At 39.0% G+C, this 72089-nt stretch overlaps 2 protein-coding genes, 1 long non-coding RNA gene and 1 pseudogene across 4 annotated transcripts; 3 read left to right on the forward strand and 1 right to left on the reverse strand.

Moving 5' to 3' along the window:
* Positions 1 to 4839: 4839 nt before the first annotated feature.
* Positions 4840 to 7594, reverse strand: LOC113285361. Its single transcript, XR_003328611.1, has 4 exons — positions 7506 to 7594; positions 5842 to 6796; positions 5462 to 5614; positions 4840 to 5368 (listed from the first exon to the last, which is right to left on the reverse strand). It is a non-coding gene; the product is annotated as an uncharacterized LOC113285361 (long non-coding RNA).
* Positions 7595 to 32932: 25338 nt separating this feature from the next.
* On the forward strand, positions 32933 to 35857 carry LOC113286764 (ABC transporter G family member 11-like). The gene is made up of 7 exons (XM_026535375.1): positions 32933 to 33344; positions 33573 to 33652; positions 33748 to 34212; positions 34302 to 34526; positions 34623 to 34814; positions 34901 to 34987; positions 35089 to 35857. Exons 1-7 carry the CDS (start codon positions 33020 to 33022, stop codon positions 35707 to 35709), a joined length of 1995 nt encoding a protein of 664 aa, XP_026391160.1. The 5' UTR covers positions 32933 to 33019; the 3' UTR covers positions 35710 to 35857.
* Positions 35858 to 46320: 10463 nt separating this feature from the next.
* On the forward strand, positions 46321 to 51050 carry LOC113286765 (ABC transporter G family member 11-like). 2 transcript variants are annotated; one of them, XM_026535376.1, is made up of 7 exons: positions 46321 to 46851; positions 47044 to 47120; positions 48707 to 49171; positions 49303 to 49548; positions 49786 to 49977; positions 50098 to 50184; positions 50299 to 51050. In XM_026535376.1, the coding sequence occupies exons 1-7, from the start codon at positions 46476 to 46478 to the stop codon at positions 50956 to 50958; spliced, it is 2103 nt and encodes a 700-aa protein (XP_026391161.1). In that variant the 5' UTR covers positions 46321 to 46475; the 3' UTR covers positions 50959 to 51050. The 2 variants fall into 2 exon arrangements, with proteins under 2 accessions (XP_026391161.1, XP_026391162.1); XM_026535377.1 differs by having other exon boundaries at positions 50176 to 50184.
* Positions 51051 to 66155: 15105 nt separating this feature from the next.
* The window catches only part of LOC113290377, an 11098-nt pseudogene continuing 5164 nt past the window's right edge, over positions 66156 to 72089 (forward strand).

The following is a 72089-nucleotide window of genomic DNA, read 5'->3' on the forward strand; positions in this document are numbered from 1 at the left end:
GTTAAAGAATCCCGTCTGCAAACCTTAATGTCTGAATTTGAAAGAGTGAAGATGAAAGACATTGATACTATTGATAGCTTTGCAGGAAAGCTATCAGACATAGCCTCAAAAGATGCGTCACTTGGACAATCCATTGATGAAGATAAACTGGTAAAGAAGTTTCTCAATAGTTTACCAAGATCTAAGTATATTCATATCATAGCTTCTCTCGAACAAGTCTTAGATTTAAAGAAGACTAGCTATGAAGATATAATTGGAAGATTGAAAGCATATGAAGAAAGAATCCTTGATGAAGAAAACAATGGAGAAACTCAAGAAAAACTCTTGTACACAAACTCTTACCAACAAAACTCTGCGACAAGAGGAAGAGGTCGTGGAAGAGGTGGTAGAGGAAACAGAGGCCGAGGAAGGGGAGGAAGGTTTAACTCACAAGATAGAACAACAAGTCAGAATGATCAAAACCAAGGGAAAGAAAAGAAGGATATATCAAACATTATTTGTTACATATGTGATAAACCAGGACACTTCTCCTCTGTATGCCCGGAAAGAATACAAAAGATGGAAGAAACAAACAAGAATGAAACAAGGAAAGCAGATACAGCTCTTTTCATTCACGAAGTTGTATTCTTAAACGAAGGGAAACTAATACCAAAGAACTACGAATCAAAGGATGGAGAAGAAGGAATCTGGTATTTAGATAATGGAGCCAGCAATCACATGACTGGTAAGAGACACTACTTTTCTGAACTCAATAAGAAAATCAAAGGACAAGTGAAGTTTGGGGATGGATCTTCTGTAGAAATTGAAGGGAAAGGATCAATTTTATTTCAGAGCAATACTGGAGAACAGAAGCTTGTCACAAACATCTACTTCATCCCAAACTTACAAAGCAACATTCTAAGTTTAGGACAAGCTACATAAGTTGGATGTGATGTTAGAATGCGACAAGATTATCTAACAGTTCATGACCCAAGTGGAAGACTTTTAGTTAGAGTCTCACGCTCACAGAATAGACTCTATAAGATAAGTCTCATGATTGGAAGGCCATTGTGTCTGAATATGAGACTGGAAGATCAGACATGGAACTGGCACGCAAGGTTAGGACACATAAGTTTCAGAACCTTAAAAACTATATCTCAGAACAAGATGGTTCGAGGGCTACCACAGATAAACGATGAATCAAGGATCTGTGAATCATGTTTAGTTGGGAAACAAACTCGTCAAGGTTTCCCAAAAGCAACAACATTCAGAGCCTCAAAGCCATTAGAGCTTCTTCATGCTGATTTATTTGGTCCTATTACACCACAAACCCTTGCAAATAACAAATACATATTTGTTATTATAGATGACTTCTCAAGATATATGTGGTATATTCTTATGAAAGAAAAGAGTGAAGCATTTGACAGATTCAAAGCTTACAGATTATTCAATCCAACAAAGAAAAGAGTAATAGTGAGTCGAGATGTGGTATTCGATGAAAAAGCGAACTGGAAAGAAACTAATGATGGACCAAGTAGGGATCCAGGAATGTTTCACACGATATGGGGTCAAGTAACTGATGAAGGCGAAGGACCCATAATCATCAATACCAATGGAAACAATGATGTTAATCAAGAAGAAGAAGAAAATAATGAAAACACTGAGAATAACGAAGAAGTAGAAGAAGAAGAAGAGGAGATCGATGAAATAACTCAACCCATTCCACTGCGAAAATCAACAAGACAGATATAAAAGCCACAATATCTGGAGGATCATGTTCTTCAAGCTGCAGAAGAATGTGAGATTATGCTACTTTCTGTTAATGATGAACCAAGGAATTTTCAAGAAGCAAAGGTCTCGACTAAATGGACACAAGCATGTAGAGAAGAAATTATTTCAATCAACAGAAACAAGACTTGCAGCTAAGGGATACGTTCAAGAATCAGGCATAGACTTTGATGAAGTTTTCGCACCAGTTGCTAGAATAGAGACAATTCGTCTCTTAATAGCAGAGGCAGCATCAAACTCATGGGAAATTCACCACTTAGACGTTAAGACAACATTCTTACATAGTGAATTGCGAGAAGATGTGTATGTTGAACAACCAGAAGGTTTTGAAGTAAAAGGACAAGAGCATAAAGTTTATAAGTTTCCAAAATCTCTATATGGTATAAGACAAGCTCCTCGAACCTGGAATACAAAGTTAGATCAAATCTTAAGAGAAATCAGATTTGTTAAGTGCTCTAAAGAAACATCAGTATACAAAAGAGAAGAAAAGGGAACGCTTCTTGTGATTGCAGTCTATGTAGATGATCTATTTTTGACTGGCAACTCCCTTAAGGTGATCAATGAGTTCAAGAGAGAAATGCCATCAAAGTTTGAGATGTCAGACCTCGGAAATCTCACTTATTACCTTGGCATAGAAGTCCATCAAGGAGTATATGGGATTCAGATTAAACAAGAAGCTTATGCAAGGAGAATTCTGAAAGAAGCAGGACTTGAAACTTGTAATCCAACTAAGATACCAATGGAGTTTGGACTTAAAGTTTCAAAGGCACAAGAAGAAGCAGATATTGATTCAACGAGTTATAAAAGAAATGTTGGATGCCTAAGATACTTATTACACACAAGACCAGATTTGGCTTTCTCTGTGGGAGTAGCAAGCCGTTATATGCAGAGTCCACGCAAGTCTCATGGTGATGTAATAAAGCAGATATTGAGATATCTAAGAGGAACAATCAGCTGTGGATTGAAGTATGGTCGATAGGATCAAAAGGAATTGTTGCGTATAGTGACAGCAGTCATAATATTGACCAAGATGATGGAAAAGGTACAACTGGTCATATGTTTTATCTAGGTGAAGCACCTATTACATGGTGTTCACAGAAGCAAGACACTGTAGTTCTCTCATCCTGTGAAGCTGAGTTCATGGCCGCAACAGAAGCATCTAAACAATCAATATGGCTTCAAGAACTGTTGGGTGAAATCAAAGGAAGAGAACCTGAAAAAGTTCTCATCAAGATTGATAATAAGTCTGCAATTGCACTCACTAAAAACCCAGTGTTTCATGGGAAGACGAAACACATTCACAAAAGGTATCATTTCATACGAGAATGCATCGAGAAGGAGGTCATTAACGTAGAACACATACCAGGAACTGAGCAGAAAGCAGATATATTGACAAAGGCATTAGCTCGGATCAAGTTTGAAGAAATGAGACAACTGATTGGAGTACAAGATATGTCACGGGTAAGGTTGAAGCTTAACGGGGAGAATGTTGGTTAATCTTCAGTATAGAAATCACTAACAAGTTGGTTAGGATAAGAATAGAAAATACATGAAGTTCTAAGAATTAGGAGATAGCTAAGTTCTAAGAAAAGGAAAGACATGTAATAAGGTAATAGGACTAGGAAAAGAAATTCACAGTTCTATATATATATGATCACCAAAGTTGTGGTTGATCATATGAGCAAGATTAGAGCTTGTGTTTAGTTTTGAGAGATTTTCTAAACATCAATAAAGAGAGTTGTCTTTATATAAGCTAAGTTTCATCTTGCAGTTGCCATTATAGTATGTACTTGGTATATGGTTTGTTAAATCTCCATTTAAAACCTTAGTTTGGACAGCTAATCATAACGATATCCCATTAAATAATCCGTCTTCAATTCTCTTGAACAACGATGGAAAGTTGGTGCTGCGGATGATGCCAGATAATAAAGAGCAACCCTTGATGCCTGACATACAAGAACCGGCATCATATGCAGTGATGCATGATAATGGCAACTTTGTATTATATGGTTCAAAATCTCAAGTTGTTTGGGAGAGTTTCGATCATCCTACCGATACCATTCTCGGGGATCAAAAGCTAAGACCCGGAGTTGATCTTGTCTCTGGCGGAAACAGATTATCAATTCAACAGAATAATGGTTTAGTGGCAATATATTCAAAGACTAATTTTGGTGCAGAAAGCATGTGTGCAATATCAGATGCGCTCAAGGGCTCAGAAATAACAAGTAGACTAATAATCCTAAGTTTAAACGTAACTGGTGATTTATATCTCCTTGGTTCTGATAATGTTGTTCTTAAATATCTTTACCGAAACAAGAATCAAGAAAAACAAGAAGGAAGTGCTGTGAAGGAGGATGTTCATTATCATATATATAGAGCTACACTGGATTCAGGAGGATATTTTAGTTTGTACAAGGAAAGAATTGATGGAAATATTAGTGATCGTGAAAAATCTTCTCTTCTAGTACTACCTCGACCACCGATGAGTGCATGGAAGGTAGTCCTAATTGGAATTTCTGCTGCTATAGGGTTGGTCATATTTTTGATCCTATGCTCTATCGCATGTCGCTTTTTCTTTTGTTTTGATCCTTACGACTGATGTAAAGCTTATTCTGGTTGGGCCTGTCAATGTGGGTCTAACTGCTTTTGTATAATTTGATTTTTTGATAATACATTAGTCCTCATTCCATCATATTTATTGATTTGATTCTCTTTATTTACTACCTAACCTTTTTTTTTTTTTAAATAACAAAATTTATATTGAACAGAGGACATCTACCCGCGTACTGGAAACATGCTTCCCTTCACATTGTTGGCCTGACACTTATAACTATGAAGATTGACTAGAGGTCCAAAAGGAAGTGTATGCTCACAAAATTTTAAGCTGAAGAGCTGGAGCCTGAAAGTAAGGCTGGCAAGGATGCATATGGCCAATAAATAGTAAGACTGCTCTGAATTCAATCCTGCATGACGACTCACCTGTGTTTTAACACTCCTAAGCCACTGGAATGTGAACTCGAGTCAGACAAATCTCAAAAATTAACAGTTACTGAGAAAAATGAAAAATAAACCAAAAAATTTCCGATAATTCACTCAGAAAAGATTGTCTATCACAACATTGGATTCAACACATTCAAGCTTCAAAAAGTTCGAAAAAATCCGCTACCAACTGACGTTCCAACTGATGTAAAAGGCAATAGCTGTTCACAATTCTGAAAGAAGATGTCATACTGGCAAACTACTCCATGATTTGACGAGAGTTAAAAAAAAACAAGATTTAGAAGCTTGAAAACTTAATGACACAACCTGTTGAACCCCATGGAGACATCTCTAACTGCATTAGAATTTTCTTATTCAAAGCTTCAACCTCCGTAGCATCAAGATTTTTCTTATTCTTGCGTGGATCCATATAATCATCTTTCCACGATATATAAAGTTTCCATGATGACGGTTTGAAGAATTCTTGCATGCTCCAGAACAAATTTAACCATCTCCAGCACCCATTGAACTGCTGAATCTCGAATGACTTGAGGCATTCCAAGCAACGAGGCACTTTTCCAAATGTTAAAGCGTTCTCACTCACTTTGCCACTAAATTTAACCTACAACCCAAGTTTTGTAAGCTGTTAACTTCTTTTCTTGTTTTATTCAAAAAGTAAATGCAATGACAAACAGATTTGACAAGTGTAACATACCTTATTGATGATGAGTGCTTCCAAATTCGGCGAGAACTCTAGAAAGTTGAGTAATGTTTTCATTTGCAGATAACGAATGACATATACTTCCAGACGGATCAAATTATGGAAAGTAGGGAAACTAGTAGACAGAGCCTTTGCGAGCTTGAGAACCTAATAACAAGGTATACAAAAAAAATAAATAAAAAGTGAAAACAATTACACATTACATTGATTGTAGGTAAATTTGCATTCAGCCCCTGTAACAAGGACTAACTCTTTTAGCCGTGAGTTTGACTTTCGCAGACCAAACTCGGTCATTCCCGAGGATCCAAGGTGCTGTATAAAAGTCACCTAAGATTGTAATACAGAAACACTAAAAAGTAAGCAAGCAAGCATACCTTAAAGTAAGCACCTGAATATACTCAAGACCTTTACAGTGCAGAGCTTCATTATAAACTTAGACAAAGGAAGGAATCTGCTCTCTATGTCGCTATGCTGGTAGTATAAATCTGCATTCTCTACCAATGGAAAGTTATCCACACAAAAATCCTCAGGTAGACAATCACAGAAAGCGAAGGACATTAGATTTGGTGCATCAATCTTGACCTTGACAGGCTTGACACCTTCCATATTACTTCTCAAACAACCGATTAGAGTCAAGGACTTCAATGCAGGAGCTGAAACACGTATGAAATCAAAATTATGCAAACCACAATCTGTCAACCGCAATTCTTCAAGTACTGGGCCACTAGAAAAGAGTTTTGCTGCCAATTTCTCATCATAATATATGAAATTCGTAAGATGGAGGATCTTCAATCTTGGAAGAGAAATTGATCCTGGAAGATCAACCTATTTTGTTCTTCAATCTGAAAGTCTAACGTGGTTAATGTTTCACAAGTGAAAAGGGAATCAGGAAATCAACTTGCCATTGCTTAAGTATGAGAAACACCCAGAAAAAATGAATTCTTCAACTCCACATTTGATTGCCGTAGTGATCCACGCATTTACCCGCTTATGATCGAAAAAACCACAATCAAGACAAAACTTGTTTACATTTAACATATTGCGCTGTGCAAATATCCTATCAACAAAATCCATGAACTTATTCGTCTCCAAGACAATGGCTTCTTTATCATAATCTTCATACGTAGTATAAAGGATTCTAGGAGGTTCCCAGTTTTGAAAATCAAGAACCGGAACATACACTCACACATCCTTCCATCTTTTCGACAAGATGCTAGTGGTAACAACACATTTGGTAGGAAGAAAAGAGAGTACATGATGAAGTAATGGATCAGTTTACTTATCCTACCCTCTCCCACCGGATTCATATTGTGGTCGCAGTAGTAGTTTCTACAAAGTAAAACCAAGATTCAAAGTTAATATGCAGCTACTCATCTTCAAACAAACTTATACTAACTAGAATTTACTAGCTATCGAAGTTTATATAGACATGAAGCTTTCTGAATCCACATGAATCAAGTATAAATCAAATGGCATCAGGAACTGAAGCTGCATTTGATGATTTACAAAACTTCAATTATCTTGCTTCCAAACAAACACACTAGAATTCCCACATTTTCACGAACTTCATTATAGAAATTTGAGAAATCCATTGAGAAACTCTATCCAGAATATATACAGATTTAAAAATGCTATAAACACATCAATTGGTAAAAATGTAAGGGGAATGAATACTTTTCAAGAGACACCCTCTTTCTTAAGTGATCACAACCTAAAAGGGTATATTCCCACACTGTTGATTCCAAGAGAAATTTTGTTTAACAAGCAAAATGTGGAAAGGGTTCCCACAATTCTCAGAAGAAAGATGAAGAAAATTGTGCACTCTATTCCCAATTTTCCCATTTTTCCCATTTTGCTAACAATTTTTAACTTTATTTTTTCCCAACCAAATCCAGAATTAACTAACGAATTGAATTTAATGAATACAAAATGAAAGTTTTATTTCAAGGTAATAATAATGATCCAGTCAAGAAGTATGAAAATCCACGACATTAAAGATAAATATGAAAGCCAACCTTAAGAAGAAACGAAATCATACCTCTGAAAGTGTTGTTTGTTTGGAGATTGAAAGAGAGATGACTGATCTTCAACTCTAGGGCTTTACAAGAGAATGGGTGTGCGTGTGCGTGTGTGAGTGAGTGAATGAAGTCTCAACTCAAGGATGCTGGAGCTGGAAGAAACGGAGAGTATGTCTCGATCAAATTGAAAATTGCAGGGCTCAGTTGAAAGCCCACTTAATATACAAGCCTGATTAAAAAATTTAGACACTACTCGTTTATGGCAGGGGTTCATGATTTTATTTTGGGTAAGATACTGAAGTAAAATGAGGTCGCCCCTTATTCAAATATTTACGTTAATACTCAAATTATCCTTTTTAATTAAATAAATGTATAAGTTGAGTAATTAGTGAGGTTAAATTAAGTTGGTTTCTTAGAAGAATAATTATAGAGATAAGAGATGGTTTTAGAGAAAAAAGAAATTAAGATGGATGATTTTGAAATGAGGGTGTTTTTGGTATTAGTGTATACTTCAAATTTAGTTAATGATGCTTGAATTGGCAAAACTTTTTAAAAAATAAAATTTTATAAACTGATTTCAGCTAGGTCAATAGAGTTCGATTACGAAATCTGAAGAACAGGTAGCCGAAATCCTCTGCAAGTGTAGTTCCGCTAATGTTTCTGAAGACATAGGTAGCCGAAATCATCTTTAATGGAGTTTTTTCTTTGTTCGACTATCTGTTTCCAGGAGAGGTAGCCGAATTTTCAAGCATCATTTTTTAGCCGAACTTTAATCCTTAAATCAGCGAGACTCGTAAAGTTCGGCATGCTTGCAAGGTTCCCTATGTTACCGAATTCTTTGTTCGGCATGCTCGCAAAATTTTTGTGACTTAACCGAAATCAACATTTGGATATATAGAGAAGAGTTTGGTTAAGATTTTTTCTTTTTTTACAACGCAAGAGTTCGGTTAGAACAAAAAAAAAAAGCGTAACTGAGTGTTCTTCATGTTATTCATCTTTACAAAACTATGGTTTTTAATCGAACTTGCTACTGTAACTTCCATTTTCATTCTGTTTTGATGATTTGCTCAATTTTTCAACCAGCAACGAATTAAAAGTAATGGAGTCGTGGATAAACGGGGAAGACATGTAATGGTGAAAGAGGGAGGAAGAGAAGAAGGTGAGAATTTTTTTTTTCAATCTCAAAAACTCGTCAAGGGCTAAGTTAGATACATATTTAGGAGGTTATTAATTAGTCGTAAATAAATTTAGAAGAAAGGGTATGTTAGTCTTTTTATCATTTGGGATATCCCTTATAAGAACAAGGGCTATGGAATGAGTGTTTTTAATACTGCCAAAATCAGTGAGAGTCTAGCTGAAAGAGTAACTTTGTGATCGTGGACAACCAAATTTATAGACTAGGAGGATGAAGTTCAGCCGTTTGGAGTGAAAAATTCTCTCAAAACGACTAAACATGTGCCTCATAGGTATTTTCTTTTTATAAAACTCCAATGAGCCCCGCATAAAAGAGTTTAAAAAAAATAAAAAACTAGAAAATCTCTCAAAACGACAAATCTTCAACCGTTTTGTGAGAGTTTTGGTAAGCGGTAGATCTTTAGCCTCCTAGTGAAGACTGTCGGACACTCATTCATCTGAACGAGTATATGAATGATTTTGAGTGTATGGATGAGAACTCTCATCCCACATTATCACGTAATTTGATCTATTTTGATCAAACTCTTTCAAATCCGATGAAGACTCTCACTCTATAACCATTGCTCTAAGGATAGAGTAGATGTCTTAAGAAAGCCCCCCCTCCTCCCACACCCCCAAAAAAAAGGAGTGGTGCCTAAAAAAACCGTTCTTTTCTTAACTGAGCTAATCATTAGTTTTTTTTTTTTTTTGTGGAGGCGAAGAGAAATATAATAAAATGACAAGTGAGCTAACTTTTTTTTTCTAATGATTAATGTATTTTCCAATTTATTAACTAAATTCTAATTACTAAGATTTCAATACAAAATTATTTTCCATAATCAGCTTGGATTATAAGTGACGGTATAAAACTGGGTATGACACGGTTATGTAAAACCAGCTTGTCTTCGGCAAGGCTCATTCGTATCTACTAAGCTTGGAAGTGCCGGACTTTATACAAAATGTTGGCTCATCTAAAATTATTTATGACACTTTTCTGGGCATCAACTTTTGTGTCGTTGGCTCTTTGGACTATTGCTTTTAGTCAAGTTGTGTATCGTTTGAGTTTTGGTGGGAAACAAAATGGTTCGTCTTTAACTCCCAGGAGACTTATTATGACGGTCGGTCAAGTGGCCTGGTCTGGTAATAAAGCACCTAAATGGCGCATTATCTGTTAGTTGGTCGAGGCCAAAAATGCATGGCGCATCTGGAATTGCAGATTAGGCCAAGGTACTGGCCAAACAAAGTTTGGACATGGTCAAAGATGTGAGAGCAGCATCTTTAGGTGCCAAAAGAGTTTGGCACATAGCTTGTGTGCATGAGGCATACATGGATGCAAGCAAGGCTTGAATAACCACACTTGCATCATGGGGGGAACGATTCACAACTATGATGGACGTACTTTGATTGGGACTTAGTTATCATGGCGCTGCAAGGCTAGAGACATGTGTCAGATATATGTCATTGACGGTTACAAATTGGTTACATGAATCAGTATTTGCTTTATGCTATCTAAAAGGCTAGGAACTGCCTCTATGTCTTTGGGAAAGAAGTTGAGCTAGTTGGCATGGTTGACCAACTGTCTTGTAAAGTAAATTGTAACTGCTAGTCAGTTATCTATTTATAGCTTTTATAAGGCTATGAAAGCCCCATCTTGCAATGGGTTGGGTGTCCGGAACAAGTAGAGTATCGCTAAGTGTACATAAATAATAAAGCTTCGGCCAAGATTAAGACTAAATTCTGTTGGTGCATTTGTCTTTTTGTTGGGATTACTATTTTATACTCCCTCCGTTCCTAATTAATAGGCTGGTTTTGTTTTTAGAGAAAATTAAGGAAATTAAGAGAACTAATCATTGAAAGTGGTCCTCATGACACTTGTCAATAAAAGAAGTGAGGTGAAATGGTCCCATGACACTTGTCAGCAAAAGAAGTAAGTAAGTGCAATGGTCCACATGACACTTGTCATCAAAAGAAATTAAGAGAAAAGTGGTCCCAGAAAACTAAAATAACATTTGATTTTTCCAATTATGAAACCAACCTATTTTCTGAAACGTCTATTTATAAAAACCAACCTATTATTTAAGAACGAGGGAGTACATCAAGCAGAATGTGTGTTCCAATTTGGTGGCTTGATTGATTAGGGTAAAACGCATTTAGGCTAACTAATCCTAGTCACAACATGTACCACACCTTTCCTATAAGATTAAGAGAGAGAAGACCCTTTCAATAATACTACTTTCTTCCTTATATCGGCTTACCTAGGGGTGTCCAAAAAAACCGGAACCGCGGATTTCACCCGTATCCGTCCGTAAAATTGCGAGTGAAATCCCATCCGCAAGAGTTATGGGCCGGACACGGGTGAAATTCTTAATAGGCCTGTCAATGGAAGAATATCCGTCGGATATTTAGAAATCTGATATCCGACAGGTTAAGCACTATCAGATATTCGATATCCGATAATATCCTATAAGATATCAAAATCAGATATTTATTCCGATAGGCTAAGCTGTCGGATATCCGATAAATATTCGATAATATCCGGTTATAACAAAAAAACTTAAAAACCCTTGTAAAACATTTTCATAATTGACACTTATCGGATATTTATCCGACAATATCCGATACTAGACTCGAAGTTAGGATAAATTACAAATAAGTTCTTACACTATCGGATATCGGATATTAACATTTCAGATGGGGTCTAATCCATTTTCGATATGTTAAGGAAGAAATATCCGATCCGATATCCGATAAAACGGATAAAATCCTACAGGATCTCGAATACTCGGAAACGGTTATCGGATATCGGAAAAATATTGACAGGCCTAATTCTTAAATCCGCACGTTTACACGGTTTGGTTGGGGTTGGACTTTGCAATCCACGGATTTACCCGCACCGTAGGGTAATAAGGGAATTTGAAAGAAATATTTAGGATATTTAGTAAACTCTAGTGGCGGTAAAAACATACACCCAGAAGAACAAATATCCATTGTAAGAAACTATAACAGACTTAGTAAACTCAAGCAGTTTGCAGTTCAAAATGAAACATTCCAACAATAAAAGATTTAATTACCAGATCTTGATCGTTTGAAATTAGGATTACAACATTCTCTGGCACTTTAGATTGTTTCTTGATTTCGCTATTAGGAGAAGGAAGTGGACGTACCTAAACAAATGGAGCCAATTCCAACACAATTAAACTTCGGAAGGTACACAACTAGATTTTCGTTTTGAACCTAACTACCCAAGTGCTTAACAGGATATGAAGCATCCGTGAGCGAAACTTAAAGATCTCGTATGTTTGGGGTGTTGATGACAATATCCTTCTTTCTATTAGTACAATCAAGGTAAAAGGTTTCGGTTCATATCCAATTGAAGAAGGTCGAAACTAGTTCTCTCATGTATTATTTTGGATTTTACTTTTTTTTTCTATCTAAATCCGCGGCTGATCCGCATCCGGCCGTATAATCCGTTGATCCGCGGATTTGAAATTCATGGGTGATTGGATTGGACACGGTTAAATTTTTCAAATCTGTAATATTGACGGATTGGATACGGGTGACCCCTAATCGGTAACGTCCGTCCGTTGCACACCCCTAGGCTTACCTAACATTTTTTTTTTTTTTTCCACGTGACATCATAACACATGACCCATTAAGACTCCCCTATTTACAATCATTGCTACTCTCTTCTAATGGACATCATTTCTTTTCTTTTAATTCCTTCTATATCCCTTATTTCTAAAGGAAACTTGGGCTTAGTCCCAAATTCCACTCTTATCTTATAGGCTTGGATCCTCTATAAGAGTGCCCTATCTTAACACGTAGGTAACTATTTTCGGGTATCAATAACGGGCTAAATATAGTTTTAGTTAAGAAGTGAATATCAATAACGGGCTAAATAGAATATAAGTTAAAGTGAATAAATTGGCTAAGTGTGAATCGTCTGAGAATGTGCTGTGAAGCACAGTGTCGTTGTCAAGGGTTGGGTTGACTGTTGTATTTGGATAGTTTGAACCTATGATACTTGTTGTCTTACCCCACGAATTTATAAGAATTCTAACCGTATATATCCGAAAATGCTAAATGTCCTCCACAATCATCCTACCATTATTGTGGTCATTATGTGTACCGACCACCTATCTCATATGATAGCCGAGATCAGTATGCATCAGGTTGACTGTCCCATGACATTGTTTATCTTCCCAAGTAAAGAAGTTGATAGGTACAACCATAATGATAGGGTGTGTTTTCCACAAGCGAGGAGGCAATGTATGTATATGAACAATTATCTTTTTTACAAACGGGTTTTCCTGTGGTAAAAAAATAATCGAGTACAGTCTGTTTCTTTTACTGAGCACATGATGCACTCATGCACCATGAAAAAATATGGCTATAACCTTATAGAGTCATTGGCAGGAATTGAAAGATGCAAAAGACGCACGGGTTAAAGAAAGTTACTGGTGGACATATTGATGTGCTCGAAAAACTGTATTACATTATTGTCTTTTGAATGTGCAACAGATATACAAGGTTGAAGTGTGAAAAATTCCGGAGGACTATCTAACTGTCTCTTGCACTTTACTTGAAAGCATCATGCCTTCTGAAACCATCCTTTATCATCAGTTTACATGTTGGAACCTCATTCACAAATCCTACCAAATTAGCAATCTGAAATATGAAGAGATGACAGTAGTAGTTGTAGTTTTCTTGCATGTTTCCTTGCATGTCGTTTACTAGTCCTCTTCATGTCTTTCACAATAGATGACTTCTTGGATTGTTTTGTGATATTCAGATAAGGTGACGTTTTTTGTCCAATCCTACTTGTGGACGAGTTTCTTAGTTCTTCAACTGACTCAAAATTCCCTTGCACAAGATCCTGGTGCAACATCTCTAATTTGCTTGATACCTGCATGGAATTAGAGAAGGAATGCATGAATATCTACAATAGTACTAGGAGGTAGGAGATAAAGAAGATGACATACTATATGTAACATTGAACTTACCAAAAGAGTGGATCCATCCACTACAGAAATATTAAACTTTGATCGCAGAATTTGCTTGATTAGATACTCTAAAGATTTAACTTTGCGTTCATCTAACAAACACATAAAAAAGAAACGGTAAGCCAATTAGCACATTATAACCTTAATTATCAATGGTTTTAGACTACATCATCAACAAAATAAATATATTCCTGAACTTAGAACATAAAACACTACACAACATACCTTGTGACTGTGCGAACCAAATTAAGATGTCATCAGCTAACTGTTTCACTTCCTCAGACATAAATTTCCCTCGATTTTCTGTAAGATACTCACTTATTTGAAATTTAGGTAGGCGTTTTAGAACTGAGACTGACGTCATAAGTGAAACCCAATGGGAGAGGATATGACAGATGCCTTCAGCAAAGAGGGAGAGTGCCTGTGGTGCTAATTGATCCGGAGCTGCAGGCACATCTTTTAAACTAGCACATTCCATAAAATTTTTCGCAAGGTTGTAGTCTAAGTCCATAGCTAATTTAGTTCTTGAAGACGCAAATTATAAGTCACAACTTCTACCGTGATAGATTTCTGCAGAGGACTTGAGAGAGAGAGAGAGAGAGATTTATTTCTGTGGGAGCTAACAACTTCTAGCCTGATACCCTTCTGGTGTATATAAAGGGGCAGGGCGAATACAATTAGGAAACACATATTACAATAATAATAATAGCTTACTATTTATTAATCGAGTCAACTCCTTAGTTTAGGAAACTGCTATATGTTGAACTTGCCATGACCTAGAGGGAGTCCTAATTCCATCCCAATTTGGACTTTGAGATCATTACCAAATGGTATTAGGAAACAGGTGTGGTGAGCTCATGCTCTCCTAAATGCACTGGCTGCAGAAAATATCAAAACTCGGGTCACATAACGCATGCAACTGATTAATTATTATCAGAGTCGGGTTCCTTTCCAACTGAAGTAACGCAAAGTTGGTTACACTATCAGCATTTTTGTCAATATTGTTAACAACCTAGGACTACCGTACTATCTATAAGCCGTGTATTACTGATGTACAATATTGCTTACTTGCCTACAGGGAAATCTATGCGTACTTGATTAATATAAATAGTCATCTCAAACCAAATTTAGGGTTAAGAGAGTTCATACACTTTCATGGTATCAGAGCGTGTTGCTCCTGGAACTTTACTTGTTCGTTACGTTCCTACTCAACGTCAACTTGCAGATCAGTTTACCAAAGGACATCTCAAGTCTCGGTTTCATTTTCTTATATCCAAGCTTTCACTTCGGGATGCTCCACGTTCAGCTTGTGGGGGGTGTTAACACAAGACTCTATTGGTGTAACCTAGGACTACCGTACTATCTATAAGCCGTGTATTACTGATGTACAATATTGCTTACTTGCCTAAAGGGAAATCTATGTATACTTGATTAATATAACGGAAAATGGGTCATTTGTCCAAATATTTTTAAATCACGGTTCAAATGGACGAGTAAAAAATAGTTTGGGTGAAATGACCAAAGAAAAAAATAGCAAGGATGAAACTGGATTCATCCTAGCTTAAATTTAAAAAATAGCAAGTATGAAACTGGATACATCCTGTGTAAATTAAAAATAAGAAAAAATATTTGAAAATGGGCACGATGAAACTGGTTACATCCTGCCTATTTTTACATTTTTGTCCATTTAAACAGTATCAAAATCTAACTGTCCATTTCATCCAGGAATTATTGATTTTGGTCTTTTTAACCAATTTTGTGTTAATATAAATAGTCATCTCAAACCCAGTTTAGGGTTAAGAGAGTTCATACACTTTCAAATATGAGTTACATGAAAATCAACCCCGCGGAAGAGAGACTAAGGCTTGCGTACTGCATTAGTTGGCAAGACATACGAGTATTTGATTTGGAAATTGCAAGGTTTTTAGAGCCGTTTATAAAATTGAATTTGACAGTGTGTACACATATATCTCACTATCGGACACGTGTATAACAGAAAGGCACGTGGAAAGCATGCAAGCCAAAACATCAAAACATGATGCGTCACGAAGCACCAAATAAACCCCTAGGAGTTTCTTTATCTCATCCCCAGAAGAGGGGCCAAGATCAACGGTGGAGAGAAAGTTAGCTGACACGGACTGACAGGGGCAGAAGACACTTGTCTGACACGAGCAGACCCCTCAACTACCCGCATTAAACACTCTGAGTAGTGCACGTGTCGACCAACCTGTGGAACGAGCGAAGATGCCTCCGCGGGATCGAGGGGGAAACGCAGACCTCCGCGTGATGGACGCAAGGACACGAGAAGATAAGGTTCCAACGGTCTTCAGAGATGGGTCCCACGTTCCAACCTTATAAATACCCAATCTCCACAAAGAGGAGGAGGAGGAAAAAAAGATCAGGAGAGAAGGAGAGAGAGAGAGAGAGAATAGTAAGGGTAAGTTAATCCCTTAGTGGAGAGAAATATGTAAACCCAAAGTCATTCAACTATTCGTGTAACCGTGAATAATATAGTAGAACAACAAACCCCGTGGATGTAGGCCTTAGTGCTGAACCACGTAAACCTTGGTCTTATTTACATTTCAGCACTTTACATTCATTTAGCTCTGCACGTATTTGCTTATATGTTTTGTTTTCCTTTAATACTTGTATCCCATGCATGATCGCCACGCACGGGGAAGTTGGAGGAGGCCATGATAAACCCGAAGGTTTTGAGCCAATGAATCCACATCAGGGTATCATCATCGTAATCTCTTTAGACGTTAACGATTGATTGTGGGCATTCGGACCCCCACGTAGTTCGTGTGTCCACAATTTGGCGCTAGAAACAGGGACTTCGTCCCGGTAAAAGATTTATCTTGTCCTGTGATTTCATTCTAATTTGGCATATGATTGCTCCGATTTTATCAGCTCGGACCGTATAGATCATTCGTCAACTGTATTATGTTCAAAAACCCACTTTTTGCCTTCGATAAGAGTTATTGTTCCAAGGGTTATTGTCCTAATCCGTCGGATTTACAATTTTCGTAGTTTTCTTTTATATACTAAGAATCGCCTTTAATAAAACTTTAACCCATATTTTATAACCTGCGGGTATAGTTTTTTTTTATATCCGTCGGATTAAGGATCGCCTTTAATGAAACTTTAACCCATATTTTATATCCGTATGATTTACTATGGTTTTTTTTTATACTAAGGATCGCATGTCCCATATTTTATAGCCTGCGGGTATTAATTCCCTCTTGAAAAATTGTATTTCGCCAACTAACCCGCTTCACGCGGATATTCCCGTTTCTGTTTGAAATAATTTATACAGAGAGAACGTGTTGTGAGTAAAGAAGGCAAGTTTACGCGAGACTTCGTCACCAAAAAAATGGCACGTGATGGAGAAGACGCAGGAAGCAGGAAAGTCCAAAGCTTTGTCAAAAGAAACACCCCGGACAACCCCGATCATCACCCGAAGCAAATAGAAAGGAGATAAAACTAAAACGACCAATCGAAGGCAGGATACCGCAGAAATCACTTCACCCATGAACGCTAATTCTGTTGCAGTGGCGGCTCTCAGAGCAGCAACGATAAAATACGGGGAAGCTGCGTAGTCCCGAAGGCTGCGGAGGCTAGCAATACCTTCGCCATGAGTCAACTTAACCAACCAAGGGAAAGGGTGGATGAATCCAGAACATTCCAGCCCGCGCATCTGCTAACCTTTGGAATGCCGCTAACAAATAACCAGAATCAAACCATACCGGCGGCTCTGGCACCGCAGAGGGGCGCTCACTCCAATTTGGAAACACCAGCAACAGAAGCTGAACCCCTGCCACCTTTAGTACAGACCATGGAGGAGGGCGGCGCCACGGCTGTAGCGGCACGCGCGGGAACTCCCAATCAGGGGTCCAACCAATCACACCAACTAATGGCGGAGATCGAGGAACTGAGGAGGAACCAACAGGTTTACGCAGAAGCTGTAGCTCTGTTGGCCAGAGAAAATCAAGATTTAAAGGAGCGGATTGCTCTAAGCACAAAGACCAGCCAACAACTTGATGAAGCAAGCTCCAAAGCACCAGAGCCAAACCAAGACTGTAGAGTCGTCCTAGCGACTAATGAAGATGCGACAAGGAGACGTGGCGTATCCGACCCAGATTATGACGATGGAGAGTCAGACGGAAATGAGCTGAAGAATTTAGAGCACCAACGCGCAATGGAGGAACTGCGGGATGAGATGATGGCAGAGATCAGGCAATTGAAAAATAAACAAGGTGGGGGAAGGTTAGAAGAGGTCATGAGAGAAGCTAACTCCACGCCCCTAACGCATCGCTTGGCCAACACCCCTATTCCCCTGAAATGCCCTGTCCCGACGTTCGAATGCTATGATGGGTCCAGCGACCCTGCTGCACATGTTCGGTACTACAACCGTGTCTTAGCTAGATGGGGACAGAACGACGCCGTACTCTGTAGATACTTCCCGTCAAGCTTGAAGGGATCGGCGTTATCATGGTTTGATAATCTGCCACCAAACTCCATACACTCATACGACCAACATGCAGAGAAATTCTTAAGAACATACATGTACAACAAGACTGTAAACACCGGGATGGATAAGCTCTTTTCACTAGCAATCGGCTACAAGGAAACCACGAGGGAATACACAAACAGATGGCATAGGATCTGCCAAGCCATAGGAAGCGTGGACCCAGTGGTAAGCATCAATTGCTATAAATGGGGCTTAGACCGAATGAGTCCCCTATTTGTTGAAATTCACGGGAGCGTGCCCAAGACGGAAGGCGATCTCCGAATAATTATCGAGAAACACGCTCGACTTGAAAAAATTCAACGGGAAAACCCGAGGGCATATCCACAGAGGTCTCACCGCACCAATTCAGCAGAACAAACCAATGGGGCCAAAAGGGGTTGCTCAGATGAGAGACCTCACGAAGATAGAAAGGAACGGAGGGATGAACGAAGAACAGGCGACCGAAAATTCGAAGATCAAGTTTACACGAAACTCAACGCTAGCTATGCTCGTATCCTACGAGAGATCAAAGGGAGGGAAAACTTAGAATGGCCATGGTCTAAGGGAAAGCACCCCCGAGATCCGAGAAGTCTAAAGATTACTGTGAGTATCACTGTTTCAACGGACACCAGACCGAAAAATGCAAGAACCTTAAAATAATGATCCAAAAATTAATTGATGCGGGAGAGCTCAAACATTACATACGGAAGGAGGTTACCGAGGACAGATCCAAACGAACCAAACCAGTCCAACTTCCGGAAGAAAACCGAACAATCAACACCATCTCGTGTTCCGAAGCCACAGGACCCTCACTCACAGCACAGATTGGAAAAAGGTTACGGAAGCAATTCGAAGATCGCTGCGAGTTATATAAGGTCGATGGGATAACAGTGGACGAACATGAAAAATGGATGGAATTCCTGTCATCTTCGATGCCGAGGATATCGAAGAAGATATGGAAGACCATAACGATCCCTTGGTCCTAACATTACCAATAGCTGGATGTAACCTCAAAAAGATCCTCATAGACGGGGGAAGCTCTGTGAATGTCCTATTCTATGATGCATTCAAGCGGATGAAGCTCCATGATGAACATTGATGACCTCTTATCACACCATCTACGGATTCAATGGAGCGGCCACGAAGCCCTTGGGAGACATTGTGTTACAGGTTAACGCAGGGCCCATGAACTGGATACCCGATTCAGTGTGGTGGATACCCCTTCCCCCTACAACGCCATTATTGGACGACAATGGGTACACAAGCTCAAAGGAGTTGCGGCAACATACCACCAGTACCTCAGATTTCCAACACCTGAGGGAATATGGAGATCAAGGGAGATCGAATCGCTACACGAGAATGCCAGGCCACTCAGGATCATATCAACAATGAGCAAGAAGAACAGCGAAAAATCCGAAGAGTAAGAAATCAAGAAACCACGAAAGAGAAAGCCGTAGACCTATTCCTTAAGGAAACTACAGGAAAAGGCTTGACGAAAGAGGTAATGTCCGAGGCTCGGAAACAAGTACCTCAACAATCAACAAAGAGCAGAAACACGCCAAATAGCAATTAAAGAGCGCCCCAGTCCTCGGAAACCCAAGCCTATGTTCACACCAGTGGAACCCACAAAGGAAATCAACATAGGAACGGAAGAAGACCCGAAGATGGTCAAAATTGGGACCATCATGGGCGAAGGGAGAGAACATTCCTTAACCAAATTACTTAAGGAATATGCGGATGTGTTCGCCTGGAAGTTAGGAGATATGCCGGGGATTGACCCAAAAGTAATCCAACATGAACTACGCATCAAACAGGGCACGCCCCCGTTCAGGCAGAAAATACGAAAAGTGGCTCCAGAATATCATGAGGCGGTAGAAACAGAACTTCGGAAGCTACTAGATGCAGGATTTATCAAGGAAGTCAAGTACCCTACCTGGATATCCAACATGGTCATTGTTCCTAAGAAAAATGGAGGGGTTAGAATATGCATCGACTTTACTAATCTCAACAAGGCATGTCCAAAGGACAGCTATCCCCTGCCGAGCATAGATCAACTGGTTGAAGCAGTTGAAGGATACGAGGAGCTGTCGTTTATGGACGGATACTCTGGTTACAACCAAGTAGCCCTGGCAGAAGAAGATCAGCCACACACAGCATTCTATACACCACATGGCCTTTATTGCTATACCAGAATGCCTTTCGGGCTCCGAAACGCAGGGGCAACATACCAAAGGATGGTCGATGCTATCTTCAAACCATGGATTGGAGGAACCCTAGAAGTCTACGTGGACGACATGCTCGTCAAAAGCAAGCTGCGTAAAAATCACCACCAGGACCTGAGGAATATCTTCAATGCAATGAGACAGCATCACATGAAAGTAAATCCGGAGAAATGTACTTTCGGTGTCACCTCGGGGAAGTTCCTCGGTTATCTGGTGACGAAAAGGGGCATCGAGGTAGACCCAGCTAAGATTCAAGCCATAGTAGAGATGCCGTCACCAAAGAATCTGAAGGAAGTGCAGAAGCTCAATGGGTCCATAGCAGCGTTGGGCAGATTTATTGCACGGTCTTCGGACAAGTGCAAACATTTCTTCAATATTCTTAAAAAAGGGAGCAGGTTCGAATGGACCGCCGAATGCGAGGAAGCATTCCAAAGATCAAAGAACATCTAGCTTCAATCCCATCCTGCAGAAGCCAGACCCTGATGAAGTTTTGGCACTGTACATAGCAGCAACGGAGGACGCAGTCAGCGCGGTATTAGTCAAAACCAATACAAAGATAGAACAGCCTATCTATTACGTCAGCAAGACACTCAATTCCGCGGAAAGAAATTATACTAAGATTGAACAACTCATCCTCGCACTGGTATGGGCTACCCAAAAACTGAGAACCTACTTCCTAACTCACTTCGTCAGGGTACCATGCAAAGCACCATTGGAAGCAGTCCTCAAAAGCACGGGAAAAGTGGGCCGAATAGCCAAATGGAACACCCATCTGGACCAATTCAACATCATTCATGAAATTCAACATTCTCAGAAATCCCAAGTTCTGGCAGATTTCTTAGCAGACCTCCCTCTAGACAACGACGAAGAGATTAAGGGAATACCGGAAGCCGAGGAAGCAATCAAGGATCCAATGGATATCCTCGAACCTGCGAGTCATAGACAATGGGAACGGATCTAAAAATAAGGAAGGAGCAGGAATAGGTATTGTCATTATCACCCCAACTGGAGAAAGGATCATACAGGCACTTAGATTGGAATTCAAAGAGCATACCAATAACATCGTTGAATACGAAGCTGTCATACATGCCCTACGTATAATAATAGAGATGGGGGTAACCGATGTAAGGCTGACAAGTGATTCGCAACTGGTCATACGGCAAATTGGGCTCGAATATAATGTGTACGATGACACCCTTTCAGCTTACATGGCATTGGTCCAAACATTGGCATCACAAATCCCGAACATTAAGTTCCGGCACTTATGCAGAAGGGACCTCAGGCACGCGGATGCCCTAGCATACATATCATCCATGCTGAGGGATAAAAATGCCGAAGGTATTAAAATAGCAAGGGTATACGAGCCTTCGATTGCATCTCAATTCTCCTTCGCTACCAATCAAGATACGATGGAAGAATATATCGAAGACCAGGTAGGAGAAGACATCCATAACGACTTTGATGAAGAAGACATCTTGTCAAAAGCAAATCAAGACGAAGATTTCAGCAACGAAGATGACTGGAGGGTGACAATACATGCCTTCCTCGACAAAGGAAGCTACCTGCGGATCGGAAGCAAGCTAGGAAGATGCTCTCCAAAGTGGGAAGATACGATCTTCGGGAGGGGGTCCTGTATAGAAAATCCTTCCTCGGACCATTACTACGCTGCTTGTCCCGGAAAGAAGGGCATCGAATTCTAAATGATATCCATTATGGTGACGCAGGGAATCATAGCGGTATGAGATCACTAGCTGACAAGGCAAAAACGCAAGGATATTACTGGCCGACCATGATACGATGCTGCGAGGATGTCCCGACGATGCGAAGAATGTCAGCGCTTCGCGAAAAATCCACGCGCCGGCAACAATGTTAAACTCTGTCGATAGCCCGTGGCCATTTGCAAAATGGGGAGTAGACATCGTCGGGCCTTTCATCGAAGGATCAGGAAGAGACGATTTTTGATAGTAGCCACGGACTACTTCAGTAAATGGGTGGAGGCTAAGGCCTTGGCCAGGATCAGAGACGCGGATGTGTTCACTTTCATATTCCAGAACATCATTTGCAGATTTGGTATACCTGCTGAAATTGTATCTGATAACGGCAAGCAATTACAGGGAAAAAATATAGACATGCTCTTCGACACCTTCAAAATAAGAAAGAACAAGTCCACCCCCTTATACCCTCAAAGCAACGGACAAGCGGAAGCTACCAACAAGACCCTCGCCCTTATACTCAAAAAACAATTAGACGAGCATAAGGGAAGATGGTGCGAACAACTGCACAATGTCTTATGGGCATACAGGACAACACGAAGTCCGCTACCGGGGAATCCCCGTTTCTTCTTACTTATGGAGCTGAAGCAGTCATACCTACGGAAATCCTCATGCCAACCACGAAGACCGAAGCCTGGGAGAAAAACCTCACAACAGATATGTGTTAGAAAGGTTGGACGACTTGGAAGGAAGAAGGGAAGTAGCATTGCAAAAGATGGAAAATTATCAACGAAGACTAGCAAGGGAGTACAACAAAAAGGTAAAGCTACGAATTTTGTAGAGGGACAGTATGTGTTGAGAACAATCCCACGATATCAGCAAGAAAAGAAATGGGGAAAGTTAGCACCTACATGGGGAGGACCGTTTATGATCCACGACATTGCGGGTAATGGTTCCTACTACCTTCGTAATCTAAAAGGTGAGGTCCTCCGGCATCCTTGGAATGCTAAATGGCTCAAACCATACTTCCCATAGAAGCAACGCAGATTTGAATCTGCTGGGAGTGTACCAGAAGAAGAAAGGAGCCTAACCGCCCACATGTTTCTATCTCTGGAAGAGGAATTGCAGACCTCAACTTATCAATCAAACAAGCTTTCAAATTATCAAGTCAGTGGAATCTACCTACAATATTGGGGAAAGTAGTTAATCTACAATCTCTCAGGGCTCCCCCATCAGTGTCCATAAGTGTAGGACCAGGGGGAAGGCACCCAGCAGAAAGAGATACCCAACCAATCTTAAGGCAACGGGTCGACGGAATGGGTGCGTACATATTTTACACCCATATCCTAGAACGTTGCCCCGGCCCCCACCGTCTGGGAATCCTCTGGCCCAGGATTTGCCAGCGGGGTGACAGGTCTCAAGACGATCACGAAGGTACCTTCCTTCAGTATCGCACTCAAAAACACTTAACAACTTTTGTTTTGATTTTTCACAAACTTAAAATACAAACACAAACAACATTGTAGGTATATCAAGAAGAGGATTCATTTCATAAAGGGTGATTACAAGAAGTGAACGGCCAAAGTCAAGGATACACAATCAAAAAACATCCTTGTTACATGGTTACAAAAAATATAATTATGCCGCGGACCCTACAGAACGCTGCGATCTCTACCTAGTGGCGGTCCCGTCGTCAGGATTATTCCGAAGACTTGATGGGACGCTCCCACCAGAAGAGGGGCCCGAGGAGCTGGGAAATGCTTCAGCAGGAACGGGACGCCGAGGTAGTTCTTCACGAGGACCATGTTCATTCCTTAGGCCAAGTCTATCCTCTCCAGCATCTTGTTCGTCTCCTCAGCTAATTGACAACGAGCCTTATGTTTAATAACTGTTGTCCGCTGTTGGGCTTGGGATAATAACGAAGATAGCCGATTCACTTCTCTGGAAGCAGCACCAACGGCCTCCTCGCGGGTGGCTGCTAAATTCTTGAAGTGATTGGTTTGTTCCTCTTGCTGTGCTAAGGAAGATTGAGCCTTTTCAAGTTCTTCATTTGTGATGCGAAGGTGATGAGTGCCAAATAATGTATATATTTATCCCTTTTTGTTGGCATTTAACTCATCTTTTGTGCAGTAATTCTACATTTTATCCCATATTATGTATTTTCATTGTTTTCAAGATAAATATTTTTATTAATTAATTTTGCATTTTTAGGTAATAAATAAAGTCTGGATGACTTGCGGAGCAAAAAGAGCAGAAAAGTAGTGAAAAGCCGGGAGAAATTACGCAAGGAAGCCGCGAAGAATGGTGCGCACAACCTCATTTTCTACACACAAAAACGCCTCCGTTCTCAGCCATCAGATCAGTTCTCAGAAGCATCCGACGGTCGCTCCTTCATAGAGCATCAAAATCTGAAGTCTCTGCCAAGCACCACAGCGCTGAAATTCCAAGCCTTCAGATTAGATGGTAGTTGAATCCAACGGTTTCTCCCTTGCTGTTCATCAAAGTTTGATATCTCCGCCTTACACTACAGCACCTAACCTAATCTAGCACCGTTCGTTTCGTTGTATCCCTTCATCCGACGGTCGCTCCTCGCTTGCCTCCGCATCACCGTCCGATCTACCTACCAGCTCCACATCTCACGGCTTAGTCTCGCTGAACATCAAAAATCGATGGGCCCGCCTCACACTCAAACAACCTAACCCTATACCCATCAAACCAAACAGACCTTACCCAAGTCTCATCTTCCTCCTTCGAGCAGTCGAGCTCTGCTCCTGCCATGTCCGCCACCTTACCCTGCCCCGCTCAACCACCACCTCAACCACCACCATCTCCTCTCAAATCAACCAAGCACCATAACCCATCTCCACTACCATCATTACAACCTATCTAGCCACCTAATTTCCCATTTTTATACACGTTTTTCTCAAAACCCTAACGTGTGAAAAATTGGTAAGTTAGGTGAGTTAGGAGAGCAATTGGAGGCGTGGAGAGGTAGAGGAGTACAAATGGAAGCATGGGTCGAGAAGAATTGGAAGTTATCACATCAAATTAGGTAAAATATCTAACCCTAATTTTGACTGATTTGGGGGAAACTTGTAGAACCCTAATTGAGTGTTGTGGACTATAAATTGAGGGTTGTGGGTGTGTTGTAAAGGTATGCCTGGAATAGCCGGCGTCCAGGACTTTCATGTTCTGTTAATGTTGTTTTTCTCTTCAATTTTGTGCTGTTTCATGCACTGCTCATGTTCTGTTAATGTTATACTTTTAATTTCCTGTTATGTTCCTGTTAATGTTAATCCTGTTAGTGTTTACTCTGTTTAATGTGCCTTTGTTAGTTTAAATGCTCAACTGTTGTTTCAATTCATTGTCAAGAAGTAATGATATGCTAGGTTAGAGCTTTCAGTGCACTGTTTTGATTGAGTAATGGAAGAAATCAGTGCTCAACTGTGCTTAAGATTGATTGTACTGTCAAAAGACAGTCAATGCTAGGAGCACATCAGTTGAGCAAGCTGATTATCTTGCCATTCCATTTTTGTATGCCTGTATTCTTCCCTTGGCCTTGAATTGTCATCATTTCAGTTTCACTATCATCCCTGCCCTTGGCTTAGGCCTTGGTTCACTTGCATTGTTCTTTGCTTTTGCCTTGTGTTGCCCTGTGTTGCTTCCATGTTCATTTTGTTTGCCTTTTTCTTCCTTGCTTCTGCTTCTACTGCCTTGCTGCTGCTGCAACCCTGTTGCTGCTGCTGTTTTCTTGCACTTGCCTTGCACTGCTGCTGTGCACTTGCCTTGCTGCATTGCACTGCTGCATTGCACTGTTTTCTTCCCCTGCACTGCACTGTGCACTTGCAGTGCTGCTGCTTTCCTTCCTCTTTGCTGCATTGCTTGTTCTGCTGCTTTCCTTCCTCTTTGCAGTGCTGCTGTTGTGCAAGGCAGCAATTCTTGTTCTCCTTGTTCTTGTTACTGCATTCTAGTTGGATGCTGTTCTTGTTGCTGTTGCTGTGCTGCCTTGTTCACCCCTAGCTGCCACTGCTGCTGTTGCAACTGAGCTTGGCTCAGCTAAGACCACAGTTCATTTCAAAGACTGCTGAAGCCCAGAGTCATTACTAAATCCCACTGTAACAGTTCACTTTCTAAAAGCCCATCAGTCCACTGAACAGTTACAAAGCCCAGGTCATAAGCTACAAAGCCCAAGGTTTGGTTCACAACAAAAGGCCCAGAAATAGGTTCAGAACAAGAAAAGCCTAGCTTAACCTGAGGCTCATCCAACTGAGCCCAAGGCTCAGTTCACTCCATTGAACCCAAGTTCAATTCCAAGCCCAACAGTTCCAAAGGGTATTCAAAGCCCATTGATATTCAAGACCCTTTGGTATTCAAAACCCATTAGCAAATTTATAACCCAAAATATCTAGAAACTCCAAAACACTCCCGATCTCTGTGGATCGACCCGTACTTGCACGAGCTACAACCGACGACCGTGCACTTGCGGTATTACTGTAGGCCCGCGTTTTATTACGCTTAATTTTATACACGTTCCCGGGCCCACCAAGTTTTTGGCGCCGCTGCCGGGGAACATTTTTAGGACCTTTTAGAAGCCTACCAGAAGGCGTCCCTCGAGCTCTGAAAAAGATAACACCACGGAGTTAGCGTAGAAAAAAAAAAGATCACACTCGATGAATTGGGATTATACCTTCGACACAAGCCGAAGCCTCTTCATACTCATTAACAACCCGCATCTCGCGCTTTATCAAGATGATCATATTCCGCGGATAATTTCTTATAGTCTACTTGAAGGTTGGTGAGAGTAAATTGACAGGCATCTAATTCTACCTGCTTCATCGAGTCCACATGACGAAGGTGGTCGACCTCTTTATTTATCTCTGAGACCCCTTTGCTGAGTCTGTACATGCACACTTCAAGATTCCTCTCAGACTCAGCAAGACGAGCTACATCGGCACGAGACGCGGAAAGAGCATTGCTGAGAGCGTAGACTTCAGCACGAGCATCATCTCGTTCCCTGGCAAGACCGAGCATATTATCTTGGACCCCTGAAAGAGACATGGATTGCGCCGTCTGTAACTCTTCTTCCAATAGCTGAATCCTAGATTCCAACAAGGAAATACGCTCACGGGCTTCCCGCAGATTATCACTAGTCCACAGCAGTGTGCCATTAAATAAAGCACGATCATGGTTGTACAGATTTTGCATGTCGACCATCTGAACATGCCGCGCGCGCCATACCTCAGCCCGAGCATCCCATTTCTTAGCCTCACTCTTAATCTTCTCAACCAAATCTCTAATACGAGATTTTTGCCGAGCTCTTTCGTTTCGAAGCCATATCAGCTCGGGGATGCCACCCACTGGACATAGGGTGGGGAGACTCAGACAGAACAACTAAGAGATAAAAGAATGACGACATACGGCGAGGGAAAAGAACCAAACCTGTGAAAGTGGAAACTTGGCTACGAGTTTGCTCTAACTCAGCGCGCACTGCAATAAGTTCTGAACGAAGATCAGCCTCTGCTTCACCCAGCTTTTCTTTCTCCTTAAGGCTTTTCTTCAGTTCTTCTATCTCCACCTCAGCCGCAGATAATTCCTTTTCCCGGTGACGAAGCTTAGCCTCGAGCTTCAGAGATTTCGCTTTAAATAACTGATACAGCACGTGGTTGCAATGCTCGCTCCTCATCATCTACACATCAAGATAACAAAACATTATTCAACCGAAGCGTCCGATTCTCACGAACAAGCATGTACGAAAATTTATCTCTAGCACACACTGCTGCGGGAAGCCATATTGATACCCGTCGGCAATAGCCATCATATCGGCAACAGAAGTAGGAGGCTCCGGTACGAGGGTAGCTTCGGGAACAGTCAACCTTTTTCCCCAGGCTTCAGACACCTGCGCCTTCGAAGACATCTCCATCATGCGACGGGTATACGCGGTTGATTCCTTTTCCCCAACAACCACAGGAGCGGGATGAGAGACAAACAGAAGATTCTTCTCCTTGAACCAACTCATAATGGCGTCCTCACCCTCAGACATCGGCGACTGGGGAAGACTATCGGCGGGCGCGTCAACAACAGATTTTCCTTTCTCTGACTCGACCCCCTCAGCATGAATGTTGGCATGCTCCTCCGCGCCTACATGCACAACAGGCTCCTCCGCACCAACACCTCCTACAGTAGCATCCCCATTACCATCACCACCAAGAACATCCCAATTATCATTAGGGGAAAGCAAAGAGAAGTCCTCGGGAAAATCGAGGGCTTCGTCAAAGAACTCTCCCGTGGAATACATCCGATCGAAAGAAAATTCTTGAGAAGTGGGAAGGGTATCCGCGACATCACCAGCAGGGACGGAAACATCCCCGATGACAACATCATCCGCCACCACATCTTTGTTCCTTTTCATCACCAGCGTGACCAGCGAAGACCTCTTCTTCGACATTGATAGGGGAGGTACCAGTACGTTCCTCCCCATCTGTAATCTCGTCCTCAGCAAACTCTTCGTTCACTGGACTAGTAACTTCTTCTTGGGCCTCAACCTCGCCCTCACCGTAGTAAGACTGCTTCGGCCTAATCTTTTTCTTCTTCAATACCTGAAACCGACACCACAAAAGGAATTATTTTCCCGTCTGATGGAAGTTAAAAAGAAAGCGCAGCTAGAATCTGCGTACCTGAGCAGCTGAATATTCTTCGGTGGGGGTATAGCACCGGAACCATCCTCCTCGTCTCCCTCTACGACATCCAGGGCATAAGGAAAATTCATGCCCGCAAAGTTCAGACGCCAGGGGCAGAAATCTCCATAGCGAACAGGAGGAGATTCGCGCGGCTTACTATTCTCGGTGGCCGCCATCCGCGGGGACCAGGAATCCAACCGTAAGCCCACGGACCAACTATCTCAATAACAGTGGCGTGCCACTCGTAGTCATGATCGCGCTTGATCCTTTCTCGTGCGGGGAAGAGTTTCCGACGACTGGACGCCTCCGTGCCAGGAACATACTTCAGCTTGGCATCGCTGACCTCATTTAACAGACGAATCTCGCCTCGAGGAGCAGGGAGATTCCGAAGGCTGACACTCCACGGCTTGCGATTCCTACTATTGACGTAATCACCGAAGGAGTTATTGAAATTCTCAGGAGTATACCATTCCTTCTCCAAGGGATTGGGGACGTAGCAAGTCATCGACGTTCCCCCTTACTCCGCAGATAGCATTCCTTCAGGGCGCGAGATAATTCCCGATAGTTGGGATACGGAACGGCTATGAGTATTGGTGGAAGAACCCTCACGACTAGCGAGCACGTCGTAGTAAAGGAATCACCGATTTGTACAAGGCAGCATCAGACCAGCCTCGAAGGCCCCAACCGTCGTTAACAAATGAAATTCATCGAATTCGTACTTGGAGATAAGCTCATACGTAATATCATCCTCGGGGGCATAGAAACGAACCCCGAAGGCTTGAAGCTCATGTTTTCCTTGAATATTTCAAGATCGATATGCTTGAAGGTTACTTTTTTCCTGCTAACAGAGACACTGCGTATCAAGGGAGCAGCCTCATCCTCCTCGGCGGGGCCGGATGAACTAACAAACGCTTCAGACGCTTTTCTCTTCACGGGGGGATTCTTTGAAGATTCAACCCTAGGAGCTACGCCCTTTGTATTCTTCCCTTTAAAAGTTGGAGAAGACCGTAGATGATGCTCGGGCACTAACGAACGTAAAGGAGGAACGTCAAAAGCAACAGCGGGGGCGGAGCCTGCGTACTCCTAGTATCTTCACGAGGACGCACCATTGAGTGATTAAAGACTCTTCGTGAACCAGACGGAATTATCGCGGAGAATCTCTTCCCGAGAGGACGAGGCTTTCGCTCCAGAAGAAACTCGACTCCGACGAACATCATCTTGAGACTCTCGACGCTGAGGAGATCTCGACAACCTAGAATCAGGAGTCTCATAAGTAGGCCGCGGACGGTCAGACATGGCTGCGGAAAGAATAAAATCAAGAACAAGTTACACACATAACCAAAAATCAAAAAACACATCCATAGCAATACAAACGATAACATAGCAACCCTAAAATTAGGATACATGCTCAATATTTCACCCTCGAAGTAATGGCTTCCTTAATTTAAGATGAAGAACAGGGGCAAACTAGTATGCAAGCATCAGAAAAAGTTCTTCATCACAAACAAGGAACAACAGTAGCAGAAAATTCACAAATCAACACGGCATAAAACAGTGAAATAAAGAAAAGAAAAACTCACCGGCAAAAACAGCAAGTAGAAGAAACGAACAGGGGAAGATCACAGGTGCAATGAAGGGAGAATTTAAGATCACAAGTGCAATAAAGACTGACAGAATTTAAGATCACAGGCGCAATGAAGACTGACAAAGAATTTAAGGTCACAGGTTCAATGAAGGCAGGCAGGAAATTTAAAGGAAGAATGAACTGAGAGAGTGTTTAGGAAGAATGAAATTAAATTTCCTGCCTATCCTTAAAATACCCGAAAGAAAAGAGGAAATTAAGGGAGAAATAGGAAAACGTGCCCGTTACATAAGCAGTTAATGCACGAATAAAAGACGTGCCCAAATATCTAGGAGAAGTTATTAGGAGTGAGAAGAATGTGCGACGATAGTTTTTCTTCAAGGCACCCATTAGCCATTTAAGCCCGAAGAAAAGGGGCAAATTGTGTACACATATATCTCACTATCGGACACGTGTATAACAGAAAGGCACGTGGAAAGCATGCAAGCCAAAACATCAAAACATGATGCGTCACGAAGCACCAAATAAACCCCTAGGAGTTGCTTTATCTCATCCCCAGAAGAGGGGCCAAGATCAACGGTGGAGAGAAAGTTAGCTGACACGGACTGACAGGGGCAGAAGACACTTGTCTGACACGAGCAGACCCTCACTACCCGCATTAAACGAAGCATGCACGTCGACCAACCTGTGGAACGAGCGAAGATGCCTCCGCGGGATCGAGGGGGAAACGCAGACCTCCGCGTGATGGACGCAAGACACGAGAAGATAAGGTTCCAAGGTCTTCAGAGATGGGTCCCACGTTCCAACCTTATAAATACCCAATCTCCACAGAAGAGGAGGAAAAAAAGATCAGGAGAGAAGAGAGAGAGAGATAGTAAGGGTAAGTTAATCCCTTAGTGGAGAGAAATATGTAAACCCAAAGTCATTCAACTATTCGTGTAACCGTGATATATAGTAGAACAACAAACCCCGTGGATGTAGGCCTTAGTGCTGAACCACGTAAACCTTGGTCTTATTTACATTTCAGCACTTTACATTCATTTAGCTCTGCACGTATTTGCTTATATGTTTTGTTTTCCTTTAATACTTGTATCCCATGCATGATCGCCACGCACGGGGAAGTTGGAGGAGGCCATGATAAACCCGAAGGTTTTGAGCCAATGAATCCACATCAGGGTATCATCATCGTAATCTCTTTAGACGTTAACGATTGATTGTGGGCATTCGGACCCCCACGTAGTTCGTGTGTCCACAGACAGGAAAAAATCTGAATTGATTCCGTTTCGGTGATAGAGCTAGTAGTGTTTCACTGATGATTGAACCTCACAAGATATTTTGCATGAAGTCATGAACGGTGAACCCATCAAGTACTACTACGCGGAAGTCACGGAAAATAGTATGATCTGCACATTCATATACACATTGCTGTAATGGTCCTTTACTTGACCTTTACAATGTACGACATGTTTATGTCTTTTTCTATCATGCTAGCATCAAAATTCAACAATAAAATCTAGTGTTTGCTGGATTTGCTCAGCCAGCAGTGGCATCCAATTCAAATCTCCCTCTCAAGAACTGCCATTGTTAAAATAAAATAAAATAATCAAAGCTTTCTCTGTTGAGGGATTTGTTTTTGGTTTCTGAATGACTTTTAGAAGAAAAGAGAAGTAGACTTTTTCTGAAGTAAAATCTTTTTGCTTATGATTTCTAGGATTCGTTTTTACTTCTGCTATCCCAACATGCTATACAATGGTGGTCGTATCAAGAGGTCGACCCCAACTTGTAGCAGAGTAGGGGATTTTTCTTTTACTTGATACTACATTGCTAAGATAATCCCAATAGGGACAGGGACAAGTACGCAACAATTCAAGTATTCAACTGTCGGTAGAGAAGTTGGTAGGTAACATCATGATAGTGTCTTTATGATCTGGTAATGTATCCCCCATCCTTATTAGTGATCGCGAGAAAGACCTGAAACAATTGCATGAACACAAGGAAAAGTGTTTGTCTCGACTACTACTCAGACAATTTTGTGCTCCTAATTAAGGTAATTAGTATTGCCCCTGTGCTAGGATGACACGCACAAATGGTGCACCTGGACGGCTAAGATTAATACTTCAATAATAATTCCTTTGTGATACATAAGGGTTTCGTAAATCTTTTGTGAAATATGTTAATTAACAGTCTAATCACGTAACGTAACTGAAACGATCAGTCATTGTCAGAGTGACTCAATTAGGCCCCTTCCCGACTAAAGTAAACAACGTTGATTGCGCTATGAGCATTTTTGTTGATATGATTTACATGAAATTCAATCCCCCGAAGAAAACGGGACACATTTGATTTGAAAATTGCAAGGTTTTTAGAGCTGTTTGTACATTTGAATTTGACATGAAAAAAGCTGGATTGATTCCATTTTGGTGATGAGTATTTCACTGAACCCTACAAGATATTTTGCATGACCCATAATCAAGTACTATATTCACAAGTCACATTCATTGCAAATGTGATAAGTAAAGTTTTAGGAGTGTTAAACCACTTGTTAAATACATGCATTGTAAACCATCCATTTCAAGTCTCTCCTCCTCTCTAGCTAGAACCACACCATTGATCAAAACACAAAAAACCATTTAGAGCTTTCTCTTTTGAGGAAGCATGGCTTCATCGTCACCCATTAATGCTAACAATTATCTAGGATGGAACCCTAACCTAACTTCAAGGAGGTCACCATTTCCACTCCTTGGCAACAAAGAAAAAAATGATGAAATTGATCATTTAGAAGAAATCAAGAATACGAACAGCTCATTTGAGGCTGCAGGGGTTTTCTTGACATGGGAAGATTTATGGGTTACTGTAGGAAGTAGTGGTACTGATAAAACTATAATCCAAGGGCTTAATGGGTATGCTCAACATGGTGAGATATTGGCTATTATGGGTCCTTCTGGTTCTGGCAAGTCAACTCTTCTCGATGCATTAGCAGGTAATAAATATGTCGATGTAATACTAGCAAACTTGAATTTTGTTCGACGGTCTGTTTGTTTATTTTCGAATATTTCATTTGGCTGTTAGACAGAGTGAAGAAGATATGTCCCAGTGATCCAAGTATCCATGGACTTGAGTCTCAACTTGACTTAACGATTGATTTTGGTTGTTTAAAAGGACGAAATATCTCAAATTAATTTAGTGATTTTAATTCCGTTAATTGCAGGAAGATTAGCCTTGAACACAAGACTTTCAGGCTTGATCAAAGTAAATGGTCAGAAACAAACGTTAGCTTTGGGAACATCGGTAAAAAAAAATTAGCCCCTAATATCGACTATGCGAAAATAGAAATCGGAGATTGGTCACTAATTGCATAACTCAATTTATTTTGACATTTATAGGCATATGTTGCTCAAGATGATGCACTAACAACAACGTTAACAGTGAAAGAATCTGTTTACTACTCTGCTATGCTCCAATTACCTGATTCTATGACCGTTTCTGAAAAGAAACAAAGAGCAGAGACGACAATAAAGGAAATGGGATTACAAGAAGCAATGAATACAAGAATAGGAGGGTGGAGCGGTAAAGGACTTAGTGGAGGACAAAAGAGAAGAGTAAGCATTTGTATAGAGATATTAAAACGTCCAAAGCTACTCTTTCTAGACGAACCTACAAGTGGTCTCGATAGTGCAGCATCATACCATGTCATGAACAGAATTGTGAAGCTTTCGCAACAATGTGGTATGACTGTCATCGCTTCTATTCACCAACCAAGCAATGAAGTCTTTGCTCTCTTTCATAATCTTTGTCTACTTTCTTCTGGTAGAACTGTTTATTTTGGTCCAGCATCTGCAACAGATGAGGTAAATAACCAATTCTCTGGTTTCATCTACGTGAAGTCCTCTTCAAATTTTGTGCTCGTGGTTGTTGATTTTGTCATTTTTTTTTGTAGTTTTTCACATTAAATGGATTCCCTTGCCAAAGTATGAGAAATCCTTCGGATCACTATCTAAGAACAATCAACAAAGACTTTGATAACGATGACGACATTGAAAAAGGTTTGGCGCAAAATAAACCGGTAACTACAGAGGAAGCAATTAACATTTTAATTGAGTCATACAAGTCATCCCAGTTCTTCCAACAAGTACATTATCAAGTTTCCGAAATATCTAAAACGGTAGGCTTTGCACAAAAAAACGACTAATACATTTTTTTAACTGTAACTTTTTATCAGACGCAACATAGACATATGAATGCGTTCAAAATTTTATAGGAATGGGGAGTACTTGAGAAAGGAAGTCAAGCTAGCTTCTTAACACAATCATTTGTCCTTACAAGAAGGTCTTTCATAAACATGTACCGCGACTTAGGCTACTACTGGTTACGTCTTGGAATCTATGTTTCACTCTGTCTTTGTATTGGTACCATGTTTTATGACATTGGCCACGATACTGGTTCAGTACAGGTAAATAATGAATAATCTCTAAAGTTTTAGATAATATTGAAACTAGCCATGCATAATGTGACATCAAATGGTTCCTTGTTTTGCAGGCTAGAGGTGCAATGCTTATGTTTGTAGCCTCATTCTTAACTTTCATGTCAATTGGCGGATTCCCTTCTTTCGTGGAGGATGTGATGGTATTTTGCTGATTTTCATATGATGTATATATATATATATGCATAAACTACATTTTTATACTATTGCTGATGTCACGTTTTTTTTCGTCTTTTAATATTAGATATTTGGCAGAGAAAGATTAAACGGGCATTACGGTGTTGCAGCTTTTGTAGTTGGAAACACACTTTCCTCTATACCGTACTTGCTTATAATCTCCGTAATCCCGGGAGCTATTGCTTATTACTTAATTGGTCTTCACAAAGGATTCGAGCATTTTCTCTTCTTTGTTCTAGTTATTTTCGCATCAGTTATGCTAGTCGAGAGCTTAATGATGCTGGTGGCTAGTATAGTTCCTAATTATCTTATGGGTATAATAATTGGAGCAGGAATTCAGGGTATTATGATATTGAACGCTGGTTTCTTTAGACTACCGGATGAAATTCCAAATCCTTTTTGGAAATACCCAATGTACTACATTGGTTTTCAGAGGTACGCGATTGAAGGACTCTACAAGAATGAGTTCGAAGAATTAAGTTTTCCAAGGAATCAAGGAAGTAGTTCATCAATTATTACTGGTGAAGAAATTTTGGAAACAATATGGCAAATGCCCACGGGTTATTCGAAATGGATTGACATGATTATCCTGCTTGGAATGGTGGTTTTGTATAGATTAATGTTTATTAGTATTATCAAGATTTCCGAAAAAATTAAACCAATTTTACAGACTCTCTTAGTTGCATAACATAAGCAAACAAAACAATCAAATAATGGCACGCCATAGGTCCCACACCTTCTCAGTAGACTTGACGATATGTACGCTTCAATTTCAAGTTTAAGTTTATGTTAAACATGATAATAATAATAATAATATAACATGATTTTATGTGCAACACGATATGAATTGTATCTTGAAATTAAAAGATGAAAATTGTTGTTATGGATCTTCTCACGAACATCTACTTTAATTTAAAGTTCAATTTTTCATTCTATACTTCTCAATTGGCGGCCCAGGTGATTTTATCAATTGTGCTTGGCCAAACAAGGCCCTGACTTATTTGGATTGACTCTTCATAAAAATCTCTAACTGTTAAGTTTTGGTAAAATCTTTTCTTATTTTTCTTCATGATCAGTTCATAGATATTTATACATACACGGATTGGAGACTCAAAACTTACCTAAGACACTGATTTGAGACTTTCCTTATAAGTCTCACAATCATGACTTACATAGACAATCCTTTCCTAATATATTACCACTTACCTTATTGGTCTCAAGTTCGTGACTGATATGGACAATACTTTCCATAGACTGACCACTACGGTCTTGGAAAGTATTACGACATTCCTAAAATATCACTTTCCTTAATACCCCCCTCAAGACGAAGCATGCAGGTCACAAATGCCCATCTTGGACAAAAGACCTTGAAACTGAACTCGGCCTAATGATTTTGTGAAGATATCCGCCAACTGTAACCCCGTAGGCGTATACGAGGGAGAAATAATTTTCTGTACTATCGCATCCCTGATGAGATGACAATCCACTTCTATATGTTTAGTTCTTTCGTGAAATACGGGATTCTGAGCAATATACAATGCCGACTGACTATCACAAAGAAGACTCATTCCCTGTGTATGACGAATTCCCAAATCACCTAGTAATTGCTTCAACCACTTCAATTCACAAGTAGCTGCAGCCATAGATTTGTATTCTGCTTCAGCTGAACTCCGAGAAACTGTGTACTGCTTTTTGGTCTTCCAAGACACTGGTGAATCTCCAAGACGCACAAACCATCCTGTCAACGATCGTCTAGTCAAAGGACAGCTTGCCCAATCTGAATCACACCATCCTTTTAAACTTAAACTACTATCAGAGCGCAACAAAATTCCTTGCCCAGGATTCTTTTTCAAATATCTAACTACCCGAAGTGCAGCTTCCCCATGTTCTTGTCTTGGATGCTGCATAAACTGTGACAAAATATGCACAGAATAAGCTAGATCCGGTCTAGTCACAGCCAGATAAATCAATCTTCCGATCAGTCGTCGAAACCTTTCTGCATCACTCAGCAACGACCCTGTTGCTAAAGCCAAACGATGATTAGTTTCCATTGGAAACTCTGCTGGTTTTGCTCCTAATAACCCCGTCTCCATAATAATGTCTAATGCATATTTCCGTTGACAAACATAAATGCCTTGTTTACTGCGAGCTATCTCCAAGCCCAGAAAATATTTTAATTTTCCCAAATCTTTCATCTTGAAACACTGTCCCAAGTATGTTTTAAATTTATTTAGCTCCACTATATTATCTCCTGCAACAATCAAATCATCCACATACACCAAAACATTAAGTTGCATCTTTCCTTTGATCATAGTGAAGAGAGAATAGTCTGAATAAGATTGCCGAAAACCATAATTCTTCAAAGCTGTTGATAGTTTTGCAAACCAACAACGTGGAGCCTGTTTCAAACCATACAACGATTTCTTCATTCTACATACCATATTAGGATTACCTTTCGCAAATCCAGGTGGTATTTTCATATACACCTCTTCCTCCAAATCTCCATGTAGAAACGCATTGTGTACATCCATCTGATGTACTTCCCAATTTTTAACAGTTGCAACAGCTAGAAAAGTGCGCACTGTTGTCATTTTTGCTACCGGTGCAAAGGTCTCTTTGTAGTCTAAGCCTTCCACCTGATGATTTCCAAAGATCACCAATCTTGCTTTTAAACAAACCAAATTCCCATTTTCATCATACTTCTCTGTATATATCCATTTACTTCCTAGTGCTCTCTTGCCCTCCGGCAATTCTTGCAAAACCCAGGTATCTTGTTCTTCTAGTGCTCGTATTTCTTCTTCCATTGCTTTCCGCCATCCTGTATGTCTCATTGCTTCTTTAAAATTGCGAGGTGCTGAACCCGCAGTTATAGCTGCAAGAAATTTCTTATATGGTGTAGAAAATTTTTCACAACTAACATAATATGTCAAAGGATATGGCGTACCTGAGGAGGATGATTGTGATGTATGAAGATGAGATGGACCATTTTCTCGAGTGGTGTGCGTCACAAAACCCTTAAGCCTACTCGAAGGAATTTTCATACGCTTTCCTTTACCCATATCACCTTCTACTGCAACATTATTTCCCGGACTGACTGCTTCAGCAGATCTCTCTACTGCTACACGTTCTCCTTCCGTCGCAGTCATATCTTGAACTATTACACCTTCTCCGGTTGTCACAGTTGCGTCAGGTATGCCTACAGCGTCTCCTGCTGTTGCTGTCACGCCTGGTACTGCCACACTTTCACTTGCTGTCGCTGTTGCTGTTACCTCTTCATCATCACTCCAGTCAAACGCTGGATTCAATTGATCAGTCTCAGTTGATACACCAATCACCTCGGTCTCAATATAATGACCAGGATGATCACTCTCTGTGTGAGTTGAAACTGTTGGCTGCTGCACCACAGACGTTGCATTCTTATATGGGAAACTATTCTCACAAAACTGGACATCTCTTGCACTAAGAATTTTCTTTCATCCAAGTCATATACTTGCCATGCCTTTTTACCAAATGGATATCCAAGAAAAACACACCACCTTCCTCTACTTGCAAATTTATCCCCTTTTTTATTTTGATCATGCACATAACACAGGCATCCAAACACTTTCAACTGATTATACGGAGGTTGCTTTCCAAACAATATTTCATACGGCGTTTTATTTTCCAGAATAGGTGTAGGAGTACGATTAATCAAATACGCAGCTGTCAATGCGCATTCTCCCCAAAACCGTATTGGCAAGTTGGCTTGAAATCTCAAAGCCCTTGCCACGTTCAATATATGTTGATGCTTTCTCTCCACTCTTCCATTTTTTTGCGGAGTGCCTACACACGATGTTTCAAAAACTATCCCATTAGTCTTAAAATATCCACGCAATGAATTAAACTCAGTACCATTATCACTTCTAAAAATTTTGATATCTTTATCAAATTGTCGTTTCACAAGAGCTATGAAATCAAGAAACGTTCGTTCAACTGCAGTTTTATTTTGAAGCAAATGAATCCACACACCTCTTGAAAAATCATCTACTATTGTTAAAAAATACTGTGCTCCACAAGACGATGTAGCCCTATAAGGACCCCATAGATCTATATGAATCAACTCAAAAATACAACTGGCTTTACTTAGACTACTAGCAAAACTACTTCTATGTTGTTTAGCTCTTGGGCAAATATCACAAACTTCATTATGCTTCTTCAATCTACTCACACCCGGCAACCTTTGCAATACTTTTTCTGATGGATGTCCCATTCGTCGATGCCACAGCTCGTATGATTCTCCACTGACTGCCATAACTTCAACTTGAGGCACACCACAGAAAATGTATAGTCCACCTTTTCGTTCACCCATTCCAATCACCTTCCTCGTCAACCGGTCCTGTATAAGACATAAACTGTTAGTACATTGTACCGTACATACTAATTCATCAATAAGTTGCGTGACAAAATTAGGTTACAAGTTATTTGAGGCACATAAAGCACATTATCAAGTCTCAAACCGCCCTGCAGAATAATAGTCCCTATTTTCTCAGATTGTGCATATTTCCCATCTGGGAGTCCAACAGTACACTTCACAATATCTTTCACATCAATCATGTCATCTCTTCTACACGTGACATGATTTGTAGCTCCCGTGTCAATAATCCAATTCGGTTTAGTTTGCTTACCTTGCAGTTGGGACGTATTTTTCTTTGCATTCAAAAACTCAAGCACCTGTTTGAGCTGTGTTGCGGTTACTCCCATCAAATCTGAGCCGTCTGAGGAATATGTACTATTTGACTGCTTTGTCTCTGATATATTTAGATTATGTGCTCGAACCTGATTTCCCGTTCCTTGTCCTCTACCTCCTCTTCCATTCGCAAAACCACCACGTCCTCTACCACCAGTTCTTCCACCTCTACCATATCCTCTTCCACTTCTAGGTTTATCTCCCCACCATTCAGGGTATCCAATAAGCTGAAAACAACCTTCATCCGAGTGTCCTTGTCTGCTACAGTGCTTGCAATATTTATTTGGATCATAAGTGTTATTGAGAGGACGTTGATCAGATTGTACCTTGAACGCCATCACATTGTCATGAACTTCCGGTGTGGCAGCTACATCTCCTTTTCTGAGACGTTCCGAGTTTATCATTGTTTGATATGCTACATCTATTGAAGACAGTGGATCTCTTGCCAACAATTGTTCACGCAAGGAACCATAGACATCATCTAGTCCAATTAAGAAATAATGTAATAAATCTTCTTCTCTCAAAGTACTAACCTGTGTTGCAATATCACATTCGCACTTGCCACACTTACACGTTGGTACCTTCATATATGTGATCATCTCATCCCATATCTTATTCAATCTTCCAAAATAAGCAGGCACACTTTCTGTTTGCTTTTGTTTACACTCACTTAAAGATGTCTTCAGCTGGCATGTCCGTGTTCCACTTACAACACAAAACCGTCTCTTCAAGTGGTTCCATAACAAGTTGGCATCATCAAAGTCTCCCAAACTGGATCTGAGTGACGGCTCCAATGTGTTGCTGATCCAAGAGACAAGCATCGACTGAATTGCCACCCATTCTTCCAACTGTTCACTTTCTTTAGGTTCTTTGATTGTTCCATCAATGAAACCAAACTTCCTCTTAGCTATTAATGATCTTCTTATGGCTCTAGCCCATTCATCATAGTTATGTCCTTTTAGAACAACCGGTGTGATAATTATACCTGGACCATCACTTGATCCTAGGTGATATACTGGATTCTTCTTTTGCGTATCATATTCTATATTCTTGTCTTTGCTTGATTCTCCATCACCACCCATTCTCAACGATTTTTTTTTTTTTTTTTTTTCTCAACTGGCTCGTGATGCCATGTTAAGTTTTGGTAAAATCTTTTCTTATTTTTCTTCATGATCAGTTCATAGATATTTATACATACACGGATTGGAGACTCAAAACTTACCTAAGACACTGATTTGAGACTTTCCTTATAAGTCTCACAATCATGACTTACATAGACAATCCTTTCCTAATATATTACCACTTACCTTATTGGTCTCAAGTTCGTGACTGATATGGACAATACTTTCCATAGACTGACCACTACGGTCTTGGAAAGTATTACGACATTCCTAAAATATCACTTTCCTTAATACTAACCCATCCCTCGTTCCTCGATCAAAAATGACTTAAACTTATTTGAACCTTTCTTTAGTACGCCTCCTAAAATTTCTTCTGAAGTTGCATCGTCCTCTGCCTGATAATCTATATTGGCCCTTTGCAACTCTTTACCGCAGCTCAACACTAGAACAACTCCCCTCCTAGCTCTGTAGTCTCCAGAGATAGCTTCTTTGAAATTTCTTGTTCCCACACAACTCCCTAAGGACATGGCAACCAGAGCAAAGTTACTATATCGATAAGTATTGGCATGAATTTCCATGGTATGAACATCCATGAAACTTATGCTTCTTGGTGACCTTATATAAAAAAATTGTCTGAATTTTTATATAGAACCCTTAATTTTAATGATCGACCTGGTTCCAACTCAAAGGTTTGTAAGTGAGTATGATAAGTGATAACCTCTAGAATGTTTAGGGAGGAACGTCGCTATCCGGACATAATGAGAGAGTTTTGGCCAGTGGCCCGGAGTCAGAAAACCCTATGAAGGACTAAAATTTTGTTATAGAAGTATAAGGGGACTAAAACTAAATATTTAGTGGACTAGACACCAATTACAGGATAAAATGAAGAGTATTTGAATGATTATGAAGTTTTTTTGGTCTTTGCATCACTTTATCTACTTGGTACGGTGTACCCATCCCTTTATCCACTTGGTAGGATGATCTATACATTTATGAGAGGGAGGTGAGCCAAAGGCCATAGTTATGAGAGGGCGAATCAAATGACAGCCTATCGTGGTGCGCATTGATGGACATATACGGCCATTTATTTTTGTGCGACCACCTCCATTTTTTTTCACGTTTTTCATTTTACGGTACATTCTTTTTGGTTTATTGATAAAAAAAACATGTGTATTAGTATTACCTTCTGCCTCAAGAACATTTACAATTACTAGTATGCAAAAATATGCAAGAAATACAGAAGTGAAAAGATTTCTTTCCATTTTTGTGAATTCAATGATCCAAATGATTAGACAGCAGGATCTTTGGGTAATTTGAAGATTTCTTTCCATTTTTGTGAATTCAATAGTTTAGTTTGTCCATTGATGGGGGTCTAAGATCCTTTCAACGGTTAGTTAAGGTCTCCTCAAATAATCGAATCGGAAAATGAGTCATGGTCCAAATATTTTTATTTTTAAAACATGGTTCAAATGGACGAGTAAAAATTAGTATGGGTGAAATGGACACCAAAAAAATAGCAATGATGAAATTGGATTCATCCTGACTTTAACTTAAAAAATAGCAAGAATGAAACTGGATGCATCATGATGTAATTTAAAAATAAAAAAAAAGTATTTGAAAATGGGTAGGATGAAACTGTTTGCATCCTTGATATTTTTATATTTTTGTCAATTTAAACAGTATCAAAATCTAAATGTCTTTTTCACCCAGAAATTGTTGATTTTGGTCTTTTTAACCAATTTTGTATAATCAAAAAAGAGTATATGAACAGAAACAGGACATAATCTTTGGTTTAGTTGGAGCCTAAATCAAATTTGGAACAAAAATAAGGTCAATAGTGTAGGTGAAGATTACCCAAATTAGGAGACAGGACTGTTATATATATTCTGTACAACTTTTGCTCTCTGGACATAAACAAAAGAATCGGCATCGGTCTATCTATTTGGTACGATTCAAGCACTTTCATCCGTTAAGTTTTTTGGCGTTTTAAGTTTTTGATAAAATATTAACTCTGAAAATGTATGGCCTTTGTATGCTCGCCACTTTAGCAGTGGCAAGAAGCAAGGGAGGAGCTTGTGATAACTGTGACAACTCTGTTTTCATTTCATTTCATATGTGGAAACATTTTTGGTCTTTCTACTATGTAACGTACTTGTATCAACTCCATAACAAGGGAAGCCGTATTGTATTTAACTAGGTTTATCAATGAGTACGTACGATGACCTCTAGAATGTGTAGGGTGGAAACGACACGTAATGGAAGACTCTGCATCACTCTATCAAGTTGGTAAGATGAGTGGCTACGCATTGATGCACTTACATGAGCTACATATAGACCACTTCTTTTCCGTTCACGTTTTCCTTTTTCCTTTTCCTTTTTTTTTTCTTTTTTTTGATAAAATGTCTGTAGTACGTTTAGATTAGGCATTCGAATTTCAACCCAACTAGTTAGTTTTAAAATTCCAAAAATGTATGGCTTTTGGATGCTGGCTGCTCGCAGCTTAATGGCCAGCACCAAAGGTAGAACTTTTTTTTCTTTTTTTGATCGGTAAATTGATTTTATTAAACAGAAAGAGTAACACAAGGTTGTTCATAGAGCATGAACCCGAAACAAACAAGAGACGACCAAAAGGGAATAGAAACAACTACCCAAAGAACCCAACACACAACAACACTTGCAGAGATTTAAAAAAAGTTACACACCTCCCAGCCCTAAAAAAACGAGAGAAAACGGAATCCACACAACACAACAACTCAAGGGGGTTCAAACACTGTCAGATTCCATCTTCTCATGAACTCTTTTAAAGAGACATTTTTGAACTCAGGTTGACGATAAGCCAGTAGACAATTATGTACCTGATCTTTTGAACTAGACTACCTAGAGCCAAAGACTTATTATTGAAAGCTCGGTTGTTTCTTTCTTTCCACAGATGCCAAAGGATTGCAGCTGGTAGTGCTTTAATCACGAGCGATTTTCGAGTTTTGTTACGGGGATTGGGCCATGTGTGAAGAGCAGTAGCGACCGAATGCGGAATTATCATTACCCAGTGAAGATTAAACTCTGCTCTGAAGAGATTCCAAATATGGCTAGCAAAAGAACAATGCAGAAGCATATGGGAGGTTGTTTCTTCATCATTCACACAAAGGTAGCAGTGATTGACCCATATTCTCCACCTTCTTTTACGCAACTCGTTTTGAGTAAGCAATTTCTCTTTGGAAGCAACCCACAGAAAGAAACTAACCTTAGGAGGCCAGCATTTCGACCAAATTATTTTTGGATGCACACAAGTTCGGTCTTCTTCCGAAATTTTGGCCTGAATTAGCCAATTGTAACATTTCTTAACGGAGAAATCACCTTCTTGTTGTGAATTTTTCCAAACTCTGGTATCGCAATTGCTATTGGGGGATAAATTGGATTCTTCAAGAAGATACAAGAATGCAGCAATATCCCTGATGACATTATCGTGGACTCTGCGAGTGATACCCAAATTCCAGTTCTGGGTAGAACTTGTGAGCACCTCACAATTCGTTTTCATGCGTGGAAAACATTTTTGGTCTCTATAAAGGAAGCCGCTCTACTAGTATGCAAAGATATGTAAACTATGTAAGAAAAGCAAAAAAATATTGTTTCCATTTTGGCGAATCCAATGATTCTCGTACTAATGATCATGAAATAACACAAAATTGGTTAAAAAGACCAAAACCAATAATTCCTGGGTGAAAATGACACTTAGATTTTGATACTGTTTAAATGGACAAAAATGTAAAAATAGTCAGGATGTAAACATTTTCATACTGCCAATTTTCAAATATTTTTTTTATTTTTTAATTTACACAGGATGCATCCAGTTTCATCCTCGCTATATTTTAAGTTTAAGCCAGGATGAATTCAATTTCATCCTTGCTAAATTTTTTTTGTCCATTTTATCCATACAAATTTTTACTCGCCCATTTGAACCATGTTTTAAAAATATTTGGACAAATGACCCATTTTGCGATGAAATAACTGCTCACCATTATTTTCACGCTAATGGCTGGACCACTGTTTAGACGATTATATCCTAGTCAATCAAAATGGATAAATTCACCTCATGGCAATCAATACTGCTAGATTTTGATGGACTACGCCTCCTTCTGTGTCTATATCAGCATTGCGGGCTGACCGTATTACATATCGTTTGGTTTGAAGAAAAAATTTCCTTGTCAAAAAATAAATAAAAAATCTTATATCCTAGTCGGTATAGTTGTTCTTGTATATGGATGCGTATGACGACCTCTAAAATGTTTAGGGTGGAATGTCCCTCTCTAGACGTAATGGGAGAATCATCATCACTTTATCTACCTTGTACCATGAGTAGCTACGTCGAGTGGTGCACATTGCTGTGGCCATTGAGTCCATTAAGTTTTTCTGTGGGCACCTCTATTATTCTTCACGTTTTTCATTCTCTACATTTGATAAAATATCTGCTCGGCCGTACCTCTTGTCGAGACAGAAATTATTACTGTATTATCATTATTAAGCCTGCGAAAAATATTAATTACTCAATAGAAATGGACGGACATTATCTGCCTCGGGGTAGCAACAGAACAGACTTAATGGCACCAGCAGCAATAATGCCGTTTGCAGTCGCCACGGAAAGCAAAGCCAGAGGCGGCTTTAAGGTTAAAAACTATTTAAATTCGTTTTTCAATATTGATGATTTCAACATCATCCAGTGAAAAAACGAACGCGTTTTTTGCTCTTTTTCTTAAGTTCAACATGATCGTCGTGGCTTCAGTGATACAGCTTAGAATGGGAACTGTTACAGCTACATTACAACCAAAAAGTCTTCAAAGAGTTAATATGGTGGTCAATCAAGTTGCCAAAGTGTATGTATATCTCATTTAATTAGTAGTTATCTTGTTTTTAATATGTACCTTCACCATATAATTTCTGTCTATGACTTTTTGACGAATTATTGTCCTCCGTCAATACTAAATTTCAAAGGGAGAATTGGAAAACTACCCCAAAACTGGGTGCAATGTTGGAAATCTGCCCCAACATTTAAAAAGTTGGAAAAATGCTCCATTCCGTTAGAAATCCAGTTAAGTCACATGTGTGAGCTTATACATGCGAAAAAAAAAGCCAAATATATCCTTCAGAATTCAAGGTTTGGGGTTCAAAATTCAGGATTCAAGATTTAGGGTTCAAGGTTTAAGGTTCGGGTGGTGGTGGCGTCGGTTTAGTGGTGGTTCTGGTGGTGATGGTTGTCATACACATGTGACTTAACTGGGTTGGATGGCAATTTTAACAGAATGGGGCATTTTTCCAACTATTTTTGACGTTGGGGCAGATTTCCAACATTGCACCCAATATTTGGACATTTTCCCAATTTCCCAATTTCAAATGATACTTTAATTTTTTAAGGCGAAAGAACAAAATTTGATTGCAAAGAGAACAAACCAAACAATACACGGAAAGAATACTAAAAACAGGGAAATATACCACACAAGACTTTTCCTTCGTTACACCAACTATATAAACGATAGTTAGTTCGACATTGCATGTACAGTTCGCAGCTTAGATTCATATCATCATCTCAAAACAAGTTCGTCCATTCTTCCATAGATGGCTTCAGCAAATACTAATGTGCCAAGATACATACCAAATCTAAGCCCAAGTAAATCACCATTTCCACTTCTCAATAACCAAACAAGTTCAACGATGGAGATGGAATCACCATTACCAACTCAGAATGAGCTTGGGACTGGGAGGCAGAGGGGATCATTTAGAGACACTAGTTCTTGTACAGGAGCTGAGGCTTTTTTGACATGGGATGATTTATGGGTCACTGTACCTTCATCATCAGGAACTGATACTAGGGGCAAGAACAATGGTAAAGCTATACTTCAAGGGCTTAATGGATATGCTCAGCCTAGTGAGATCTTGGCTATTATGGGTCCTTCTGGTTCTGGCAAATCAACTCTTCTTGACGCATTAGCAGGTTATTTTACTTTTAAAAATTCTAGCTACTGGTTTCTTTTTCCGTGCCAACTCAAGGATCTTGAAATATTTAATTTTGATTATGAACCTCACTGGCCTTGCATAACATTAGTGTTTGTCGGATCTAAATCCTTTGTTTTTGGTAGTTAAGGTATTCGAATTAATTGACTGATTTTATTTCTGTTAATTGCAGGAAGATTAGCATCGAACACAAAACAGTCTGGGTTGATTAAAGTAAATGGTCGAAAATCTTTAGCTTTTGGAACATCGGTAAAAAGAAAACACTTTGCTGTTTAACACTTGTAGTAATACTATATATATTCAAAATCTGACCCGCCGACTAGAGGTGTAAGATTGTTGGCAAGGCACAAATCCGAGAATGTTAGCTAAGCGTGTCGTATGCCTTGTTGCGGCGTGCTCTTTTCTTTTTCCTTTCAAAAGCTTGGCATGACACAGTACACGGCACAACATGGAACAACCGTGTTGTGTTGTGCCGTGTCGGGATAGCATTACGTACTTGATTTATGTTTTCTGCGATGAATAATAGTTCCTCGATGATAATATATGGCGTAATTTAATTAACATTTGAGATCACTACTAATAAAATTTTATATTATGTCCATTGCCTAATATTTCAAAACTGTACTCTTTACCTTCTTTTTTTTTTTTGAAAAAGGATGGTTAAATTAAATAAAAATATTTACAAAGGAAGACAACCTAGGAACAGTTCATCCCTTTCACAAAAATATTTCCCAGTTGAAAAGTATTTGGTTAACGAAGTAGCCTTTGAGTACATCCCTTTCACAAAACCAAAGCAAAAGAGTTTGCTTAATAAGTAAATCAGTTTTTCAAAAACCAAATCAGCAATGGCCGGAGAGGCCCGAGGTTGCTTATTCAATGAAAGTAGGTTGGCTGATAGCCCATGTAGGACTATTGGTGGTCATCCAAACCATCATTGATTGGCAACTATACTCTTTACCTTTACATATTTATTTACATATTGTCGGTAGAAATAATCCATAATTGGTTGTATTGTGAAAGATATATAAAATATCTGCGTGTTTTACAAGCATTATGATTTGCTTTATGCATGTTGCTATGTGCTTTATTTGCGCGCTATGTGTAACGATATGTTGTTCCAGCACATATATATATATATATATGTCCTCACAACATATATGAGGCATCATATCAAGCTCGTGCTATGTATTGTATAATGTAATTTTATCACAATGATGCATCAACTCAAGTTTGTAATGCTTATTTGGTAAAGTGATGCATTTTGATGCAAATGCGATATTATGTTGTGTTGTTTACTCTAGTGTGCATCATGATGTGAATGCTAGTATGTCGTGTCGCTTGCCCGAGGAAGCGTCACGATGCAAAAGCATCATGTTGTTGTGTTGCTTACCACATGATGCATCGATTGGACCTTATGAATTATGATGCTTACTTAGTCTAATTATAGTTGGATACTTTGTTATCACTACTCAATATCTTCTAATATAACTCCTTTTATCTACATAAAATTGGTTAAAAAGACCAAAATCAATATTTTTTGGGTGGAACAGACATCTAGGTTTTGATACTGTTTAAATGGACAAAAATGTTAAAATAGTCAGGATGTAAATAGTTTCACTCTTTCTACCCATTTTCAAATATTTTTTTTATTTTTAATTTACATCAGGATGCATCCAGTTTCATCCTCGCTATTTTTTAAGTTTAAGCCAGGATAAATTCACTTGCTAATTTTTTTTGTCCATTTCACCCATAATAATTTTTACTTGTCCATTAGAACCATGTTTCAAAAATATTTGGACAAACGACCCATTTTCCGATTTATCTATTATTTGTAGGCGTATGTCACTCAAGATGACGAACTCACAACCACATTAACGGTGAAAGAGTCTATTTACTACTCTGCTATGCTCCAACTACCTGAATCCATGACAAATTCTGAAAAGAAAGAGAGAGCAGAAACAACAATAAGAGATATGGGACTACAAGAAGTAATGGACACAAGAATCGGAGGATGGTACAATAAAGGACTTAGTGGAGGACAAAAGCGAAGAGTAAGTATTTGTATAGAGATCTTAACACGTCCAAAGCTACTCTTTCTAGACGAACCCACAAGTGGTCTCGATAGTGCAGCATCTTATCATGTCATGGACAGAATTGAGAAGCTTACGAAACAATGTGGAATGACTGTCATTGCTTCCATCCACCAACCAAGCAGTGAAGTTTTTGATCTCTTTCATAAACTTTGCCTACTTTCCTTTGGTAGAACAGTTTTCTTTGGTCCAGCCTCTGCAGCATATGAGGTAACTGACCAATTATCCATTTCATCAACATGAAAGCTTATCAAATTCTTGTTCTCATGGTTTTAGTATTAACCTGTTCTTGTTATCATAAATGTTTATGGTAGTTGTTGATATTTGATATCTTTTTACAGTTTTTCACATTGAATGGGTTCCCTTGTCCAACTAAGAGAAACCCATCGGATCACTACCTGAGAACAATCAACAAAGACTTTGATAATGTAAGTCTTATTCAAAATGAGGACACTGAACAAGGTCTGGAAGGAAACAATTGTAAACTACTAACTACAGAGGAAGCAACCAACATTTTAGTGGAGTCATACAGGTTATCTCAGTTCTCACAAGAAGTAAAACTTCGAGTATCCGAAATTTCTAATAAGGTAGGCGACAATGTCAAACATTTTTGCAAGATTGTCTTATTACAGCATGTATGTTTGCCTAAACTATCAATAACGAAACGTGTTTGGTGGTAAGTTAGAAAATAGAGTTGTCCAAGGACGCCCTTGGTCTAAGGGTAGCTCCCACTCTTTCACATAAGTAAAGGATTAATATGTTTCTTCAAGACTATAAATTTTATCATACATAAGTTTTAGAACTAAGGTCTTCATATTTTGCAGGAAGGGAGAATACTTGAGAAAGGAAGTCATGCTTGCTTCTTAACACAGTCAATTGCCCTTACAAAAAGGTCCTTCGTGAACATGAATCGCGATCTAGGTTACTACTGGTTGCGTCTTGGAATATATATTTCGATATCTGTTTGTCTTGGTACAATATTTTATGACATTGGCTACACTTTTGATTCTATACAGGTAAAGAAAAAACAATCTCTATAATTTCGCAAAAGTAAATAAAAACAAATTTTATAACTTCTCAAAATACTGGAACTAAGCATATATAATGTAGCACAAAGTGGTTCCCCAATTTTGCAGGCTAGAGGTTCAATGCTTATGTTTATAGCTACATTACTAACTTTCATGTCTATCGGTGGATTTCCTTCTTTCACACAGGATATGATGGTACTACACTTTCAACTTTTTACAAATTTCATTATCTTGCAAATATTTTTTTCAAAAGTTATACACTAATACCATCACTGATCTTAGATTTTTTGTTCATCTTTTTAATATCAGATATTTGAACGAGAAAGATTAAATGGGCATTACGGTGTTACAGCTTTTATAATTGGAAACACTCTGTCCTCCACACCTTACTTGCTTATAAACACCTTAATTCCAGGAGCCATTGCTTATTACTTAGCTGGCCTTCACAAAGGATTCGAACATTTTCTCTTCTTTGTTTTAGTAATATTTGTATCTGTGATATTAGTCGAGAGCCTAATGATGATTGTGGCGAGTATGGTTCCTAACTATCTCATGGGTATAATTATAGGATCAGGAATTCAAGGTGTTATGATGCTAAATGCTGGTTTCTTTAGACTACCAGATGCACTTCCAAATCCTTTTTGGAAATATCCAATGTACTACATTGCATTCCATAGGTACGCGATTGAAGGACTCTACAAAAATGAATTTAAAGGATTAAGTTTTCCTAGGAGTCAAGGAGAAGGATCATCAACTATTACCGGCGAAGAAATTATAGAAAAAATATGGCAAATGCCGATGAGTTATTCGAAATGGATTGATCTGTATATTCTTTTTGGTATGGTGGTTTTATACAGACTAATGTTCTTTGTTGTCATTAAGACGTCAGAAAAAATTAAACCCATTTTAAGAAGTTTCTCAGTTGCACACTATAAGCCAACAAAACAATCTAATCATGGCGTACCTTAGCTCCTACTTCCAGGCTTCAATATTATTACATGATAGCAATGTAACACAATTGTATGTTCAACATGATATATATTATATTTCTATTCACGTAATTACTGGCCTTCTGTTACCTTGTTTGGCATGTCTTTCCATAGAGACTCTTTAAAAGAGAATCCCTGCCGAGATGGCAACCTATTCTGCCTTGGGATAGCGCATACTTGATCAATGAGGTGTATGACTTGCTGGCACCCAGTGGTGGAGACGTCCTAGCTAGGGCAAGTTTGCAGCTGCTCCTGATTGCCTTTTTGTAACGTCAGAATTAGGATTGAGCTCGCAGTCCACTCGGCCAACCCCACCGGATTCATCCGCTATTTTGCGACTGGACACTCATTCATGTACAAATGAATTGGACGTGGGTTCCAACTTAGAAATCCATCAAATACCCGCACCTGCTAGGTTTTGGAATTCATGAGTTTCTTTAGAGCAGTATCTTACATTTAGCTGTTACACATCATTTTTGACATGGAGCATTTAGTAAGATAATTAGTTTTTTCACCATTCGTAATTTTTTTTTTTTTTTTTTTTTTTTTTTTTTTTTTTTTTTTTTTTTTTTTTTTTTTTTTTTTTTGGTATAAGCTATGAACAAATTTTTTGGAGTCTGAAAATAGTATGCACTCGGGTTCGATTTGAAGGTTAGTAACAGTCTAATTTCTCTGGATATTCTCTGGATACTTATTATTTTAGGTAGTTGGTATCACGACTGTTACCGATAGGTAAAAATTCCACCGGTTACACCAATTCTTGGCCGTTCTGTGACTTGTGTCCCTATTTAGAATCAGAAAAGAAAACACGTCTGTTTTTACCATTTTGTATGCCCAATATAAAAACTGTCCCAATATAGAAACTGTTGCAACTACATTACCACAAAGAGTTAATATGGCCAAGTTGCCTACGTAGAGCTAATTATTACAGGTTTGTGTCTCACGAGTAGTCATAATCTAACCAACTAATAATGAGTACCTAGTACTATTTTTGTCCAGGATTTGTTGCAGAAGTATTGCGGTATCAGCTTTATTATAGTACTAGGTACTCTGTCAAAATATAAAGTAAAGGGCGCATCTTGCTTGCCGGTCTTCCTTTAGGTTAGCAGCAGACTTGATCAATCAAGTGCTTCACATACTGTCAGGCAGCGGTCATCAATGACGCGGAAAAGAAGTCAGAGGCTGCCTTTAGATAAAAGTTAAGAAACTTCGATAGAGACTGTTGTCAAATAACTTTTACAGATGTGAGATGACCCCTTTCACCACCTTCTAAGGGTTGTGTTTCCAAGGACATGCAATCAGAGTATATCGGGCAACATTGAGTGTATTCGAAAACACTTCAATCTAAGATCCACAGCAGAAAATCCCATAGTGAGATTGCTTGCACCAAGAGTAAAAATGCTGCATAATGGGCCAAATTGTTATTTGAATCACCTTTTGGCCCTCATCCAAGCCTGCTACCAGCCTACCGACTGAAGTAGCTACAAGCTAATCCAGTGATCCATGGAATCAACGCCTGATCAATGGTCAAAGTCAACCTTCGGTCAGTGGTCAAAGTCCACCATCGGTCAACTGTCGAAGTCAAGTTGCAAGTCGCGCCTCTAGCCAATTTCCTTCATGTTGCCAGTGGTGCTGCCAACCAATTTCGAGCTAAGTACTCTGTCGCACTGTCAGCCAACCTCTATCCATACTGTCAGTTGTGCTGCCTGCCAGTCTCCAGTCAGGGCAGTCTTCCCATGTCAATTAAACCAATTTCCGTCGATCCGGTTCAAGGACCCAGAAGAAGATTCTGGAAGAGTCCGGTAGGTTTGATGACCAATTCCTATAGGGAATATTCTGGAATATTCCAGGAGACATGCATGGCAAATTAATGCAATTTATGGCCAGGAGGCATGCAGGGAAACTTAATACAGTTTATGGCCAGGAGGCATGCAGGGAAACTTAATACAGTTTATGGCCAGGAGGCATGCAGAGAAACTTAGTGCAATTTATGCCTACCTCGCAACTAGGGAAGATCCGAATTCGCATGTGCATAAATAAGGGGAATTATAACCCTTATTGGGGAGGGGGAGAAGATAGAGAAAAAGAGAGGGAAAAAACCCTAAAGGGGATGAGAAATTATTGCAACTCATATATCAATAAAATATTTCTCCATACGGGGATTCGTCCGTGGATGTAGGCAAACCATGTCGAACCACGTTAAACCCGTATCTATCATCTTTAAACTTGGTTTGTGTATAACCCTAGTTTTGATCATCGTCACCAAAATCATCGTATTTAGTGCCTGGAAATATTTCTGGGTACAAACATTGGCGCCGACTAAGGGGAACTACCAGAAAAGGAATCGTGTTTTCCCGCTAAGAAAAGTAGTACAGGAAACTTCAAAATCTTGTTCGTGAGAAAGCAGTTTGTCCGCCTTCAACAATTACTACGTACTGCAGTCCAGTTGATTGTACCTGTTGCAGTCCAGTTTTAATTGCAACTGTTGCAGTCAAGCTGATCACAGCTATTGTTGTCCAGTTAATCACAGTTACGGTAGTCCAGTTGATCGCCAATGCTCAGTCCAGCTTCGCAGTTCATGGTTTTCTGAAACTAATACATTCGGAAGCCACCCAAACTGCATCATTACAAAGTTCGATGAAACTGTTGCCGGGACGTTCGGTCCGCAGCAAAAGATGGAGCGAAAGCATCATCAAAACTGTTGTCAGGATGTTCGATCCACAACATGTTTGATTTCCTGATAACATAACGACAGCGTGCTCGAGTTTTAAGTTTTTCAAAATCACCACCATCATTTTTACCGGTTTTTCAAGCTACCTATCTCTAGCTATTTACAATAACTACCTGCACCAGCTGCACGTACGACAGAGACGGGAGGCGAAAACCCTGGAAAATCCATGCCGAAAGGCATCGCAAAAAGTTCCGGAAAAAGATCATAAAAGGTGTAGCAAAATTGTTGCAGAAAATTTTAGAGCATTGCTCGGTAGGATTCGTATGCGTTGCTATCTCAAGCATGTTTGTCAATATTAATCATCAAAACTATATGTCTTGATTTCTAGTTTACTTATGACTAAGTCTCGGTCTAGGAGAGTCAAGTGTAGTTGAAGCTCCAGACACCATGGTGATCATCTTACAAAGACGAAGAACTACTAGAGGAACCGGTGGAACTTCATCCGACTAAAAGGTATATGCAGACTTGAACTTATCTATCACTCAAAAGTTTATTCTATCTCCTACTCTTGGGACAAATTCGTTTAAGTATGATAGTTTTCATACATACACATTTGATATTTCGAGCCGAGTTTACTCGCCTATCTTTTTCTCGAAATATGTGTTGGTAAGATTTCGCTTTAACCACTTTCATCTTTACCCATGACGAAATTCATGATGATGTTTCAATCTTGAAAATAGATTTGATGACGATAGTCGTGAATAACGATTGTTATAACATTATAGAAGAATGTTTCAACGATTGAAATGTACAGTTGAGATTACCATCTATGGATATAAGCATATATAATGTATCCGCAAATTAGTGTATAAATACATATATCGGAAGCCAGGTACGTTCATATGTGTGCATGCGGTATTGGTGAAGGAGACAAGTTGAGTACGCGTACCCAATGAAGTTTTCATACCGAAAATATCTGCTGGACTTTGTAAGTTTGCAAACTAGTAAACCAGTCACCTTAGGTACGTGTACCCGTACGCGTACCCACAGAAGTTTTCGAACCGAAAATTTCTGCTGAGTTTATGAACTCAAATCCGGTAGCTAAGGTACACATACACGTACGCGTACTCAAGCTGGTGATATCTCAAATCGGTAGTTCATGAACTTAAAACAATAAATTATAAGGAATGCAATCTTTGAAAACCGTGGCTATATTGTTCATGAATTGATTCAAGTGGATCAAAACGATTTTGTTTCAATTGTGTCTATGAATAAAGACCTAATTTGACAACTCTTCAACTAGTTCTTATGAGTCACTTGAACTAGTTATGAGAAAGATGAATACGGTTAATATGAAAGTGCTCATATGGCTAACCATTGGTTAACTATTTGTGGACCAACTAAGTGTACACATTTAGGTATAGTTACTCAAACCTAAATGAATGCATTTCATTTGTGTGTGTGACAAGCTAAGTTTCTATCTAACGGTTGAAAGATATTAGCTTGGTTGAATCAGGTTTTTCATCTAACGATGAATATTGAATGCTTTGTTATCAAGGTAACTTAAATTGCAAACCCTGATTTGAAAACTATATAAAGGAGATATCTAGCATCTGGAAAAACTGAATCCCACACCTTCTGTGTGGTACTAGTTGGTTTGCTAGAGTCGATTCTCCTTTAACCTTAGGTTTCTTCTCGAGACCCTGTATTAACGACTGAAAGACTTCATTGGGATTGTGAAGCCAGACGAAACTACTTTTCTTGTAGTTGAGCGATCTGATCTTTCCATTTTTTATCGTACGATTTCAATTGAATAATTGGCTTGAGATTATATCTCCGATAGGGCAAGATAAAAATAAATCACAAACATCTTCGTCTCATCGTTTGTGATTCCACAATATCTAGTTCCGCTACCATATGATGTGATTTCAAATTGAGTTGTAGTAGAAAGTTCACTGAGACTTGTGAAAGCAAAGATTTTAGATTTAATGAAATTTAAAAACAAACAAAACTTAATTCAGGATTATTAGGAATAACCAAGACACTGATTCCACTATCACACACGAATAAATTATGGAAAATAATCCAAAACTCTAATTATCTTTTAAGTCCCTTATTTCTTAATTCACAATTAATCAAATATATTCTCAAATATTAATTGTATTTCCCAAGCATAGACTATCAATTGATTAAACAAAGTATAATCTATCAAATTGAATCACAAATAATAAGAAAATTATGTAAACATTTAAAAACTCTACAAGAACAGTGATTGAGTGAATTATAATTAAAAATTAGAGAAAATGAAATAGTTACCCATTATTCATGCGTGAATAGCTTCCCCATTGCCTTGGTTGCGGGAGAATTAGCACATCATCATGTTGGAAACACACTCAAAATTCATTTTTATTGCTCAAAGGGTGTTTACAAAGATGAAATGGACAAAAACTATTAAAAACCGGATTTGCAATAGTTATAAGTGTTACAAACTGAAAAGAACGATAGAACAGAGTACTATCGCTGATTCTCGACCCTCGCCTGTGTGTCGTTTCCACTGTTGAGAAACGACTGTTGTTGCGCGCCTAATGTTCTTGGTGTTCTTCACAGCAGAAAAAATGGTGATTCTTCTGCAACTCGACTTTCACAGCTCTGTAATCTCCCCCAAACTCTCCGTCCCCATCTATGACTCCTCAGGATCCTTTTTATACTCTTCAGAAACCAAAATACTCGACAATAACTCCATATAATCTTCATTGATTACTCTTATTCTCTACTTCATAGTCACGGGAATAATCTCCTTCACGCGACTGCATGTACCCTGTATACTCTCAACAGACTCACACATTCCATATAAAGATTAGCACGATGGAAACACACACAGACCTTCCCAAAATATCTCAGAAATTTTCCCGAGAAAGATTGCCCTGTTTTGTCGAGATTATATGAAATTTTTTCCTTCAATCGAGTTTAAATCTCTTACCAATCCTGTTTAGTTGTAACAGGTTGATATCAAACCAAAACAGGCAACAAATCCGACCAAATCGCAATACAGAGTCCGACAAAATCCCGTGAATATCAAACTCCTTGTCTTGCTCCGAATGGATTATCCAGCCAATTTTAGATAACTCCAAAGCCCATACCATCCCTGTCTATCTGAACTGAGCTCATCCAAAAACATCAGCCATTGAATCTCATGAAGTCACGTCCAAAAGGTTAATCCTCCTTCTGCCAGTTGCATGCAACGCTTTCCCGCCAAAACTAATTTTTTGAAATGAAGAAGAACGTGCCCCTTAAACAAATCCAATGTGTGCCGAATAAACAGTGGGGTGTAAACAGTGGAGAAGGTGCCCCTTAGTAATTGGGGTTCCCCTTAGTAATTGAGGTGCCCCTTATCCAAAACTGGGGTCCATTTAGCAATTGCCCTCCGAGGGTCCAAATATCACTTTTTGAGCAACTTTTTCCACACAAGTGTATTTCTCCAAAAACACCTACACAAACATAAAAACACCATAATAAGTACAAAATCAAGCACTAGCAATAGAGACACTGAGGACAATTCAGACACAAAAATGTGTCTATCACCATACAATTTAGATTATTGTAAGGTGATTGATAATACTAGGCTTTTATTATTCGGGAATATAAGACCAGTTTATCAATTAGTTCATGTTCACCTTGATTTATCAAAAGACAGAACAAAAACTCTTGGGTATTTCTGTGGGAGACAGATTTATTCAATTCTATAGACTTTTCTATGTGAGACAGATTTGTCTATCAAGTCTTCGACTTTGGGTCGTAGAAACTCTTAGTTGTAGGTGAGATCAGCTAAAGGAATCAAGTGCGTAGTATCCTGCTGGGGTCAGAGACGTAAGGAGTGCAACTGTACCTTGAATTAGTGTGAGATTGATTAGGTTTCAACTACAGTCCAGAACGAAGTTAGTTTGTAGTAGGCTAGTATCTGTAGCGGCTTAATACAGTGTGGTGTTCAATCTGGACTAGGTCCCGGGGGTTTTCTGCACTTGCGGTTTCCTCGTTAACAAAATTTCTGGTGTGTTATTTCTATTCAGCATTATATTTTGTGATATAATTGAAATATCATAGGTTGTGCGTTGTATCGATTAATTGTGAAATTCAACCTTTGGTTGTTGATTGGAAATTGATTGATCATTCGATATTGGTCCTTGGTACCATCCAAGTTTATATTTCTTATATTTAATCAAGACTCATAGATTTGATTGAGTAAGAATTAAATCAAGAGATAGAGATATAGACCTCTTTGATATACTTTTCTATTGATTGAGTCTAATTGTCTAGTTGATTCTCATAAAAGTATATTGGAGTTTGTCCATACAGATTGCTAACCGAAATATTGGGTGAGGTTGTTAGACCCCCGCTTTTTCAGAAAATTTTGTGAGAAACGGCAAAAGTCCAAGAAAAATGTTGCTGAAAGTTCAAGGAGAAAAGACAACAGCCCAGAAAAACTCTTGCAATGATTTTTCAAAAAGATGACATAAGAGGAAACTGTTGCAAAACGTTCAAAAAGAAAGGCAACCGTTCATCAAACCGTGGCGAAAGGTTTCAAATGGAAAAAAAATGCCAGCGGCCATGTTGGGAGGCCTTGATCGGCCGCCATGTCCGGCGGTTCTGCTCACCCACGTCAACTCTTTGTTCACCCACCTCACCCGCGTTAAGTTTTCTTTCACCTCTGTTAGATTTCTTTTAACCCACATCCAGTTTCTCACCCATGTTTGGTATCACGTTCACCCACATTAGGATGTTGTCACCCATGTCAGGGTCTTGGTCACCTACATCAAGTACCTCAGCTGCCACATCATCACTAGGAAGTGCTACGAAAGAACACTGACCTAGTCAACGGTTGTCACGTCAGCAATTCTGTCTAGTCAGTGATTGCCACATCAGCAATTCGGACCAGTCAGCGACCACCATATCATCAATTTGATCCAGTCAGTGACTACCACGTCAGCAATTTGATCCAGTCAGTGACCACCACGTCAGTAATTTTGTCCGGTCACTGCCACGTCTGCGATAGCACGTCCGCTTCACGTAAATCTTGTTTCGTTAATAACTTCTTCTTTATAAATCAGAATTGAATGATTTTTGGCTCGTTGCGATCGTATTTCAATTCTCTACAACATGGAGGTGAAAATTATGACTATTATCAAGTAAAAACTTAATACAGTTTATGGCCAGGAGGCATGCAGGGAATGGCCAAGAGGCATGCAGGGAAACTTAATACAGTTTATGGCCAGGAGGCATGCAGGAAAACTTAATACAGTTTATGTCCATGAGGCATGCAGAGAAACTTAGTACAATTTATGTCTACCTCGCAATTAGGGGACGATTCGAACTCCCAACCGGGGAATTATAACCCTTATTAAAGAGGGGGGAAAACCCTGAAGGGGATGAGAAATTATTTTAACTCATATATCAATAAAATATTTCTCCCTACGGGAATTCGTCCGTGGATGTAGGAAAACCATGTCGAACCACGTTAAACCCGTATCTATCATCTTTAAACTTGGTTTGTGTATAACCCTAGTTTTGATCATCGTCACCAAAATCATCGTATTTAGTGCCTGGAAATATTTCTGGGTACAAACATTGGCGCCGACTAAGGGGAACTACCAGAAAAGGAATCGTGTTTTCCCGCTAAGAAAAGTAGTACAGGAAACTTCAAAATCTTGTTCGTGAGAAAGCAGTTTGTCCGCCTTCAACAATTACTACATACTGCAGTCCAGTTGATTGTACCTGTTGCAGTCCAGTTTTAATTGCAACTGTTGCAGTCAAGCTGATCACAGCTATTGTTGTCCAGTTAATCACAGTTACGGTAGTCCAGTTGATCGCCAATGCTCAGTCCAGCTTCGCAGTTCATGGTTTTCTGAAACTAATACATTCGGAAGCCACCCAAACTGCATCATTACAAAGTTCGATGAAACTGTTGCCGGGACGTTCGGTCCGCAGCAAAAGATGGAGCGAAAGCATCATCAAAACTGTTGTCAGGATGTTCGATCCACAACATGTTTGATTTCCTGATAACATAACGACAGCGTGCTCGAGTTTTAAGTTTTTCAAAATCACCACCATCATTTTTACCGGTTTTTCAAGCTACCTATCTCTAGCTATTTCCAATAACTACCTGCACCAGCTGCACGTACGACAGAGACGGGAGGCGAAAACCCTGGAAAATCCATGCCGAAAGGCATCGCAAAAAGTTCCGGAAAAAGATCATAAAAGGTGTAGCAAAATTGTTGCAGAAAATTTTAGAGCATTGCTCGGTAGGATTCGTATGCGTTGCTATCTCAAGCATGTTTGTCAATATTAATCATCAAAACTATATGTCTTGATTTCTAGTTTACTTATGACTAAGTCTCGGTCTAGGAGAGTCAAGTGTAGTTGAAGCTCCAGACACCATGGTGATCATCTTACAAAGAAGAAGAACTACTAGAGGAACCGGTGGAACTTCATCCGACTAAAAGGTATATGCAGACTTGAACTTATCTATCACTCAAAAGTTTATTCTATCTCCTACTCTTGGGACAAATTCGTTTAAGTATGATAGTTTTCATACATACACATTTGATATTTCGAGCCGAGTTTACTCGCCTATCTTTTTCTCGAAATATGTGTTGGTAAGCTTTCGCTTTAACCACTTTCATCTTTACCCATGACGAAATTCATGATGATGTTTCAATCTTGAAAATAGATTTGATGACGATAGTCGTGAATAACGATTGTTATAACATTATAGAAGAATGTTTCAACGATTGAAATGTACAGTTGAGATTACCATCTATGGATATAAGCATATATAATGTATCCGCAAATTAGTGTATAAACACATATATCGGAAGCCAAGTACGTTCATATGTGTGCATGCGGTATTGGTGAAGGAGACAAGTTGAGTACGCGTACCCAATGAAGTTTTCATACCGAAAATATCTGCTGGACTTTGTAAGTTTGCAAACTAGTAAACCAGTCACCTTAGGTACGTGTACCCGTACGCGTACCCACAGAAGTTTTCGAACCGAAAATTTCTGCTGAGTTTATGAACTCAAATCCGGTAGCTAAGGTACACATACACGTACGCGTACTCAAGCTGGTGATATCTCAAATCGGTAGTTCATGAACTTAAAACAATAAATTATAAGGAATGCAATCTTTGAAAACCGTGGCTATATTGTTCATGAATTGATTCAAGTGGATCAAAACGATTTTGTTTCAATTGTGTCTATGAATAAAGACCTAATTTGACAACTCTTCAACTAGTTCTTATGAGTCACTTGAACTAGTTATGAGAAAGATGAATACGGTTAATATGAAAGTGCTCATATGGCTAACCATTGGTTAACTATTTGTGGACCAACTAAGTGTACACATTTAGGTATAGTTACTCAAACCTAAATGAATGCATTTCATTTGTGTGTGTGACAAGCTAAGTTTCTATCTAACGGTTGAAAGATATTAGCTTGGTTGAATCAGGTTTTTCATCTAACGATGAATATTGAATGCTTTGTTATCAAGGTAACTTAAATTGCAAACCCTGATTTGAAAACTATATAAAGGAGATATCTAGCATCTGGAAAAACTGAATCCCACACCTCCTGTGTGGTACTAGTTGGTTTGCTAGAGTCGATTCTCCTTTAACCTTAGGTTTCTTCTCGAGACCCTGTATTAACGACTGAAAGACTTCATTGGGATTGTGAAGCCAGACGAAACTAATTTTCTTGTAGTTGAGCGATCTGATCTTTCCATTTTTTATCGTACGATTTCAATTGAATAATTGGCTTGAGATTATATCTCCGATAGGGCAAGATAAAAATAAATCACAAACATCTTCGTCTTATCGTTTGTGATTCCACAATATCTAGTTCCGCTACCATATGATGTGATTTCAAATTGAGTTGTAGTAGAAAGTTCACTGAGACTTGTGAAAGCAAAGATTTTAGATTTAATGAAATTTAAAAACAAAAAAAACTTAATTCAGGATTATTAGGAATAACCAAGACACTGATTCCACTATCACACACGAATAAATTATGGAAAATAATCCAAAACTCTAATTATCTTTTAAGTCCCTTATTTCTTAATTCACAATTAATCAAATATATTCTCAAATATTAATTGTATTTCCCAAGCATAGACTATCAATTGATTAAACAAAGTATAATCTATCAAATTGAATCACAAATAATTAAGAAAATTATGTAAACATTTAAAAACTCTACAAGAACAGTGATTGAGTGAATTATAATTAAAAATTAGAGAAAATGAAATAGTTACTCATTATTCATGCGTGAATAGCTTCCCCATTGCCTTGGTTGCGGGAGAATTAGCACATCATCATGTTGGAAACACACTCAAAATTCATTTTTATTGCTCAAAGGGTGTTTACAAAGATGAAATGGACAAAAACTATTAAAAACCGGATTTGCAATAGTTATAAGTGTTACAAACTGAAAAGAACGATAGAACAGAGTACTATCGCTGATTCTCGACCCTCGCCTGTGTGTCGTTTCCACTGTTGAGAAACGACTGTTGTTGCGCGCCTAATGTTCTTGGTGTTCTTCACAGCAGAAAAAATGGTGATTCTTCTGCAACTCGACTTTCACAGCTCTGTAATCTCCCCCAAACTCTCCGTCCCCATCTATGACTCCTCAGGATCCTTTTTATACTCTTCAGAAACCAAAATACTCGACAATAACTCCATATAATCTTCATTGATTACTCTTATTCTATACTTCATAGTCACGGGAATAATCTCCTTCACGCGACTGCATGTACCCTGTATACTCTCAACAGACTCACACATTCCATATAAAGATTAGCACGCTGGAAACACACACAGACCTTCCCAAAATATCTCAGAAATTTTCCCGAGAAAGATTGCCCTGTTTTGTCGAGATTATATGAAATTTTTTCCTTCAATCGAGTTTAAATCTCTTACCAATCCTGTTTAGTTGTAACAGGTTGATATCAAACCAAAACAGGCAACAAATCCGACCAAATCGCAATACAGAGTCCGACAAAATCCCGTGAATATCAAACTCCGTTGTCTTGCTCCGAATGGATTATCCAGCCAATTTTAGATAACTCCAAAGCCCATACCATCCCTGTCTATCTGAACTGAGCTCATCCAAAAAACATCAGCCATTGAATCTCATGAAGTCACGTCCAAAAGGTTAATCCTCCTTCTGCCAGTTGCATGCAACGCTTTCCCGCCAAAACTAATTTTTTGAAATGAAGAAGAACGTGCCCCTTAAACAAATCCAATGTGTGCCGAATAAACAGTGGGGTGTAAACAGTGGAGAAGGTGCCCCTTAGTAATTGGGGTTCCCCTTAGTAATTGAGGTGCCCCTTATCCAAAACTGGGGTCCATTTAGCAATTGCCCTCCGAGGGTCCAAATATCACTTTTTGAGCAACTTTTTCCACACAAGTGTATTTCTCCAAAAACACCTACACAAACATAAAAACACCATAATAAGTACAAAATCAAGCACTAGCAATAGAGACACTGAGGACAATTCAGACACAAAAATGTGTCTATCACCATACAATTTAGATTATTGTAAGGTGATTGATAATACTAGGCTTTTATTCGGGAATATAAGACCAGTTTATCAATTAGTTCATGTTCACCTTGATTTATCAAAAGACAGAACAAAAACTCTTGGGTATTTCTGTGGGAGACAGATTTATTCAATTCTATAGACTTTTCTATGTGAGACAGATTTGTCTATCAAGTCTTCGACTTTGGGTCGTAGAAACTCTTAGTTGTAGGTGAGATCAGCTAAAGGAATCAAGTGCGTAGTATCCTGCTGGGGTCAGAGACGTAAGGAGTGCAACTGTACCTTGAATTAGTGTGAGATTGATTAGGGTTCAACTACAGTCCAGAACGAAGTTAGTTTGTAGTAGGCTAGTGTCTGTAGCGGCTTAATACAGTGTGGTGTTCAATCTGGACTAGGTCCCGGGGGTTTTCTGCACTTGCGGTTTCCTCGTTAACAAAATTTCTGGTGTCTGTGTTATTTCTATTCAGCATTATATTTTGTGATATAATTGAAATATCATAGGTTGTGCGTTGTATCGATTAATTGTGAAATTCAACCTTTGGTTGTTGATTGGAAATTGATTGATCATTCGATATTGGTCCTTGGTACCATCCAAGTTTATATTTCTTATATTTAATCAAGACTCATAGATTTGATTGAGTAAGAATTAAATCAAGAGATAGAGATATAGACCTCTTTGATATACTTTTCTATTGATTGAGTCTAATTGTCTAGTTGATTCTCATAAAAGTATATTGGAGTTTGTCCATACAGATTGCTAATCGAAATATTGGGTGAGGTTGTTAGACCCCCGCTTTTTCAGAAAATTTTGTGAGAAACGGCAAAAGTCCAAGAAAAATGTTGCTGAAAGTTCAAGGAGAAAAGACAACAGCCCAGAAAAACTCTTGCAATGATTTTTCAAAAAGATGACATAAGAGGAAACTGTTGCAAAACGTTCAAAAAGAAAGGCAATCGTTCATCAAACCGTGGCGAAAGGTTTCAAATGGAAAAAAAATGCCAGCGGCCATGTCGGGCGGCCTTGATCGGCCGCCATGTCCGGCGGTTCTGCTCACCCACGTCAACTCTTTGTTCACCCACCTCACCCGCGTTAAGTTTTCTTTCACCTCTGTTAGATTTCTTTTAACCCACATCCAGTTTCTCACCCATGTTTGGTATCACGTTCACCCACATTAGGATGTTGTCACCCATGTCAGGGTATTGGTCACCTACATCAAGTACCTCAGCTGCCACATCATCACTAGGCAGTGCTACGAAAGAACACTGACCTAGTCAACGGTTGTCACGTCAGCAATTCTGTCTAGTCAGTGATTGCCACATCAGCAATTCGGACCAGTCAGCGACCACCATATCATCAATTTGATCCAGTCAGTGACTACCACGTCAGCAATTTGATCCAGTCAGTGACCACCACGTCAGTAATTTTGTCCGGTCACTGCCACGTCTGCGATAGCACGTCCGCTTCACGTAAATCTTGTTTCGTTAATAACTTCTTCTTTATAAATCAGAATTGAGTGATTTTTGGCTCGTTGCGATCGTATTTCAATTCTCTACAACATGGAGGTGAAAATTATGACTATTATCAAGTAAAAACTTAATACAGTTTATGGCCAGGAGGCATGCAGGGAATGGCCAAGAGGCATGCAGGGAAACTTAATACAGTTTATGGCCAGGAGGCATGCAGGAAAACTTAATACAGTTTATGTCCATGAGGCATGCAGAGAAACTTAGTACAATTTATGTCTACCTCGCAATTAGGGGACGATTCGAACTCCCAACCGGGGAATTATAACCCTTATTAAAGAGGGGGGAAAACCCTGAAGGGGATGAGAAATTATTTTAACTCATATATCAATAAAATATTTCTCCCTACGGGAATTCGTCCGTGGATGTAGGCAAACCATGTCGAACCACGTCAAATCTGTGTCTATCATCTTTAAACTTGTTTTGTGTATAGCCCTAGTTCAGATCATTGTCACCAAAATCATTGTGTTTAGTGCCTGGAAATATTTCTGGGTACAAACGGACATAGCAGCGTATCACTGGCACATAGCATTTAAATGTAGAAAGGGGTGATACAGCTGAAAATGGAAACTGTTGCAACTATCTTTCTCCAAAGAGTTTAATATGGCCAACCAAGTTGCCAATGCCAATAATACATGTATTATATGGACCTTGGCAAGTTGGCTAACGAGTAGTCATAATCTAACCAACTATTCAGTTTTTATTATACGGACCTTCGGCTATTCTCGTCCATGACTTTTTTTTTAGAAATTTATTATATGGACCTTTTCTCCTATTTTCGTCCGTGACTTTTCTTTTGGGAAATTATTGTCCTCCACTTGACTGTCTACTACACAAAATTGCCGTGATTACTTTACTCACTATACTTTTATCTAACTTCCATCGTCTCACTCAATGATTGAAGTTATCTTGACAGCAGAAAGAGAATAACAATGTCTATATAAATGACATGATGGTGGCATGTACAATTCACAGCTCCGATTCAATATCCTCATCTTAAAACAAATTTTATTATAACATGTTTGGTTCAAGTTATTGGATTCCTGGTAATCCAATTCCAGGGGAATGTGACCAATTCCTTGAACCAAACGGTCCAAGTCAACTTTGTGTAATTGAGAATTTTGATTCCTAGGAATCCAATTCCCCTCAAAATGATAGATTTTCATTGCATTGGTCTAATAGTGTAATGGAATTGGATTCCAAGGTAAAACAAAAGAAATTGGATTACCTCAACCAAACGCTAATTTTTTGGATTTGAATTCCATTCCTTGGAATCCAATTCCACGAATTGAATTACCCCATAATTGAATTCATAGGAATCCAATTCTTCCAACCAAACAAGGTGTTAGTTTAAATGGCTTCAACGAATGCTAATGTGCCTAGGTATATACCAAATCTAAGCCCAAGTAAATCACCATTACCACTTCTTGATAACCAAACAAGTTCAACAATGGAGATGGAATCACCATTACCAACTCAAAATGAGCTTGGGGATGGGAGGCAGAGGGGATCATTTAGAGGCACTAGTTCTGGTACAGGAGGTGGGGTTTTATTGACATGGGATGATTTATGGGTCACTGTACCTTCTTCAGGAAGTGGTACTGGTAAGAGTAATGGTAGAGCTTTGCTTCAAGGACTTAATGGGTATGCTCAACCAAGTGAGATCTTGGCTATTATGGGCCCTTCTGGTTCTGGCAAATCAACTCTTCTTGATGCATTAGCAGGTAAAATCTACTCAAGGTGATTTTTCTACACTTTTTTGTCAACTCAAGGGTCTGCAGATAATTATGGCCTCGGTGGCTTTATAACGGCCGTTTTTAAACTTGTTTACTGCATCTAGTCAAGGAAATGTCAGGAGAGTCAAAATACCAGGCTCTTTTGCTAGTGCTTCTTAAAATGACAATATCATTTTATATAATGCAATAATCGTGGATTAACATAGTTTAATCATCGATTAATTGCAGGAAGAGGAGCTTCAAACAGAAGACAATCCGGGTCGATCAAAGTAAATGGTCGGAAACAAACACTAGCATTTGGAAATTCGGTAAAAGCAAAACACGTCTCTTTGATTACATCCATATGTAATCCTTTCATCGATCCTAAAAACGTATGTTTTCTTATTGATATAGGCTTATGTTACTCAAGACAATGTGTTAACCACGACACTAACGGTAAAAGAATGTGTTTACTATTCTGCTTTGCTACAATTACCCAACTCCATGACAAGATCAGAAAAGAAAGAGAGAGCAGAGGCCACAATAAGAGATATGGGATTACAAGATGCGATGAAACAAGAATTGGAGGATGGAGTAGTCAAGGACTTAGCGGGGGACAAAAGCGTAGAGTAAGCCTTTGTATAGAGATCTTAACACGTCCAAAACTACTCTTTCTAGACGACCCACGAGTGGTCTTGATAGCGCAGTTTCGTATCATGTTGTGGATAGAATTATGAAACTTTCACAGCAATATGGAATGACAGTAATCGCGTCGGTTCATCAACCAAGTAGTGAAGTATTTGATGTATTTCATAATCTTTGCCTACTTTCCGCTGGTAGAACTGTTTACTTTGGTCCGGCTTCGGCAGCAAATGAGGTAATTAACCAATTGTCCGATTCATGGATACGATAACTTAATCTTCTGTATGTTTTTTACTCCAAGTTCTTTTTTGTAGTTGTTGATTTTTCACATTGTTTTTCTTTTGTAGTTTTTTGCACTGAACGGATTCCCTTACCCAACAATGAGAAACCCATCCGATCACTTTCTGAGAACAATCAACAAAGACTTCGATAGAGTAAGAAATACTAATTAATTAACTTTGCTAATTATATAGGAAGATTTACATGCATAAAAAGAGACTTAGAGATTTGTTTTTTGATTCTTACGTGCAGGACATTGAACAATGTTATGGGGGGAAACCGACTACAACCGAGGAAGCAATTAACATTCTTGTCAAGTCATACAAGTCATCTCAATCATTCCAGCAAGTCAAATTGCGTATTTACGAAATATGTAAAACGGAAGGGAGATTACTAGAGAAAGGAAACCAAGCTAGTTTCTTAACACAATCATTTGTTCTCACAAGAAGATCATTTGTGAACATGTACCATGATCTCGGTTACTACTGGTTGCGTCTCGGAATCTATATATCGCTAGCTCTTTGTATTGGCACAATATACACTACAGGAAAAATATACATCTACAACTGGAGATTTACAACACTTAGCTAAACATTGTAGAAAGCCCTATGTTTTACAACTGGTTTCAAAGGAAGAATTGTCGTATATCATCACTGACAACCCTTAGGAAACAAGGGGTTGCGCTAAGAAAACAAACGACAACTCCTTAAGCATAACAGTTGTGACCACATTTAGCTATAACAACTGTGTTCCATATATGTAGTGACTTAGCCTATCACAATTCTCACAAAAAATATTAGAGGGGAGATTCGAACATGAACCTAGTGCATGGAAGTCTAGTTCATCAACTACCCTTTCAATTCACAAGTTTTGGTTTTTTTCTTTGTTGAAGTAAAAATATATAATGTTGGAAAAAATGAGGTTATAGGGGAGATTCGAACATGAATCTACTGCATGGAAGTCTAGCTCATCAACCATCCTTACCGTTCAGAAGTTTTGACTTTTTTTTTATTTAATAAAAATATATAACAACACTTATAAGTGTTGTTGAAGTAAAAATATTAAACATTGGAAGAAATGAGGATGGGGAGATTTGATCCTCAGCCTACTGTATGGAAGTATGCACCACTAACCATACCTACACTATTACATGTTCTGTCAAGTTTGTGGTTCTTTAATACACTAACTTTATGACAACGTTTCATAAGAGTTGTAAAACAAAATGTAATGCTCAAAAATAATGCTTAGGTGACTGAGCCGCAAACAGCACGAAGCCTTCTCTCTAAACAATCATATACACGCCTTCTCTGTAAATAATCACATACATTTTTCACTATCTGTATTATTTACTTTACTCGTTTCAGATAAGGATAGTCTGGTAATTTTCACAGTCTCCATAATATTTATTACCTTTATTTCTAGTAAGGGTTATATGGTGATTTTAAAAATTTATAATATTTAGTTTACTTATTTTCCGATAAGGGTGGTCTGGTCATTTTCATAGTCTTCATAATATTTATTGCATTAATTTCCAAGAAGAGTAATACGGTCATTTTCACAAGCAGTAATATTTACTTTACTTTTTTTCGATAAGGGTAGTCAGGTCATTTTCACAATCTCCATAATATTTATTGCACAAATTTCCATGAAGCGTAATATGATCATTTTCACTATCTGTAATATTTACTTTACTTATTTCAGATAAGGATAGTTTAGTAATTTCACAATCTCCATAATATTTATTACCTTTATTTCTAGTAAGGGTAATATGGTCATTTTAACTCTTGTAATCTTCGAACCTTGGATGTTCAATTCTGATATATTTTTTATCCAGTTCATCCGAACGAGAATCTCGGGTTTCGTAGATTATTCCAAAGAAATCTTACCTGTAAATGGATGGGTTCATCTTTCTTACCAAGTTTATGACTTAAAGTAATCAACTTGGGCCCATGTTTCGATTTCGGAGCCTGATTTGCATACAATATGCAGAAATAGGGTTTGTTTAAGGTTTCTTAGAATATCTCGAAGGAATCTTACCTGTAAATGGATGGATTCGTCGTTCTTACCAAGTTTCTGACTTACAGTAGTCAACCCGCGGCCAGGTTTTGATCTCGGAGACTGGTATGCATACAATATGCAGAAATAGGATTTGTTTAAGATTTCGTAGAATATTTCGAAGGAACCTTACCTGTAAATGGATGGTTTCTTCGTTCTTACCAAGTTTCTGACTTAGAGTAGTCAACTCGCGGCCAGGTTTCAATCTCTGACCTGGTATGCATACAATATGCAGAAATAAGGTTTGTTTATGGTTTCGTAGAATATTCCGAAGGAATCTTACCTATAAATGGATGGGTTCGTCGTTCTTACCAAGTTTCTGACTTAGAGTAGTCAACTCGCGGCCAGGTTTCGATCTCGGAGCATGGTATGCATAGAATATGCATAAATAAGGTTAATTTGTTTAAGGTTTCGTATAGTATACCGAAGGAATCTTAGCTGTACATGGATGGATATGTCGTTTTTACCAAGTATTTGACTTAGAGTAGTCAACTCGCGGCCAGGTTTCGATCTCTGAGCCTGGTATGCATACAATATGCAGAAATAAGGTTTTTTTTAAGGTTTCGTAGAATATTTCGAAGGAATCTTACCTGTAAATGGATGGTTTCTTCGTTCTTACCAAGTTTCTTACTTAGAGTAGTCAACTCGCGGCCAGGTTTCAATATCTAACCTGGTACGCATACAATATGCAGAAATAGGTTTTTTTAAAGGTTTCGTAGAATATCTCGAAGGAATTTTGCCTGTGAATGGATAAATTCGGCGTTCTTACCAAGTTGATGACTTAGAGTAGTCAACTCGCGGCCAGGTTTCAATCTCGGAGCATGGTATGCATAGAATATGCATAAATAAGGTTTGTTTAAGGTTTTGTAGAATATACCGAAGGAATCTTACCTGTAAATGGATGGATTCGTCGTTTTTACCAAGTTTTTGACTTAGAATAGTCAACTCGCGGCCAGGTTTCGATCTCAGAGCATGGTATGCATAGAATATGCATAAATAAGGTTTGTTTAAGGTTTCGTAGAATATACCGAATGAATCTTATCTGTAAATGGATGGATTCGTCGTTTTTACCAAGTTTTTGACTTAGAGTAGTCAACTCGCGGCCATGTTTCGATCACGGAGCCTGGTATGCATATAATATCCAAAAATAAGGTTTGTTTAAGGTTCCGTATAATATTTCGTAGGAATCTTACCTGTAAATGGATGGTTTCTTCGTTCTTACCAAGTTTCTGACTTAGAGTAGTCAACTTGCGGCCATGTTTCAATCTCTGACCTGGTATGCATACAATATGCAGAAATAGGGTTTGTTTAAGGTTTCGTAGAATATCTCGAAGGAATCTTACCTGTAAATGGATGGATTCGTCGTTCTTACCAAGTTTCTGACTTAGAGTAGTCAACTCGCGGCCAGGTTTCGGTCTCGGAGCATGGTATGCATATAATATGAAGAAATAGGATTTGTTTAAGGTTTCGTAGAATATTTCGAAGGAATCTTACCTGTAAATGGATGGTTTCTTCGTTCTTACCAAGTTTATAACTTAGAGTAGTCAACTCGCGGCTAGGTTTGGATCTCGGAGCCTGGTATGCATATAATATGCAGAAATAAGGTTTGTTTAAGGTTTTTTAGAATATTTCGAAGGAATCTTACCTGTAAATGGATGGTTTCTTCGTTCTTACCAAGTTTCTGACTTAGATTAGTCAATTTCGATGATGTATCATTCTAAGTTCGAAGTCATAACCCTCTCAGAGCTTCTTGGTTCATAGATTGTATGCCATTATACCAAGTTTGAAGTTCGAATCGACATTGAGCTTCATACTTATCGATTTTGATGATGTATCAATGCTAAGTTTGAAGTCAGAACCCTCTCAAAGCTTCTTGGTTCATAGATTGTATGCCATTATACCAAGTTTGAAGCTCGAATTGACATTGAGCTTCATACTTATCGATTTTGATGATGTATCATGCTAAGTTTGAAGTCAGAACCCTCTCAGAGCTTCTTGGTTCATAGTTTGTATGTTGTTATACCACATTTGAAGTTTGAATCGACACTAAGCTTCATATTCATCAATTTCGATGATGTATCATGCTAAGTTTGAAGTCAGAACCCTCTCAAAGCTTCTTGGTTCATAGATTGTATGCCATTATACCAAGTTTGAAGCTCGAATCGACATTGAGCTTCATACTTATCGATTTTGATGATGTATCATCCTAAGTTTGAAGTCAGAACCCTCTCAGAGCTTCTTGGTTCATAGTTTGTATGTTGTTATACCACATTTGAAGTTCGAATCGACACTAAGCTTCATATTCATCAATTTCGATGATGTATCATGCTACTAATGTGAACTAAAGCTACTTCATGACCTGTATGACTAGTAGAAATTACTTCATGACCTATGTAACTAGTCGAAATTCAAACCGGAAACACATAGAGAAAGCACAAAAGCACAAAGAAACACACCAATTATCAAATTCACTTCTTATTTTTCAGCTTCATTCTTATATATTTCTTGGATTTTTTTTATATCAGAATGTCGATAACAATGTCCTAAATTTATTAATATTTTTTTTTCGATTTTTATGCATATCGAAAGTTGATAATTAAACCGAATACACGAGTTTAAACTAGCACAAAGAGAAACACA

The sequence above is a fragment of the Papaver somniferum genome, chromosome 6 (assembly GCF_003573695.1).
Source record: "Papaver somniferum cultivar HN1 chromosome 6, ASM357369v1, whole genome shotgun sequence".
NCBI lineage: Eukaryota > Viridiplantae > Streptophyta > Magnoliopsida > Ranunculales > Papaveraceae > Papaver > Papaver somniferum.

Bases quoted from the DNA above. Each gene is read 5' to 3' on its own strand.
- LOC113286764 (XM_026535375.1), top strand. From the start codon at position 33,020: ATGGCTTCATCGTCACCCATTAATGCTAACAATTATCTAGGATGGAAC. The intron at 34,527-34,622 runs GTAGGCTTTGCA...AAAATTTTATAG, and splicing joins TTTCCGAAATATCTAAAACG to GAATGGGGAGTACTTGAGAA. The intron at 34,815-34,900 runs GTAAATAATGAA...CTTGTTTTGCAG, and splicing joins ACGATACTGGTTCAGTACAG to GCTAGAGGTGCAATGCTTAT.
- LOC113286765 (XM_026535376.1), top strand. From the start codon at position 46,476: ATGGCTTCAGCAAATACTAATGTGCCAAGATACATACCAAATCTAAGC. The intron at 47,121-48,706 runs GTAAAAAGAAAA...TATTATTTGTAG, and splicing joins CTTTAGCTTTTGGAACATCG to GCGTATGTCACTCAAGATGA. The intron at 50,185-50,298 runs GTACTACACTTT...TTTTAATATCAG, and splicing joins CTTTCACACAGGATATGATG to ATATTTGAACGAGAAAGATT.